A 72,089-nucleotide genomic window follows, 5' to 3' on the forward strand; every position below is an offset into this window, starting at 1 on the left:
TGTTAGTCTTTTTCCTAGACTTCATTCCTCCAGCATCTTTTGACTTAGGTAACTTTGGGTCAACCTTGATCTCAGATGTGGTTGGTTGAAGTGTAGGGTTAGTCACAGAATCATTTAGCACATTTGATTGAATTTGATAAGGCATAGATTGTGCAAACATGTTATTCCACATAGGCATATTGTATGACATTTGAGGCATACTAAATGCTAAAAAATAAGGATTAATAATATATGGCATATTTTCAAAATGTGCATGGGGATTCTGATGAGACATAACAGGCATGACATGCAGAGGTGACATAGACATGTTAGGCATGGAGGGATTTGAAGGCATGGGAGTATTTTTAACAGATTTGCAATTATCAGATAGGTGATTAACACTTTTACAATGTACACAGCTTTTTCTAGGAGCATACCTATCAGGTGTGTAATTGTTATATTTATTAATCCCTACCTTCCCATTTCTTTTAGATTTTCTTTTAGTTTCCTTCTTATCCTCAACCAACTTAAGCCTATTTTTCAGCTGATCAAAAGTCATGTGTCCTATATTCACCTTACTAGCATCTTTGGATGTGCTGGCTCCTTCTTTGACAAAGTTCTTGAAAGTTGAATCATCCTTCTTATTGAGATTTTTATTTTTAAAATTACTTGCCTATTTTAATTGATGAGCCTTTAACGGATTCTCCTTTTCTTCCTTCAACTGATAACTTTCATCATCCGTTGATTCCACATCCGTTGACAATCCATCAATTAATTCTAACTCCTTTTTGTTTTTCTTCCAGGCATTCTCACAGAATGATTCAATTCCCTGAACCTTGGCAATCTGAACACTAACATCCCTAGATGTTTTCCAGGCCTTGATTACCTCTTGCTCACTTTCTAACTGTTTAGAAAGAATTTCTACTTTCTTAACAGCTTCTTCTAGTTCACTCTCAACAGTCAAGCATTTAAGCTTTATCTTTTTAAGCTCAATTACCTGATCCTCTAACACAGCATTCCTATCACTTAAAACACATTGTTCTCTTTGATCCCAGTGTTTTCTTTAGCTAGTGATTTCAGGGAAACACGCAAATGATATAATTCATTGGACATATCATTTATGGCTTCATTGCATTCATGTTTAGAAAGCTGAGAGAGATCAGTAGTAATTACCAGGTTGCTTGATGAACTAGTTTCATTTTCATCAGAATTAGCCATCAGGGCTAGGTTGACATATTCCATATCATCATCTTCATTGCCCCCATCTGCTGCCCAATCATCTTGAGTGAGAAAAGCTCTTTCCTTTTATTTGAGCAAATCAAAATACTTCTTTTTGTAATCAACTTGCTCAAATTTCTTTTTATCAGAGGTTGGCTTCCTACACTCACTTGCAAAGTGTCCACTCATGCCACAGTTATAACATTTGAACTTGGATTTGTCCACCATGTTTTTGTTTGGCTTAGTGAATTTTGTATTTTTCCTGAACTTCATCTTTGCAAACCTCCTGGACAGAAAAGCCAGATGTTCATCAATATCATCAGAGTCATCCTGACTGGAATTGTCTTCATCCTCAGCTACTTGCTCTTTACCCTTGCTTGATTCTGATTTGCTTGTGCCAATTTTGAGACTTGGCATTGTCTTTTCCTCATTCCTGGCTTCAACCTTCTCACTGTCAGCTACAAGTGCAACTGATCCTCCTTTTCTCTTTCCCTTTTCCAACAGCTCATCTTGCTCCATCTCAAGTTCATATATCTTCAAAATTCCATATAATTTTTCAAGTGTGAAGTCCTTATAATCTTGAGAATTTCTTAGAGAAACAGTCATAGGCTTCCATTCCTTTGGTAGAGACCTTAGAAATTTTAAATTGGAGTCCTTAACTTGGTACACTCTCCCATACAGCTTCAATCCATTCAATAGTTTCTGAAATCTGTTAAAGGTATCATTCAATGATTCTCCTTCTTCAAAGTGAAAATATTCATACTGTTGAATGAGAAGCTGCATTTTGTTTTCTCTAACTTGCTCAGTGCCTTCACAGATAAGCTGCACGATATCCCAAATTTCCTTAGCAGTTTGGTTGTTGATGACATTATCAAACATATCTTGATCCAGGCCATTAAACAGAACATTCATGGCTTTCTTGTCCTTGTGGACCTCTTCAATATCTTCAACAGTCCATTCTGCCTTTGGCTTGGGAATAGACTGTCCAACAGCAACTGTTGCAGTAGCAGCTGTGGCCACCTTGTGTGGGATGTGACGACCATTTTCAATGCAGTTGATGTAGCTTTCATCTTGAGAGAGAAGATGCAAATGCATCTTCACCTTCCAGTGATGATAGTTATCTCTTTCCAGGATTGGAATCTTTACACCAATATCCTTCTTACTCATGATGTTAGCAGAATAGATCTTTAAACTCTTTGTATGTTAAGAGCAGGCTCTGATACCAATTGTTATTCCCAGTGGACTAACAATGAGATTTGCAGAAGGGGGGTTGAATGTAAATCTCAAAACTTTTTCAAGTTTTGAGCAGTTTCTAAGGCTAAGTGTTTCTGAGAACAAGTGTGTGTGAATTGCTTGAAGCCAATGCAGACAGATATATATTCAAACACAAATGTAAAGAACACAGAGAACTTAAAAACTTTTCTGGTGGATTTGTTGTTCCACCAGAGATGTGTTATTTCAGAAAATCTGTGATTCAAAGAATTAAATCACAGCTGCTTCCTAGTACAAACTAGATGATTTTCTCTCTGGATTTTTCTAAACAGCTCTGGAAAATTCATATCTAATTACTAGCTGCTACTTGGTTTATATATCACCAAGTTTATAAGTGAAGACAAAACTGTAAAATACAATTAAAAAGGCTCTTCACATTTTCTTCTTCATTTCTCTATCCAGTGCAATCTAGGATAATCTGTGAATCTTTGAACACTTCCTTGTTTGCACCATAATGGAAATGCTGCATTTTCTTGATTCCTCCAAGAGGCTTCCACATTCCAATTTGTCTCTGTCAACCCATGTGCCTCTGTCAGCTTATGAATTGTCACTATCAATTGCTAATGAACTAAGCATCCGTTGAAGCTTTCATCCGTTGATGCCTTATCCGTTGAGGCTTTATCCGTTGAAGCTTTATCCGTTGATGCATTATCAGTTGAAGTCTTTATCCGTTGAAGCACTTATCCGTTGATGGATATTATCCGTTGAAGCATTAGAGACATCCGTTGAAGCTTTGTTTCTTATCTGTTGAAGGTCTTCAATATCAGTTGATACTTCTTCACTTATACAAAATTACAAGGCATGAAATATTTACAATTAGCCCTCCTATTTGCATATCCACTAGTAGTCAACATGACTGATACTTTCCTACAACATCTAAGAATTACAACTTGAATCCAGAGAATGAAATGTGCTACAATACTAAACTTATTGCTAAGTAAAGTTACTCCTTCAACGGATAGCCAAGATGGTCTTTTCCGTTGAGGCTACAAACACTAGATTTCTACTTAAGTGTTTTGTTTAACTTATCATCAAACTAATACACATATTCCTAACAGGTTTTGAAGCTGTTGGATACACAGATGCAGATTTTGCTGGATGAAGGGTTGACATTGTAACGACCAGGAAATTTACGTTGTATAATATCATATTATGTGTATTAATATGTCAATTATGTGTGATTATCCGTTAAACCCTAATTGTTGTGTGTTATGTGTATTTCGTATCATTTATGTATTTTTAAGGTATTTTTCAAATGTTTTATATCGTATTCATATGTTTCATTTCAAACGTTTTGCAACCCAAACAATGATTTTAAAGCCAGTATTTCAAATAAAATAATGGGACTTATTTTTTATCAAACGGCTTTTACAATCGCATTATTCCAAACATCTAGATATTTTATAAATTTTCTCGTTTTACGAAAAATGACTTTTCCGGGCCCCATTGGGTGTCAAAAACCCCACAAAAATCACATTTCTATTTTTATAAAATTATAGGACTTTTATTTATACCATTTCTTTGTATTTTTGAATTATTCACAATTTTTGGGAAATTTTGGCATATATATTGCATATATAAAATATTTATAAATTAAATTTTAATACCCAAAAATTATGAAAATTAGGGCCAAATATTTTTATTAAATGTATAATTAGCCCCTTAATTTTATTTAGGAGTATTAATTTCGCAGCTATAAATACCCTAATTATTACTAATTTAATTAATTAAAATCAGAAAATTCTGCAAATTAATCCCAATTTCCAGAAATTAGGGTTTGGTGTTCTTGAATTCAAGCAGAGATTTGATCGTGATTCTGATCTCCAAATCAAGCATGCGAGTACTCAATCGAAAGCTCTTGATCTCTACTTTCTATTTCTGTCATCAATTTTGAGTTTTATTGCTTCGATTTTCAATTCGTATTTTTATAGTTTATGTTTGATTTAGGCGTTTTTGATTCAGGAATGGTTTGATTGTTTTGATGATTTGTATAGCTTTGTCTTGAGTTTAGGAATGATTTTGAGTATTCAATTGATTGGTATAACCCGAGGAGGGTATGGTTCGAGTTCGTGGGTTTAGCCGAATTTTTGATTCGTTTTTCTATGATTTTGGTGATGCTGTGATTGTTGTTGAGGGCTGGGTTTGATTGTAGGTGTTAATAGCTTTATTTTCGTATATTAAACATCGAGTTTGGTTAACGTTTCGATGGGGGAAGTTTTCTGACGAGGCTCGCTGGAGTAGCTTCGGGAATCCGCCGGAGTTCTTCGAGGAAAGACGATGGGACGTCAGGAACGGGGCGGAGGGATAGCGGTTGCAGACAGGAATTGATCTGGGCAGAAAAGGGATCGAAACGGTGATGTTTTCGTTGCAATCGGAGCTCGCCGTGGCTTCGCCGGAACCGGCCATCGGCGCCGGATTCTGGGCTGTTCTTGGACGACCCGGGTGACCCGGTTTCAACCCGGTGTTCGACCCGGTTTCAATCCCGTGTTCGACCCGATTTCGATCCAAAATCCCCCAATTCGTTTATCTGATTTCTGTTTCTGGAATTAAAATTTATTTACTTTTATTTTGATAATAAAGAATTTAATTTTGTAAATTATAAAAATCAAATAAAAATCAGATTGAAAATCTGAAATATTTTGTAAATAATTCCTAAATTATTTTCTTAAATTATAAATTTGAATTTAGTGATTTAATTAAGTATTTAATTATTTATTTAGTCATTTATCTATTTATTTATTTATTATTTAATAGTTAATAATTAATAATTAAGGGTTATATTAATCGAATAGTACGCGAAACGATTCGATAAATAAGGGAATAAAACGAATAACTCGTAATTATACGAGTAATTGAATGATAAGTTCGATTATTAATATTTAGACGATAGTAAATTATTCGTATAATATCGTAATAATTATTCGTAATGAATAATTAAATACAGATAATTAATTTTAAAACGTATACGTGCAATAATAACAGTAATGTTTCGATAATTATGCGAAAAACGCGAATAACTCGTAGGAATACGAGTAGGGGATCGTTGAGTTGAAATATGATTCGAATAATGACTCATTTATTCAATAATTAACGTATCAGTTAATGATATCGATTATTTATTTATAAATAATCGATCTAATCGAATAAATAAAGATAAGTGTATATATTCGTAATAAATTGTGATTAATCCTAATAATTAGGTTATTAAATAATTAATAATTAATTATTTATTAGTTATTTATTTAATTAATATTTAAAAAGTGATTAATTATTCCGATAATTGATCACATCATTTTCAATAAATCAGAACTTATTCATTTTAACTCCAAAAATTATAGAAAAATTATTTTTTGACTTTGATTTTTCTTAAATAATTATTTTAGGATTTAATAATTTGTAATAATTAATTATATTGAATAATAAATTGAATTATCAGTATTTAATTGATAATAATTCAACCGTTAGTCCGATTTGAGCGAAACGAAAGCCATTTTACTCAGAAAAATGAATTCTTTTTATTAAAAATAATATGAAGACCTAATTTCTTCTAGAAATTAGCTGACTCTAGTATTAGATTGATTATCAGTCGAAATACGTGCCGAGACGAATCCGAAAAATTCCGGAAAAATGGGAAATGAAGCAGAAGGTAATCAACGGAGCAATCAGCGAGTCGATTTTGATTCTAAAAATTATTTTAAATATAGAAATGATTATGTGCTTATGTGTATTATATGGTTAATCGAGTCTTACTTGCTTATATGTAATATAAGAGTCAGTCATAAGCGCATGGGTAGATAATAGGAACGAAATGAAGTCGATTCAAGATGCAAATTGAAGTACAAAATGACTTAACCAGTCTATTTCGCCAACAGAAGCTAAGCCAGCAAGGCAGGTCAAGTAGGGGATAGACGGAAGTGATTTAATTGCAGTAAGTCGCGCAAAAGGCAAGTTTCTCCTCTATTCTATTTTCCAGAATAGTGATATTCTCTTCAGATTATTATTACAATTACACTCTTTTAATTCTCTTGTTCATATTTCAATTCACTTCTTGAATTGTTCTCTTCATTTGAATTCATTATTCATATTCCAATTATTACTCACAATTATTGATATAATCTGGTGATTAGAATATATCAAAGCATACCGATTGTTCCGGTTGCTATTCCACGGACCGGATAATACCACTTCTGGGATTAAGTTTACTTAATCCTAAAGACCGGGACATAACCTGATCCTTGAAACGAGCCGTAGTGCCTAGGTGCCCGACGAGATCTATATAGTAAGATATAGATATGCACTGTATCCTGGCTGATCAGCAAGGTATAACTGCGAACTTGAGTCCAGTTTAGTTCAATTATATTCGCCAGTAATGGCCTTCTTTCTATTCTTATGAGGTTATATATTTGCAGATATACCTGGGTTACGGATTCAATTATATTGCTTTAACACTGTTTATATTTTGTGGACATGTTGAGCAATTTTTGGCTCACCCTTTTTGTTGTTATTCACCTTATTGTTTTCAGTTAAGAAGGAATATGAAACCCATCAGGAGATGAGTGGTAAAGAAGCGGGTCAAGCCTCGGGATCCTCTCATACCCAAGGTGTTGATCCCAATTCAGGAAGAAAGCTTTGAGTTGCCCGAGCAGGTGGAGTGTTGATAGATAGTATGTGTGTTTGAATAAAAGCTGAACTTAGTTTAAAAATAAATTAGACAATGGTTTATAATAAAGAGAGTTTATGAGATTTTAAATGTTGGTTTGTAATAAAAGTAGTTAGTGGTTCTTGTTTTCATACTTCAACCTAAAAAGGTCCTGGTTAGTATTAAAGAAGTTTAGTTTCATTTCTTAATTATTTATTAATAAGCTTGTACAGGTTTGGTGATTAGCTCGTAACCCCCAGACTTATACCCCGGGTTTGGAGGGCGTTACAGTTTGGCATCAGAGCTGTAGGTTTGGTCCCTGAAAATAAGAACATTAGGATTAAGATAGGATAGGGAGATCACATAAGATAGGGATAGTCAAATTAGGAAGAATAGTATTAGGATTTAGGTCAGGTTAAAATAGGGAAATATAAATCTTAGGATTGTCTAGTGACCTTTTCTTTTCTTTGATATATTATCAGATGGCATCTTCTGGTTATTCTGCGTCTTCCGAGAGGACAGTCACTGGGCCAGCATCACCAGTTATACCTCTAGTATCTGAGCATATGTTTACTCCTTTACCACCTCCACCACCATTTCCACAGGAGCCGGTACCACCAGTTCAGGGGATAGTTCATGACCCCATAGAGATGTTTGATCCTTTTGAGTTTTTTGAGCTGATAGTTCCTTTACCTATTGAGCATCAGTTTATATCGGGTATTGAGCAGGAGTTACCACCACCATTGTTACCTCCTATACCAGTGCATGCCCCAGAGCCGGACATAGTTCAGATGATTCCAGTCGAGGGAATGGGAGAGCATGATGTGGATCTACAGCTAGGCTTACCACAGCAGGGTGCAAGTATTCCGAGGGTTCCTTCCCAGGAGTCAGTAGGTTAGGTTGCTCAGCCGTATATGGTACCATACCATGAGTATAGAGTTATGAGGGATGATATGGAGTATTGGCGGGCACAGTGTCGAGAGATTATGCATCTGTTTGATCAGAGGGACAGAGGACCGTTAGCGGCCCTACAGCCAGATTACTATATGAGGCAGCGACTGCAGTCAGTTTTGATGAGCGCTACTTGGGAGCTTGATGATTTGACCCATGATGGACCTCCTTCTTTTGCAGAGTTCTATCGGATATTCCGCTTGGCACAGACTTTGGTCCAGACACTTAGAGAGGAGCTTAGGCGTATTCCGCCTGGGTTCTGAGACAGGGACAGTTGAAACAGTGACTTCAGAGTATAGATGAATATAGAGGCAGCATAGTATAACCTAGTGAGTAGTGTGTATGTGTGTACTAGTAGTTTAACCTGTAGTAGTTTTTTGACCTATAGTGGTAGCATGACTTGTAGCCGCGGTGATTACCAGCAGAGCGAGACTTTTTGTATCAAGCATTTACACCTGAGGCTGGTGTCATATATATAAACTGATCTTTTTAAATTTCTTTTATTTAAATTTCAGTCTTTACAGTTTACAGCATTTACTTTCATTTTATTGTTTTACAGCTTTCCATATTATAATTCCTGTTCAAAAAAAAAAAGAAAAACAAAGAGAGAATAAACATTTTATTTAACTGTTTACATTTCCAGTTTTTACATTCAGTAACTATTTCTTTAAATAAACCATGTTATTAATACAGGATAAATGTTCTCCTTACATATTGTCAATTATTTATTAAACTGTTAAAGAAATATCATTTGTTTTATTATCAGAAGAAGATGGCACCAAAAAGAAAGATTAGGGCTGAGACCTCTAACAGCAATTCCGAAGGTCAGACTAATGAGACCATGAACCAAATGTTCAATCTGATGCAACAACAAATGGTAATGATGCAGCAGCAGATGCAGCATCAACAACAACAAATCCAACTATAAATGTTACAACAACCACCTCGTCCTGAGTCTCAATTACCACCAGCATTACCTGTTGTTACTTTAAAGCAGTTTCAGTCAGTTAAACCTCCAGAATTTGATGGGTCTACTAATCCTATTAAAGCTACCACCTGGTTAAAAGAAATAGAGAAAGTGTTTGCACTAGTAAAGATATGTGAGGACCAGAAGACTGATTTTGCTAGTTATTTGTTGAAGGGAGAGGCAAATTATTGGTGGGAATCTAAAAAGGCATTAGAGGGTGAAGATGTTATTGCTTGGGATAGGTTTAAAGAATTATTTTTAGAAAAGCATTTTCCTCGCTATGTGAAGAATCAGATGTAGATAAAGTTTTTAGAGCTGAAGCAGGGAAGTATGTTTGTAACAGAATATGAAGCCAAATTTAATGAATTGGCTAGATTTGTACCGGAACAGGTAGACACTGAAGAGAAGCGAGTTCAGAGATTTCAAGAGGGATTACGACCATGGATACGCGGACATGTTGCAGTTTTTGAATTAACAACATATACCGCTGCAGTCCAGAAAGCTTTGATCATCGAAGGGGAAAGTGAAAGATCTCAACGAGATTGAGGACATGGAAGTTTCCAAGACCGTGCCCGCAGGAAGCCGGGATTTCAAGCCCGGGCAAATTTGAATTTCAAAAGGATAGGACAGGGTACACAAAAAGCAGGTAATCGTTTCCAAGCCTCCAAACAGCAGGGAATTGTTAAGGTTCCAGTGCCATATTGTAAAACTTATGGATGCAAGCATACCAACGTATGTATTAAAGCAGATGTGACATGTTTCAAATGCAAGCAGAAAGGGCACTACTCTAACGAATGTCCAACAGGAAAAATAGCAGAAATCACTTGCTATCAATGCGGAAGGAAATGGCATATCGCTAGGAATTATAAAGGACCAACAATGGCAACCAGTATTCCGAAAGTGTTGGCATTACCTCCGCCACCGCCGCCGAATCAACCCAAAGCAAGGATTTTAACATGACAATGAAAGAAGCAGTGCAGAGTCCAAGTGTGATCGCAGGTACGCTTTTGGTGAACTCCGTAGATTCAAAAGTATTAATTGATTCTGGAGCTACTCGTTCATTTATTTCTGAAGAATTTTTTGATAAGTTATATTGCGAAATCGAATGGTTGGGCGAGACGTTAATTATAAAATTAGCGAATGACGACCAAGTTCCAGTAGATCGAGTATGTCCTGCATGTGATGTAGAAATACCCGGACATCATTTCTCTGTAGACTTAATTCCTTTTAAGCTAGGAGAATTCGATATGATTTTGGGAATGGATTGGTTATCACGTCATAAGGCTCAGATAGATTGCGCGAATAAGAAAGTTAAATTGCGAACTGCAGAAAATGCAACGGTAATATTCAAGGGCGACAAACAGCGAAATAAATTTCTCACCGTAATGCAGACTAAACGATTGCTTCGACAAGGATGTGAAGCGTATATAGCTTACGTGTTAGATACTGAAAAATGAAGTCATAAAATAGAAGACATTCCAGTTGTATGCGAATTTTCGGACGTCTTTCCAGACGAGCTTCCAGGGTTACCACCAGATCGAGAAATCGAGTTCACGATTGATCTAGCACCAGGCATAGAAGCAGTTTCGAAAGCTCCTTATCGAATGGCTCCAGTTGAGATGAAGGAATTGTCAACGCAACTGCAAGATCTTCTAGACCGAGGCATCATACGACCTAGTGTATCCCCATGGGGTGCACCGATATTATTTGTGAAGAAGAAAGACGGCAGAATGCGATTGTGCATTGACTATCGGGAATTGAATAAACTCACTATTAAGAACAAGTATCCTTTACCGAGAATCGACGATTTGTTCGATCAGCTAAACGAAGCTGCATGGTTTTCAAAGATAGATTTGCGATCAGGCTATCATCAATTGAAGATTAAAGTTAAAGATATTCCCAAGACTGCGTTTTGCACGAGATATGGACATTACGAGTTTTTGGTAATGGCATTCGGTTTAACAAACGCGCCAGCTGCATTCATGTATTTGATGAACAGAGTATTCAAGAAATATTTGGATAAATTTGTGATTGTATTCATTGATGATATCTTGATTTACTCCAAGACGGAAGAAGAGCATGTAGAACACTTGATGATAGCTTTGGAAATTCTAAGGAAAGAGCAAATGTACGCAAAATTCTCAAAATGTGAATTCTGGTTAAGGGAAGTACAATTCCTAGGACATATCATCAGTAGAGAAGGCATCCAAGTTGATCCAGCGAAGATTGAAGCTGTGTTGAATTGGGAACGACCGAAGACACCCACAAAAGTTCGAAGTTTCTTGGGATTGGCAGGGTATTATCGAAGATTTGTCAAAGATTTTGCAAAAATAGCAACGCCTCTAACTAAGTTAACTCGAAAAAGTGAAAAGTTTCAATGGAATGAGAAATGTGAAGAAAGTTTCCAAGAGTTGAAGAATCGATTAGTGACCGCACCAGTACTTGTATTACCAGATGAGCAAGGAAATTTCTTCGTTTACAGTGACGCTTCGTATCGCGGGCTGGGATGTGTATTGATGCAATACGGTAACGTCATCGCATATGCTTCGAGATAACTTAAACCCCATGAGCAGAAATATCCTACGCATGATCTGGAATTAGCAGTGATCGTATTTGTATTGAAGCTTTGGAGACATTATCTCTACGGTGAAAAATGTGAAATCTATACGGATCATAAAAGTCTGAAGTATATCTTTATGCAAAAAGAACTGAACATGCGACAACGTCGATGGCTGGAATTGATTAAAGATTACGATGTCACAATCAGTTATCATCCAGGAAAAGCAAATGTTGTAGCGGATGCGTTGAGCAGGAAAGAAAGATTGAATCGGTTAACTTCATGTGAAGAATTAGCTTGGGAATTTGACAAATTGGAAATTGAGATTCGCATTTCCAATGAATCTGCAGAAACTATCTACGCTATGACTTTTCAATCAGAATTGCTCGAGAAGATTCGCCGCTGTCAGGAAGAAGTAATAAATCAAGATGACGACTTAACGGGAGAAGAGATCACAACTCAGAAAGATAATGAAGGAATTTTACGATTTGCATCGAGAATCCGGATCCCTAATATGGCAGAATTAAAAGAAGAAATAATGTGAGATGCGCACAGTTCAAAGTATTCCATTCATCCAGGAAGCACAAAAATTATCGCGTTCTGAAGGAAAACTTTTGGTGGCCGAGTATGAAGAAGAAAATAGCAGAATGGGTGAGTAAATGCTACACATCCCAGCGAGTTAAAGCGGAACATCAACGTCCGAGCGGATTATTACAACCGTTAGACATTCCAGAATGGAAATGGGAACATCTAGCGATGGATTTTGTGGTAGGTCTACCGAGGACTAAGGAAAATCATGATGCGATATGGGTAATCATTGACAGACTCACGAAGTCGGCACATTTTCTACCGATTAACGAAAGATTTTCGCTCGACAAGCTAGTGCATTTGTATCTCAAGGAAATTGTAATGCGACATGGAGTTCCAATATCTATCGTATCTGATCGAGATCCTCGTTTCAACTCAAGATTTTGGAGACAATTTCAAGAATGCCTTGGAATGAAATTAAACATGAGTACCGCTTATCATTCGCAAACCGACGGGCAAAGTGAAAGAACTATCCAAACGATTGAAGACATGCTACGAGTTTGTGCGATCGATTTTGAAGGCAGTTGGGATGAGCATCTACCTCTAGTGGAATTTTCTTATAATAACAGCTATCACGCCAGCATTGGAATGCCCCCGTATGAAGCTCTATATGGAAGAATATGTAGATCACCAGTACACTGGGATGAAGTTGGGGAACGCAAGATTTTGGGTCCAGAATTAATCCAACAGACTAAAGAAAAGATTGAACTTATTCGGAAACGACTCGATGTAGCACAAAACAGGCAACGCAAACATGCAGACCAAGCAAGGAAGGATATGGACTATCAGGAAGGAGAACACGTATTACTCAAAATATCGCCATGGAAAGGATTGACCAGATTTGGCAATAAGGGTAAATTGAAACCACGATACGTCGGGCCATTTGAAATTTTGAAGAGAGTAGGAAAGCTTGCATACGAATTAGCTTTACCGCCTCATATGCAACATATTCACAATGTGTTTCACGTGTCAATGCTTAAGCGATATAATCCTGATTCTAGGCATGTAATAGAGTATGAACCGATAGATATCCAACCTGATTTGTCTTTTGTAGAGCAGCCGATAAGAATTTTAGATCGGCGAGAGCAGGTATTGAGAAATAAGTCTGTATATTTAGTGCGAGTATTGTGGAGAAATCCTGGTTGAAGAATCAACCTGGGAATTTGAAAGTGAGATGTTAGAAAAATATCCTCACTTATTTTCGTAGAAGATTATAAGGACAGAATCCTATTAAGGGGGGGAGAATGTAACGACCGGGAAATTTACGTTGTATAATATCATATTATGTGTATTAATATGTCAATTATGTGTGATTATTCGTTAAACCCTAATTGTTGTGTGTTATGTGTATTCCGTATCATTTCTGTATTTTTAAGGTATTTTTCAGATGTTTTATATCGTATTCATAGGTTTCCTTTCAAACATTTTGCAACCCAAACAATAATTTTAAAGCCAGTATTTCAAATAAAATAATGAGCCTTATTTTTCATCAAACGGCTTTTACAATCGCATTATTCCGAACATCTAGATATTTTATAAATTTTCTCGTTTTACGAAAAATGACTTTTCCGGGCCCCATTGGGTGTCAAAAACCCCACAAAAATCACATTTTTATTTTTATAAAATTATAGGACTTTTATTTATACCATTTCTTTGTATTTTTGAATTATTCACAATTTTTGGGAAATTTTGGCATATATATTGCATATATAAAATATTTATAAATTAAATTTTAATACCCAAAAATTATGAAAATTAGGGCCAAATATTTTTATTAAATGTATAATTAGCCCCTTAATTTTATTTAGGAGTATTAATTTTTCAGCTATAAATACCCTAATTATTATTAATTTAATTAATTAAAATCAGAAAATTCTGCAAATTAATCCCAATTTCCAGAAATTAGGGTTTGGTGTTCTTGAATTCAAGCAGAGATTTGATCGTGATTCTGATCTCTAAATCAAGCATGTGAGTACTCAATCAAAAGCTCTTGATCTCTACTTTCTATTTCTGTCATCAATTTTGAGTTTTATTGCTTCGATTTTCAATTCGTATTTTTAGGGTTTATGTTTGATTTAGGCGTTTTTGATTCAAGAATCGTTTGATTGTTTTAATGATTTGTATAGCTTTGTCTTGAGTTTATGAATGATTTTGAGTATTCAATTGATTGGTATAACCCCAGGAGGTATGGTTCGAGTTCGTGGGTTTAGCCGAATTTTTGATTCATTTTTCTATGATTTTGGTGATGTTGTGATTGTTGTTGAGGGCTGGGTTTGATTGTAGGAGTTAATAGCTTTATTTTCGTATATTAAACATCGAGTTTGTTTAACGTTTCGATGGGGGAAGTTTTCCGACGAGGCTCGCCGGAGTAGCTTCGGGAATCCGCCGGAGTTCTTCGGGGAAGGACGATGGGACGTCAGGAACGGGGCGGAGGGACGGCGGTTGCAGACAGGAATTGATCTGGGCAGAAAAGGGATCGAAACGGTGATGTTTTCGTTGCAATCAGAGCTCGCCGTGGCTTCGCCGGAACCGTCCATCGGCGCCGGATTCTGGGCTGTTCTTGGATGGCACGGGTGACCCGATTTCAACCCGGTGTTCGACCCGGTTTCGATCCAAAATCCCCCAATTCGTTTATCTGATTTCTGTTTCTGGAATTAAAATTTATTTACTTTTATTTTGATAATACATAATTTAATTTTGTAAATTATAAAAATCAAATAAAAATCAGATTAAAAATCTTAAATATTTTGTAAATAATTCCTAAATTATTTTCTTAAATTATAAATTTGAATTTAGTGATTTGATTAAGTATTTAATTATTTATTTAGTTATTTATCTATTTATTTATTTATTATTTAATAGTTAATAATTAATAATTAAGGGTTATATTAATTGAATATTACGAGAAACGATTCGATAAATAAGGGAATAAAATGAATAACTCGTAATTATACGAGTAATTGAACGATAAGTTCGATTATTAATATTCAGACGATAGTAAATTATTCGTATAATATCGTAATAATTATTCGTAATGAATAATTAAATACAGATAATTAATTTTAAAACATATACGTGCAATAATAACAGTAATGTTTCGATAATTATGCGAAAAACGCGAATAACTCGTAGGAATACGAGTAGGGGATCGTTGAGTTGAAATATGATTCGAATAATGACTCATTTATTCAATAATTAACGTATCATTTAATGATATCGATTATTTATTTATTAATAATCGATCTAATCGAATAAATAACGATAAGTGTGAATATTCGTAATAAATTGTGATTAATCCTAATAATTAGGTTATTAAATAATTAATTATTAATTATTTATTAGTTATTTATTTAATTAATATTTAAAAAGTGATTAATTATTCCGATAATTGATCACATCATTTTCAATAAATCATAACTTATTCATTTTAACTCCAAAAATTATAGAAAAATTATTTTTGACTTTGATTTTTCTTAAATAATTATTTTAGGATTTAATAATTATAATAATTAATTATATTGAATAATAAATTGAATTATCAATATTTAATTGATAATAATTCAACCGTTAGTCCGATTTGAGCGAAACGAAAGCCATTTTACTCAGAAAAATGAATTCTTTTTATTAAAAATAATATGAAGACCTAATTTCTTCTAGAAATTATATGACTCTAGTATTAGCTTGATTATCAGTCGAAATACGTGTCGAGACGAATCCGAAAAATTCCGGAAAAATGGGAAATGAAGAAGAAGGTAATCAACGGAGCAATCAGGGAGTCGATTTTGATTCTAAATATTATTTTAAATATAGAAATGATTATGTGCTTATGTGTATTATATGGTTAATTGAGTCTTACTTGCTTATATGTAATATAAGAGTCAGTCATAAGCGCATGGGTAGATAATAGGAACGAAATGAAGTCGATTCAAGATGCAAATTGAAGTACAAAATGACTTAACCAGTCTATTTCGCCAACAGAAGCTAAGCCAGCAAGGCAGGTCAAGTAGGGGATAGACGGAAGTGATTTAATTGCAGTAAGTCGTGCAAAAGGCAAGTTTCTCCTCTATTCTATTTTCCAGAATAGTGATATTCTCTTCAGATTATTATTACAATTGCACTCTTTTAATTCTCTTGTTCATATTTCATTTCACTTCTTGAATTGTTCTCTTTATTTGAATTCATTATTCATATTCCAATTATTACTCACAATTATTGATATATTCTGGTGATTAGAATATATCAAAGCATACCGATTGTTCCGGTTGCTATTCCACGGACTGGATAATACCACTTCTGGGATTAAGTTTACTTAATCCTAAGGACCGGGACATAACCTGATCCTTGAAACGGGCCGTAGTGCCTGGGTGCCCGACGGGATCTATATAGTAAGATATAGATCTGCACTGTATCCTGGCTGATCAGCAGGGTATAGCTGCGAACTTGAGTCCAGTTTAGTTCAATTGTATTCGCCAGTAATGGCCTTCTTTCTATTCTTATGAGGTTATATCTTTGCAGATATACTTGGGTTACAGATTCAATTATATTGCTTTAACATTGTTTATATTTTGTGGACTTGTTGAGCAAATTTTGGCTCACCCTTTTTGTTGTTATTCACCTTATTATTTTCAGTTAAGAAGGAATATGAAACCCATCAGGAAGAAAGCTTTGAGTTGCCCGAGCAGGTGGAGTGTTGATAGATAGTATGTGTGTTTGAATAAAAGCTGAACTTAGTTTAAAAATAAATTAGACAATGGTTTGTAATAAAGAGAGTTTGTGAGATTTTAAATGTTGGTTTATAATAAAAGTAGTTAGTGGTTCTTATTTTCATACTTCAACCTAAAAAGGTCCTGGTTAGTATTAAAGGGGTTTAGTTTCATTTCTTTTTTATTTATTAATAAGCTTGTACAGGTTTGGTGATTAGCTCGTAACCCCCAGACTTATACCCCGGGTTTGGAGGGCGTTACAGACATAAAGAGTACTAGTGGAAGCTGTTAGTTTCTCGGACAAAGACTTGTATCCTGGTATAGCAAGAAACAATAATTTGTGTCAACTTCCACAAAATAGTTGCAAGAAACATAGTTGCTGAAAGTTGCTGTACTCAAATGCTTTGGATTATAAATCAGCTAATGGATTATGGCCTAGTGTTACACAAAATTCCAATCATGTGTAACAATACCAGTGCTATATCTATTGTAGTTAATCCAGTTAATCATTCTAGAACAAAGCACATTGATGTAAGGTACCATTTTATTAGAGAACATGCTGTAAATGGTACCATTGAGCTCATTTTTATTCCAACAGATAAATAATTAGCTGATATTTTTACTAAACCTTTGGAGAAGCAACTTTCACTAAACTTGTAGGTGAAATTGGAATGCTTAATTCTTCTTCCTAAGGCAAGAACTCAGCTAATGTGTTGCAACAGATTAATTTCTTGTAGATCAAAATTAATTTGATTTAATTAGAAATTAACTGAAATATGAATTATAAATATTTCAGAAATCACTGCATATTTATTTTTCAAAATTCAAAATTCAGCTTGGAATTTTTTAAATTCTAAGTAAACTGTCAGGATGTTAATTTAAATCTTCAATATGTAAAATTAATACAAGGCAGAATCAAAGTGATCAAAAGTATATAGAAAACTGAGTTTTGACTTATCGACAAGTCATTTTAAGACTTCTCGAGTGAGTTATCGATAAGTTAATTTACTGACTTCCCGACAAGCTTTACTATGACTAATCGATAAGTCATTGCAGATTTCTCTATAAGTATTGACTTACAGAGTTCTCTACAACTATCATTTTAGACTTATAAATAACTCAGAATTGAAATAAATTAATTCAATAAATTATTTTGGTGAAACACTTTTGGCAAAATTATTCTGATTTTATTTTGATTTATTCAAATAAATATTGGAATCAATTCAGTCCATTTTAGACAAACTGGGTATTTATTTGACATCTCGATAAGTTATTTTTTACTTCTCTAAAAGAGTAAATTAAAATGACTTCTCGATATGTAATTCACCTTCAAAATGACTTCTCGATAAGTATACTCCAAACGTCTATTTTTAACTTCTCGATAAGTCATCTGCTTTTACTATAAATACCCAGACATCTCGATACATATATACTTACGCCTTCGAGAACTCTAAGCGACCTAGCTTTTTCAATTCAAAACCAATTTCTCTCTCGTTTCGAATCCTTTTTCTTCAATTTCCTTTACCCATTAATCTTTACACTCATAACAATGACAACAATCAATATTGTACCCTTCATCCCAAAGGAGACCAACTTCCTTGCATTCTTAGATGCAAATCAAGCTCCTGAAACTTTCAAAAGTTTTGTCAAGTTCTTGTCTGAGACCTATTTTGTTGGAGCTCTCACAGCTAATCCAGTTCTCTATCTGGATGTTTTGGGTGATTTCTGGAACACAACTGTAGCTAGGACAGTTGTGCATGAAGATTAATCTTCAAGCCTGGTTGTTAACTGTCAAATCAAAGGACAACAGGTTGAGATAACCAAAGCTGACATGAACTTGGCCTTGAACATTCCAACTAACAAGGTAGTAGGGATCCCAACTTAGGATGAGCTGTATAAGTTTATGGACTTCATCAACTACTCTGAGAAGATTAACTTGGCCACCTTGAACAAGAAAAATATGAGAAGGGAGTGGTCTTTTATATTTGATTATGTGATAAGAGATTTCACATGCAAGCAATCAGGATTTGACAACATTTCTAGTGTTGTCCAGAATCCGGTCTATTCAATGGCTCACAACAAACAGATCAATGTAGGACATTACATTCTGGAGGAACTGAGCACCAGGCTCATCATGCCATTCACTTCAAGAGGTAAATAAATTTTCCTTCCTAGATTCATTATATCTCCTTTAAATCATAAAGTGAATGACATACATATACTTGAAGGTGTTGATAGTTCACTAATAGGCAACTATAAGCAAGTGTCAAAAATTCTATCTGGATCACTTACTATGAAAAATAAGGTACAGGTGGTCTTAAGTTAACACTTTTCATGATTAAAAGATTTAAGACCTATCCTTACCCTATGCCTGACATTAGAACCAATGTAAGTCAAGCTAGTGCATCAATGGTTCCTGAGCCTGTGGAAGCACAAACACAAGCACACCCACATGAACCTACCCATGTTGAGCCTACTTCTTCAGAACCGTTAGCAGCTTAGAAACCAACCACTTTATCCTCTCAAAAGGGTGAAGTGAGTAAAAAGAAGAGAAATGAGATAACCTTAACTGTTAAGAATGAGAGTAGTGAGGTACAAGTACAACCTGAGTCACCTTTGGTTAGAAAAACAAAGAAGGCTAAGAAAACTGAGCTGACCACTCAAGCCACCTTTGTATCCTCCCAAAAGGATGCAGTTGTACAAATAAGGGAAAAACAGATTCTAGAGACATCCTCTCAACAAGATGTTTCTATTGAAAAGAGCATTCTCCCCAATGCACCTTGTCAAGAGTCTTCACAGCCAACACTTGAACAAATCCAAGTTTATGGTAGGAGAAATAAGGATGGCACACACAAGGAGAACACATCCCTTGAAGGTCCCTTATCCATTCAAGGGGAGCTGCCAACACTCAGTCCTGAGCTTTACAATCTTATATCTAATATTTCTTCTTCCTATACTGAAGCACTTGAATCAAATCCTCAAGTGTTGCCCTAACCAAGTGACTTGGTTCAAGAAACCTTGCTCACCATCCAGAAACCACAATTAGTTGGTGAGAGGCTACATATTGGGGTATACCTTGATGACACCAACACAAACATAAGGAATTCATATGTTTTTACTGAAGACCCCATGGAGATCACAAATACACCTTCATGTGTAAATCAGTCTTCACAAACTGTCAGGTTTGAGGGTAGTACTCCTGAGGGGAGCTATCTAAATCCTCTCCACACCTAATCTCCCAATGGCTCCAAGAAACAGTAGATCAACCCTCAACTATTGAAGATCTTAGAGTTGATCAGCTTGGAGGCCTTGCACAAATATCCCAACAGCTTCTAACCTCAGATATGTCTGACCAGGATTACCAATCCATCATGCTCTCATATCAAACAGATGTCCAAGAACAGCAAGATAAAATTGTTAATGAAGCTGAACAAGATGGCAACTGTGCTGCTTGGCTGAACAAGGACTACCGTCTAGAGATGGAGGATGTTTTGGCTAATTTTAGGGAAGATTATTTGACCATTTTAGGAAGCAATGCCAAAGCTCTAACTCCTAGTGAGGTTTATGATGCTATAAATTGTAACACCCCCAAATCCGGGGTCGGGGATCCGGGTTGTCACGAGTTCCATTTACCTTAATAACACTCAATCTTAATAAACAACCAACTACTACGTACTGTGACCCCACAATATAAACACACACCACAAGTTATAGTCTCAGAGATGAATACCAAAAATAACACAAATTATTTTATTCCACAGTTATAAGTCATTACACCTCAAAAGGGTTTCCGAATAAATTTACATATTCTTTACCATTATTACAATTGATAAATATACATAAGTCTGGTACACCAATAGTTGAAAACCTAGCCTATTGGTAGTTCCTACCTCAGCTACAGTGGCATCAACGCCTATAGGAAACTGCTGAACGATTCCTATCTGCTCGCGAATTGGGAGCTTGGTCCTGTTCATCTTGTCTAGCTGTTGTTGTGTGATGAAAGAATAAAACAAGGGTGAGCAATAAGCCCACCAAAATAACATGTATTTTAATTAACAATATATGAGCCTTCTCATAGTACTCATGAAAGTCTTGGTCAAGAAGAAATGAACCAAGTTGATATCTTAACGCGACAAAGTCGCAAAATATTCAGTTTATATGTATATACTTTTCAAAATTTTTGAAATCCTCTGACATGTATAATATACACAGAGTTTCAGTTTATAACTGTATAAAAATATCGTTGCAAGGTGATCTCATATATCTAACCCTGTCTCAACGTTTTTCTGAAAAAATTTGTCATGCATAAGATAATCATAAACCTGATATAAGTTGAAAAGATGAAGTTACAAGATACTCCAATATATTTATATCTTTTCCGAATACTACTTGAACTACCACCGTTCAAGGTATAATCAGTTTTAAAAGTTCATCACATAGATGAGACTATAAGATAAGACTTGAATAAATTCAATCTTGGAAATATCATTTGAAAGAAATGAAGTTATGAGATACTTCATTAAGTCCCGATATATATATATATATATATATATATATCATACACTCCTTGAAAACATCTATTATGAAAATTATAAACAGAGTTGCAATATCCAATGAATTTGGAAAGAAGAAAACCTTGGCATAAACCTGATATCTTGCTGATCAGGCAAAGATCCCAATTAAGTCACCTTTTCTACTAGTAGATGGATGAATTCCTCACTGATCATCACCCTGGCCGCATTGAAACCTTATGTTCGACTGCCACTCAACCACTTACGCTTTAATGGACTCCCACTAAGCCACTTACACTATGATGGACTCCCACTGAGCCCATGGCGCCTATGCCGATGCATTTTGATTGGGCTTACTTCCCGAACGTTGAACAAGTAATCAAACTCTTTTATCAAATTAGAAACTTCGTTGCACCAAAAATACACCAAGGAGTCGGATCCTTTAGGTTTTAAGCGAATATTTAAATCCCCTTCGAAATGAAGATCTTAAATTTAAAAAATGAGTTTGGGATCCGCTCTAACTTTAAAATCATTTTGAAGACTCGAAAACATTTTTGAAAATGTTTGAAGTAAGGATGATTTAATAGAATAAATCAGTTACAAAATAATCGAAGAATATTTGAATATTATTCTTTAAATAATATTCCAAAAAAGAATAGCTTTTATCAAAATAAATCCAGTAAAAGTTTTTGGAAATAATACTTGAAACGAATAACAATTATCGAAAGATATACTTATAGGAAAGTAAAATCTTTATTTGAATAATCGAAATTAATGTCTAATTATTGTTCGAAACTATCGAATATACCTTATTCGATTAATACTTATAGAAAACTATATATATATATTATACTCGGGAACATCGACTCCCAGGTTTAGAAAAATGTTCACCTTTGGGTCCCCTATACTAAGGGTATACGCAACTACTGCTTATCTCTAGCATAGGTATTATGCAGTTTATAAGCATTTGAATTGATAATAAAATATCAAGATTTCATAATATGCATATATATACCATATCAACATGCTCAAATATATCATAATATTTGCTAATAACAACCATGCACTTATCTCAAGATAATGCATCAATATATTTACATCACAACAACAATATAACAAGTAGAAAACTTGCCTGAGTGTTCCGGGGTAGAATTAAGCTTAGAGTGGGTCCGGTAACCTATGAACAACAACATAATCCGGAATTAAACCACGGTCGCTTAAGAAACTAGACTTTATCCACTTAGACCCTAACGTTCGCTTTTGCGTTTAACGATTTACATAAGTCGCTCGAGTACCCTCGGCTCCACCATTTTTATAAAATTAACCATTAAACATTTTAAGGCGACTCTTTCGTGAATATTTTACCAACTCTCTAATCCTCCTTAAATAATTGTTTCGTATTCCGATTAATCATTTAAGGGTTTCAATTATGGTCTCAAAGTTATTCGAGGTTTCGGGGTTCCCTCGCGAAACGTCGTTACTTAAAACGGTCGTTTCTCATTGCTCGTAACTTGGATTTAGGCGAACGACATATCAAAACGAAGCTCGTAACATGAACTATCTAAACACGGAAAAGGTCAGAATCTTATAGTGAGTTCACGATTCCTAAATTTAAGCACATAAATAGTTAAGGAAAATCAGGCATTATGACGGCTAGAACTTAGCGATTTCCAATATTTTTAGCACTCCAAATCAATCCCTTCCAACTACAATCCATCCAAAAATTCAAGATTCAAACCTAGGCTAATGATCTTAGACAAAACAAGCTTAAGATCCTCAATACAATTAAATATTATACCATCTCCATAGTCAACTAGTCTACTTAACAATCAAAGTTCAATTCAAGCTTAATCATTCAAACAACTACTCATCCATCCAAATCATCCAAAAATTCAAGCAAACAAATTTAGTACTTAAAGGTCCAGAACTTTTATACCTTTATTTGTGAGGGGAAAGTTGCTCGGAATCCTTAAAACCTTGATCAATCCTTATACAAGCTTGGATCTCACAAATAATCAAGAAAACACAAAGTTAGATTTTGAAGTTTCTAAAAGTCCGATTGAAAGAACTGCATAAATGAGGGTATTACGTTGCTTATTTAGAAAAGACTTATGAACAAGAGTTGTAGGCCATCTCAATAACTTTCGAAAGAGCTATAGAACAAAATATTTGAGTGAGTATTGAAGGAGATATGGCAGTTTGAAGTTGCTGCTCTGGTTTTGGCCGAGAGCAAGCTTTCAAGGGGGAGAAAGAGTGAAATGCTTCTTGTTTTGCCCTTTGACTAATTGTATGGTGAATTACTTGGTTGCTTCTTTTACTTTAATTAACCATATTTAGAATTTACCATGGTTAAAAACACTTGGCTAATATTCCACCAATTCAAAATATCTATAGGTCATGCTTAGGTCATCTTGATTATGTCATCCTTTTAACACATGTCTCATCTTTGTGGTGTGATGCCATCACCATCCACTAACCTCTTTGATTAAATATTAATTACTTGGCTAATGACCGCTTATCTGTTATACGGTTCGTTTAACTCTCGTCCTTGTTCGTCGTTTGAGGGATCATATCCGGGATCTTATTACTTGGGTTCCCCTAAACCTTCCTCAATATTTTATATTCCTTTAATGATCCTCTCTTATAATCCTTGAATTTAAATCCTTTTAATCATGTTACCTTATACTCAAATTTTTTGGTATATGGTGGATTTTCGGGAAAAATCAAAGTGTCCGGATTTGAATTTTAACGACCTTTAAATACACTCATTTACTTTATGGAATTCTAATATGATCTTAAAATTTCCATAACAGTACTCCTATACATCGTGGTCTGATAATTTTCCTTAATCAGCATAGTCAGCAAAAGTTACTATTCATCAGGGTTTCAAAAATTTCCAAAAATTGGGGTTATTACATAAATGAAGTCTCCAAAGCTCAACTCAAATCTTTCCATATCTTTGGAAAAGCTCTAGCAATCAAGTTAACTGGTCATGAAGACAAAATAATGGGGATGGTGAGAAGAAAGATGGATGAAATAATCCCCTCACAAGTGGAGATCAAAATTCAATTCAAAACCTTTTCAGAACAAATGTCAAGGTATGATCTAAGCGCGGTGGATAATAGTGTCACATAACTCAAGGAATCCTTTGTAGCCTTGCACAAGGTAGTTCAAGATCATATAACAAATTCTAATGACACAAGGTGGAAGTTGGATCAGATGCACACTGCAAGATACACTCCTTCCCCAGGGATCTATGAGGCCACGCCATCTTGAATCCTGTATAACACTTATCTCATACCACAATATATAAATACTCACACCTTTACGACCCCACACTTATCACACAGACACATAATTATAGGTTATTATCTTGGAAACGAACCATTCATTACTAGAGTATGTCAATCCATAAAATGATTAATTATTACAACCCAAAAGTGATTAAGTCTTATCGCGAAAATAACCTTTAAGTAAGGTTAGTCTATCAGCCAAATATCCGTTTCTTATTTATTACCTTACATAAGTCATACTTGTAAATAAGCCGGACTAAAAACAACTGAAAACCAATCCATCTTATTCGATCTACTTGAGGTACAACACCAAACATCCTACGAAATAGCTGGCCATTTCTTACCCATTTCCTGGCTGTGAGTTTCATGATAGGCATCTTGATTCACTGTTGTGTTGTGTCAATTTAAGAAAACAAGTGTGAGCTATAATGCCCAACATACTAATGTACATTATGAAATGACGGTATAATAAACTCAAGTATAATGCCATATATGATAAATATATTTTATTCAAAAATAGTTTTCCTCGGTAATACACGCCATCTTTCAAAAACAATTCTTTAGTGGATTTATTATCTTGCAAATACCTTAATGGTAAACCCAGCACCTAGGCTTGGTTACTGTATTGCATCACAATTCCAATTGGAAGAATATGATATTCACTTGGAGCTACCGCATACGATGATCAGTCGTATTACGGACAATCAGTAACCTTTTCTACTAGTAAAAGGATGACACCTTCGGATTCCGGTTATCACCCTTTCCGCATACGGGCTATGTGTTCTCATTTCGAGTATACACACACTTCGCAGGTCATTAGGTACATATAGTACCGTCTCCTACGGTACCGGTAGTCTACCCAATACACGAAGTACTTGGATCTCTACCCCTCCTTTGTCCTTTGAGAAATCCTATCATATATTTGGAATCATTGAACTACATCGAAGTTCCCCAAGCGTTTTGCTCGTTAATAGGAACAACTCGTCTCATATGTATATATGTACTTTCGAAATTTTTTGGAAGAATTACTAGGATAATGTGAGTTGACCGTTATCAACAGATAAATAAATGAGGGGGAGTTTCTTTTGAAAATATATTTATAATATTTAAAATATGTCGAGATAATATTCTTCGACGATCTGGAATTATTCGAATGATTTTCTAGAATTCAGAAAGTATTTTAAATCAGATTTCATGATTTTTAAATCATATTAAATCATTTAATAAATAAATATTAATTAAATAATAATCCTTAAATAATTAAATCTTGAATAATTATACTTTAAAAGAATATTTGAAATAATATTCCTCAACTAATTTATGTTTAGATAATTAAAGTAATCTTTAATAATTAATCGAGTTTGAAATAAATAATCATTTGAGAATAATTCTCCTATATTAAATGAATAAATGAAATAATATCCATTATTCAAGTAATTAAATATAGTTGAGGGAATATGATCTTTGGAAATTGTTTTAATAAAGTTCGAGGTATTTAATATTTCGCAAGTGGACATCGAGTCCCTTAGAATAAAATAGCTGCGGACTTTAATCGTCCAAAACATCACTGGAATGATTCCCGGGTTTTCATTTTAAAACTCCGACCGACTCTCGGTATTATAATTATACATCACGCTCATGGCGGCATTAAAACATTCTACGACATATACATATCGTACACCATCGCTATATATGCGAAAACTCAATACTTAGTATCATGGCAAGCATGGCATTTATGCAAAAGATAATAAAACAATCTTTTCACAATATAAGACTATATGGATTTGGGTTCGTAAACTTGCCTGGGTACTTTTAGGTGGAGGATGCTCTAGGGTCCGCTCAGAAATCTATAACCATAAACATAAACCGTTACGTTAGATTCCGTTCTTTTTTACGGCGACTCGTACACATATGCTACTTATTATTCGTTCTCTCAACTCCTTTTACCCTTATTATTCCTTTAAGTACTTATACATGTCGCGGTTGCTTCCTTTTCGAAGTACCTTATGTTCGGTTACATTTTCATTGTCGGCTCCGCTTATGATTTCTAACGGTTTTGTAATTGCGCGATCTTGGTTCCGATATTTTTATAAAATTGAACAATCCTTATTTTCACTTAAAATTTTTATACTTAAGGAACTCTATTGAATACTCTCTGTAAAAATTTCATGATTTATAAATATTTTTAAGTCGATCATTTTTATTCCCAAAGTTCGTAATTTGTAGCAGTTTTTGTCGCATAAATCATTTTTACTAAAACGGTCATAACGTTTGATCCGTAAATAGGAATCAAGAGATTCAAGAGCCTAAACAATCCTTATAAAATTGTGTATCATAATAAAGTATTACTTTTCAAGAAACTACAGTTTATAAATTAGGTACTTTCTGCAAAAACTTAATGTTGAGTTTTGTTCGTTTTAGCGAGATTACGATTACGATCCGAGTTTCGTTTACGTCTTAAATCTCTATACTACCACCAACAATCATAAAATCATCATCTCAAAACTAAATCCTATCAAGAACATCATGTTCTTGAGGCAACAATCATCAACCTTAGAACTAATTAACTAAACATCAAGATTACAACAAATCAACCACTAAAACTAAGTTTATAACTAGGTTTCAAAAGATTCTTGAACTTAAACCTTAAATAAAGATGGGTCAAAGATTTATACCTTTCTTAAAAGCTTGAGATGTGTTCTTGATGATGGTGAAGTCTTGGGAATGCTTGGTAGGGGTTTTGGAACCTAAATCAACCATTAAAATCAAGAAACCAAAGAAAAGTTACTATTCATACTATTCATTATCATCTTTCTTAAATTTATTTCACCCATCAAACCTCAATGAAATGAGCTTAAAAATTTATCTTACCTTAGTTTAGGATGTATAAAGCTTGGGAATTAATGGGGAATTTTTTCCATGACTAGAACTTAGGGTTTTGAATTTGATTTTCTTCCTTTTTTGAAGAAGGCCGAATGAAGAAGATTGGGAGGAAGATAGGGTGTTTTGTGTTGTGTTTCTTGGATGCTTCTTGTATAAGATTGTATTATGATTTGTATATATTCTAGTATATATATCCTAGGACTAGAGAATGTTGGAATATCTTAGGACATATCTTGTTAGCTTTCTAGGTTACAAGCTAATCTATTTAGTTTTAGGTTTTAGCTTTACTATTCCTAACTTTAGGTCATCATTCTTCCTAGTTTAGGTTAATATTTAGTTTAGTTTAGCTTAGTTTCTTACCATGGTTAGTTAGTTTAGTTAGTTTGGTTCGATACGTTTATTTATTCGTTTACGCGTTTGCTTGATCGCTTATTCGTTTTCGTAATAATTTCTCGTAAACGGTTCGGGGTGTAAATCCTTTCGTATACATTCTTTATATTTTCAAGTATCGTTCTTGGATATAAATCCGTAGGATTTTAAATTCGTAATTATATTGTGATTCCCATAATCCTTGATGGTTCGTATATACAGTCATTTCTCAAAGTTCATTTTCTTCGAAAACTAATGGCATTTAAAAACACTTATTTGGTACATATAATCAAGTTATCAACTCCGACACTCAATTTCTCATGCACAACATAGTGTGGGCTACAAAGTTTTTCCCCGTCCGTCAGGGTTACTATTCATTAAGCATTTTACAAAGTCTCAAAAATTTGAATTATTACAAATACAGAAGCATGTGCAAGCTTCATTTGGACCACCAACCTCAACCTCAACTTCAGGCTCATCTACTCAGGACATTCAAGATCTCAAGGCACAGGTTGCTTCTCTAGAGACCTCAAATGCCTCCCTCAATGCTCAAGTTCAGGTTTTGACTTCTCTAGTCAAGAGTCAAGAATCAGATATCAAAACTTGGTGGACTCTCAAAAGCATCTCCAAATGCAGAATTATGTTGCTTTGAGAACCATCATGGGGAAACTCAACATTCCACTTCCCTCACTACCTGAAGAAATAAGGCCAAAATTACCAACTTCTCTACTCATGCCTGTCACCAAGACTAAGGGGGAGATTGAGGCTAGGATACAACAATCCAGGGATGCTAAAGCTAAGTCTAAAGAGCCTATTCAGGTTGGTCAAAACTTTTCAAATGCTCAAGTTGATGTTGGAAAAGAAAGACTCATCAAGGCTGCAGAAGGATCAAATCAAGACCAAGAATTCAGTGAACTTGTTGCAGTCTTGAGAATATCTCTTCCAAATAACTTCATCACATACAATAGAGCATTGGACAAAACTATCAACCAAGTCAGGGTAGTAGGGTGAATGTTGATGACTATCTACAGAAGAGGATTGTTGTTAATATCAATGATGGTGGTCTGGATAGATGGCTTCAACTCTCTCTTTCAAATCTCGGAACTTCAAGGGCATCCGAGCTAGATGTTGTGATTGACAAAGTTCATAGAGTCATCACAGAGGACACTCAGCTTCTTCATGAGCTCAAAAATGCACAGATAACAGTTTTTCCTGAAGCCTATCGATATCCAAGCAAGGGAGTCTCCTAAATTTTCATATAGACCAAGAATAACAAAATCCTAAATGTTCCTGTTAGGGAGAAAACATGCGCTAAAATTCATGCAAGTATACGCGTTCACAAGTAGTATAAGATATAAATCAGATTCGTTCCCGTAGAGACCGGTTTAGGTTAAGTTCAATTTATGCACCTATGCAACTATGTATGGTTATCGCTCAATGCTAAGACAAATAACAAGTTGAGATTGTTTATAACTAAGAATTAAACTAACAATTATAAATAAGAGAATAAAAATGGTTGAATTACTTATATGACAAACATGGGATCCCAACTTCATTAAATACATCATTCAATAGCCTTTTTGTCCTTAACCTTAGCATGTAATGGTGATGACACTAATCAGATAACACAAAACTGATAAACACCAACTTTCGTTATACGAATACCCTACTACCAAGCATCCACAAAAGAGATAGAAGTTGAATATACACCAATTATGCTTAGTCCTTATATGTCTATAAGAATTGAAAACATAACGGTTTAATGTGCAAGTTATCTATCGTGATTACATAGGGAAATTAAGACGATTAAAATTACCTACAAATCATGCATAACAAATACATGAACTTATGCTAGCATGGCTAAATCTCTATATTCACTTTCGCTTCAATAGAGATTAACATGTTAACTTATATGTTAGCTACATAAGACAAATAAGCACAAGCAATACTAGGTTATCATACAATCATCACACACAAAGGTATCGAAACAATTTAACTAAAGAAATCCATAAATAAATCCGCTGGAACCCCATGATAACGATTAGTTCATAATCGAACTCATCATCACCATGGGTTCCAATGAAAGCATGATAATAATAAATATAAGAGTACTAGGGTTCAAAGACAAATCGAAAGAAAATAAAAATCTTCTTCTCCGTAGCCTTCTCGTGCTCTTTAGGTCTTCTTATTGCTCTCCCAGGTCTCCTTGTTGTTAAAAATGTCTTTTTATTGGTATATATAGGCTCCAGGATGACCAGGACTCTTAAAATCTTTAATTTTGATTAAAATCAGGATTCTGGGACAGAAACCGGGCGCGAGCGCGCTGTTTTCAGGCGCGACCGCGCTGAAATAGTGTTTTCAACGGCGCGGGCACACTGGTTCTGGCGCGGCCGCACTGACATTCTGGAAAAATTCTGACATTTCTTCTTTTTGTCATATCTTGAGTTCTCCTCGTCAGAATTAGGCGATTCAACTGCCCACGCGAAGCTAACGAGATTCTCTTGAACTTGAAAATAGCCTAAGCTTCCAATTCTGATATTTTTTCAGGATAATTCTTTGAAAAGCTTCTTTCTTCCTTTAACCGATGCCTGAAATGCAATAAAACAAAAACACATCAAAAATACCAACAACTTGAGTCCAAAACACCAAATTAAGCTCATAATGAAGCGTTCCAAGTAGATATAAAATCCACTTATCACACCCCCAAACTTGAATCGATGATTGTCCTCAAGCATAAACAGACTCAAAACTACAAAACAAACCTAATGCATGAATACAACTACGAGAATGCAACTAAATGTTAATGTAATCGATCCCCTCAGAATAACCATAATCAAATGAATAAGCCAATGTCTCTAAGAATGTAATGACTCAAAACAGAGCTCAAATAAATCCCAAAAACCAACTCACAAACCAAAAATGTGTGTGTGGATGCTTAACAAATATACTCTCGACACTAAATCAATAACCATAACTTATCTTTCATCAAAACAATCACAAGTTTATAACTAGAATAAATGTTAAACGTATAATGACTCACAACACCTCCTTTCTACTAGAGTTATAGAAGGATTCATGCTATTATTGAACACATAGCAAAGATGCTTACTTGACCGTGCAATGAATGAGGTCCCAAACGACTTATGCAATAATACCCATGTAGCGAGCGTTAGGTTAGCGGATCCCAGACTATAAAATCCTTAGGTCACTAGGCACAAAGTCCGGTAGAACTTAATAACTCAAGTATTAAAGAGCTCACTCTTGATCAATTATGCATAACACATATTTTTTTTTCTCTTTTTTTTTCTTTCTTTTTTTCAACGATTTCTGAATGAGTTTGTTTTGCTCCATCTCATTCAACCCTAGACTACTCATAAAAATATGAGCCAGCTACTAGCCATTTGACGCATAGCCTTACACAACTAGCAATGAAATCCAAGTTTTTCTCCAGATTAAAATATCAGTATTTTTACGTTATTACGAGAATATCACAAATTCTAAATATAACCAAGTGATTAAATATCAACAAATAAACAAGCATAATTATGATATAGATCAAAAGCAATCCTATAAGACTTTGTGAAAATATTTGTTTCTGGCATGCAAATCAATTCATTAGGACTTAAACATCCCTCTATTCGTCATCACTACACTCACATCAACATCAACCAATCAATCAGATATAGCTTAACTTAAGGGATCATGCTAAATATGCATACAAATGCAACTATATGAAATTACATAAAAAAATATATCCTATATGAAGAATCATTCAACACTGCGAATAAAATATAACTATATACAACATAAATCTATATGAACTATATGGACACACATAAACTAATCCTTACATTATCACCCCCAAACTTAAAATTTTCAATGTCCTCATTGAAGGTAATAATAAGGATTTCAGGCATACCTAGTCGTCGAAAAGATCACCCTTCTCGGGTGGAGGATCAGGTGGCCAATCAACCTCGACACCAGTGGCTTGGAAAATAGTGGCCAAAGCCTGTGTCAAATCTGCAGCAAAATGACGGTGAATGTCGTGCATGGCCTCCATATGCCTAGTTACTCGCCTGTACTGCTCATCACCAACACTAGTCCTATTAACTACCTGTTGAACATGAGAAGAACCCTCTGTAGGCACTAGAGGATTCGTTCGACTGCCCTTTACATCATCAAAAATATATCCCAAGCCCTTATCATGGGGTGCACCTAAGAATGCATAACTCAAGTGATCTGGTAGCGGGTGAAGCTCAAGTGTGGAAACATCTTCAATAGATGGCTCGAGACGTTACTGAGAAATTTTCAGCTCTTCTAACCCAAGAGAATCGAATAGTAAATCCAACTTCCTCTTCCACGGAGGAGCATTCAAAACCTGCGGTTGCTCTGCTCCTTGCTTTTCAGTAACTGATTCCCCTATTAAGGATATCTCTAAGGTATCTGACTTTGGCAATTGCTCAATCTCCAAATTCTCGACATAGTTGACCCACTCTACTTTAAAGCACTCCACTTTAGCTGTTGGTAACTTTATTGCTTTGAACACATTAAAAGTGACCTTCTGATCTTGAACCTTCATCGTAAGCTCTTTTTTTGGCACATCGATCATAGTTCGGCCTATAGCCAAGAATGGTCTTCCCAAGATGATGGGAATCTTCTTATCTTCCTCAAAATCTAGAATTACAAAATCATCAGGGAAGATAAGTTTTTCCACCTTGACCAAGACATCCTCCACTATACCTCGTGGATAAGCGATGGAACGATCAGCTAGTTACAATGACATGTATGTCGGTGTCGGATCAGGTAGATCAAGCTTCTTAAAGATAGATAAGGGCATCAGATTGATGCTAGCTCCTAAATCACTTAAACACTTGTTGAACAACAAGTTTCTGATGGTGCAAGGAATAGTGAAGCTTCTAAGATCTTAAAGCTTTGGAGGCAACTTCTGTTGTAGCAGAGCACTGCATTCCTCCATAAGATCAAAGGTCTCTAAGTCATCGAGCTTCACTTTCCGAGAGAGAATACCTTTCATAAACCTCACATAGCTAGGCATCTGTTCAAGAGCTTCAGCGAAAGGTATGTTGATATAAAGTTTCTTGAACACCTCCAGAAACTTAAAAAATTGCTTATCCAACTTCTGCTTCTGCAGCCTCTTAGGAAAATGAGGTGGATGATAGACCTGCTTCCCCCCTGTATTACTCTCAGGAGGATTGTGTTCCACAGTTTTCTTCCTTGGTTCCACCTCGGCATCCTTTATCACTTTTTCTTCAGCCACAACTTCATTTTCTGAAACTTGAGATTTTTCAGGCTCTTTGTCTTGCTGAATTTTGGGGCTTGCGACCTTTCCAGACCTCAAGGTGATGGCGTTCACCTGTTCTTCAACTTCCCTTTTGCCTGGATTGGCTTCTGTATCACTAGGAAGCATTCCTGGTGGTCGATTCAATAAGGCGTTAGCAATTTGCCCCATTTGGTCGTCTAGAGTCTTGATAGAAACATCCTGGTTTTGGTGTATAAGAGCCTGGTTTTTGCACATAAGCTTCAACTCCTCCAATTCAGATGTTTCTTTCGAAGATTGACCTGCATCATGAGTTTGTTATTGAAATTGGAGTTGTTGTGTTGGTGCAAATTGTTGTTGAAAACCAAGAGGGTTGAATTGTTTTTATGTAAACTGCTGGAACGGCTGTTGCATCACATTCTGATTGTTGCTCTATGTGAAGTTAGGATGATTCCAGTTGTCAGGATGATAAGTGTCTGGAACTGGTTGCTGTGACCTCTGAAAGTTGCTCACAAACTGAGTTGATTCAATATTTATAGCGCATTGCTCCGTCGCATGTGAACCTGCACACAGCTCACAAACTCTAGTTATCTGACTCGCACCATAGTTAACTAGAGAATCGATCTTCATAGACAATGCCCTTAGTTGAGCAGTGATAGCCATAGATGTATCCACTTCAAGAACTCCTGCTACCTTGCCCTGTGGCAATCTCTAGGTTTGATACTGATATTCATTAGCAGCCATCAGTTAAGTTAAATCATAAGCTTCCTCATAGCTCTTTGCAAATAGTGCTCCACCTGATGCTGCATCGAGCATGGGTCTTGACTGTGCTCCCAACCCATTATGGAAGTAATTAATGATCATCCAATCAGGAAATCCATGATGAGGACACTTCCTAAGCATCTCCTTGTAGCGCTCCCAAGCTTTACATAGAGATTCTCTCGTCTGCTGCATAAAATGAGTAATAGCGTTTCTGATTGCAGCTGTCTTTGCCATAAGGAAGAATTTAGTGAGAAACTTTTGAGCAAGATCTTCCCAAGTAGCAATCGAACCAGCTGGTAGAGAGTGTAACCAACTCTTAGCCTTGTCCCTCAGAGAGTATGGGAATAGTCCCAGCTTTACGGCATCTTCAGAAACACTGTTAAACTTGAAGGTGTCACAGATCTCAATGAAATCCCTAATGTGCATATTAGGATCTTCCGTTGGAGAACCCCCAAACCGGATTGAATTCTGCACCCATTGAATTATGCCAGGCTTGATCTCAAAGGTATTAGTTGTGATAGCTGGCCAGACAATGCTAGATTGAATGTCATTGACATTGGGTTGAGAAAAATCCATCAAGGCTTTCATTCATGCTGCTGGATCTCTCATTGTAATGAGTACCTGAAACATAAACAAATAAATCGTGAAAGAAAAAAAAATCCAAGTCAGTGAACTTTAACGACCACTGATGACAAGCACATAAACAAAATTAACACCGAGTCCCCGGCAGCGGCGCTAAAAACTTGTTGGGGGGAAAACAGGCGTTAAAATTCACGCAAGTATACACGTTCGCAAGTAGTTTAAGATATAAATCAGATTTGTTCCCACAGAGATCGGTTTAAGTTAAGTTCAATTTATGCACCTATGCAACTATGTTTGGTTATCGCTCAATGCTAAGACAAATAACAAGTTGAGATTGTTTATAACTAAGAATTAAACTAACAATTATAACTAAGAGAACAAGAATGGTTGAATTACTTACATGACAAATATGGGATCCTAACTTCATTAAATACATCATTCAATAGTCTTTTTGTTCTTAACCTTAGCATGTAATGGTGATGACACTAATCATATAACACAAAACTGATAAACGCCAACTTTCGTTGTACGAATACCCTACTACCAAGCATCCACAAAAGAGATAGAACTTGAATATACACCAATTATGCTTAGTCCTTAAACATAACGGTTTAATGCGCAAGTTATATATCGTGATTACATAGGGCAAGTAAGATGGTTAAAATTACCTACAAATCATGCATAACAAATACATGAACCTATGCTAGCATGGCTAAATCTCTATATTCACTTTCGCTTCAATAGAGATTAACATGCTATCTTATATGTTAACTACGCACATAAGGCGAATAAGCACAACCAATACTAGGTTATCATACAATCACCAGACACTAAGGTATCGAAACAATTTAACTAAAGAAATCCATAAATAAATCCGCTAGAACCCCATGATAATGATTGGTTCATAATCGAACTCATCATCACCATGGGTTCCAATGAAAGCATGATAAGAAACAATATAAGAGTACTAGGGTTCAAAGACAAATCGAAAAGAAGCATCCAAGTATCGCCTAAATCAAAGAAAACAAAAGCCTTCTTCTCCGTAGCCTTCTCATGCTCTTTAGGTCTTCTTATTGCTCTTTCAGGTCTCCTTGTTGTTAAAAACATCTTTTTATTGGTATATATAGGCTCTAGGATGATTAGGACTCTCAAAATCTTCAATTTCGATTAAAATCAGGATTCTGGGGCAGAAACCGAGCGCGAGCGCGCTGTTTTCAGGCATTGACGCGCTAAAATAGTGTTTTCAGCGGCACGGGCGAGCTGGTTCTGGTGCGACCGCGCTGGTTCTAGCGCGGCTGCGCTGACATCCTGGAAAAATTCTGATAATTCTTCTTTTGGCCATATCTTCAGTTCTGCTCGTCAGAATTAGGCGATTCAACTGCCCACGTGAAGCTAACGAGATTCTATAGAACTTGAAAATAGACTAGGCCTCCAATTCTGATCTGTTTTAGGATAATTCTTTGAAAATCTTCTTTCTTCCTTTAACTGATGCCTGAAATGCAATAAAACAAGAACACATCAAAAATACCAACAACTTGAGTCCAAAACACCAACTTAAGCTCGTAATGAAGCGTTCCAAGTATATATAAAATCCACTTATCACACCCCCAAACTTGAATCGATGCTTGTCCTCAAGCATAAACAGACTCAAAACTACAAAATAAACCTAATGCATGAATGCAACTACGAGAATGCAACTAAATGATAATGCAATCGATCCCCTTAGAATAACCATAAACAAATGAATAAGCCAATATCTCTAAGAATACAATGACTCAAAACAGAGCTCAAATAAATCCCATAAACCAACTCACAAACCAGAAACGTCCATGTGTGGATGCTTAACAGATATACTCTCGACACTAGATCAATAACCATAACTTATCTTTCATCAAAATAATCATAAGTTTATAACTAGAATAAAAGTTAAACGCATAATGACTCCAACACCTCCTTTCTACTAGAATTATAGAAGGATTCATGCTATTATTGATCACATAATAAAGATGCTTACTTGATCGTGCAATGAATGAGGTCCCAAAAGACTTATGCAATAATACCCATGTAGCGAGCGTTAGGTTAGCGGATCCCATCCTATAAAAGCCTTAGGTCACTAGGAAAAAAGTCCCTAGAACTTAATAACTCGAGTATTAAAGAGCTCACTCTTGATCAATTATGCATAACACATATTTTTTTTTCTTTTCTTTCCTTTTTTCTCTTTTTTTTCTTTCTTTTTTTAACAATTTTTGAATGAGTGCGTTTCGCTCCATCTCATTCAACCCTAGACTACGCATAAAAATATGATTCGGCTAGTAGCCATTTAAAGCCTAGCCTTACACAACTAGCAATGAAATCCAAGTTTTTCTCCAAATTAAAAAAATCAGTATTTTTACGTCATTACGAGAATATCACAAATTCTAAATATAACGAAGTGATTAAATATCAACTAATGAACAAGCATAATTATGATCTAGATCAAAAGCAATCCTATAAGACTTTGTGAAAATATTTGTTACTGGCATGCAAATCAATTCATTAGGACTTAAACATCCCTCTATTCATCATCACTACACTCACATCAACATCAACCAATCAATCAGATATAGCTCAACTTAAGGGATCATGCTAAATATGCATGCAAATGCAACTATATGAAATCACATAAAAAAACAGACAAATATGTCTTATATGAACAATCATGCAACACTTCGAATGAAATACAACTATATGTAACATTAATCTATATGAACTATATGGACACACACAAACTAATATTTACATTATCACCCCAAAACTTAAAATTTTCAATGTCCTCATTGAAGGTAATAATAAGGATTTCAGGCATACCTAGTCGTCAAAAAGATCACCCTCCTCGGGTGGAGGATCAGGTGGCCAATCAACCTCGACACCAGTGTCTTGGAAAGTAGTGCCCAAAGCCTATGTCAAATCTGCAGCAAAATGATGATGAATGTCGTGCATGGCCTCCATACACCTAGTTACTCGCCTGTACTGCTCATCACTAACACCAGTCCTATAAACTACCTGCTGAACATGAGAAGAACCCTTTGTAGGCACTGGAGGATTCGTTCGGTTACCCTCTACATCATCAAAAATATATCCCTAGCCCTTATCATGGGGTGTACCTAAGAATGCATAACTCTAGTGATCTGGTAGTGGGTGAAGCTCAAGTGTGGAAATATCTTCAATAGACGGCTCGAGATGTTCCTGAGAAATTTTCAGCTCTTCTAACCCAAGAGAATTGAATGGCATATCCAACTTCCTCTTCCACGAAGGAGCATTCATAACCTGCAGCTGCCCTGCTCCTTCTTCCTTTTCAATAACTGATTCCCCTATTAAAGATCTCTCTAAGGTATCTGACTTTGGTAATTGCTCAAGCTCCGAATTCCCGACAGAGTCGACCCACTTTTCTTTTAAAGCATTCTTCTTTAGTTGTGGGTAACTTTATTCCTTTGAACACATTAAAAGTGACGTGAACCTGAACCTTCATCGTAAGCTCTCCTTTTTGCACATCGATCATAGTTCGGCCTGTAGCCAAGAATGGTCTTACCAAAATGATGGGAATCTTCTTATCTTCCTCAAAATCTAGAATTACAAAATCAGCAGGGAAGATGAGTTTATCCACCTTGACCAAGACATCCTCCACTATACCTCGTAGATAAGCGATGAAATGATCAGCTAGTTGCAATGACATGTATGTCGGTTTTAGATCATGTAGACCAAGCGTTTTGAAGATAGATAAGGGCAACAGATTGATGCGAGCTCCTAAATCACTTAAACACTTGTCGAACGACAAGTTTCCGATGGTGCAAGGAATAGTGAAGCTTCGAAGATCTTAAAGCTTCGGAGGTAACTTCTGTTACAACACAACGCTACATTCCTCCGTAAGAGCAACGGTCTCTAAGTCATCGAGCTTCATTTTATGAGGGAGAATACCTTTCATAAACCTCGTATAGCTAGGCATCTGTTCAAGAGCTTCAGTGAAAGGTATGTGATATGAAGTTTCTTGAACACCTCCAGAAACTTAGCAAATTTCTGCAGCCTCTTAGGAAAAGGAGGTGGAGGATAAACCTGTTCTCCCCTATATTACTCTCAGGAGGAGTGTGTTCCAAAGTTTTCTTCCTTGGTTCCACCTCGGCATCCTTCAGCACTTCTTCTTTAGCCACAACTTAATTTTCTGAAACTTGAGATTTTCAAGGCTCTTCGTCTTACAGAATTTTGGGGCTTGTGACCTTTCCAGACCTCAAGATGATGGCGTTTATATGTTCTTCAACTTCCCTTTTTCCTGGATTGGCTTCTGTATCACTAGGAAGCATTCTTGGTGGTCGATTCAATAAGGCGTTAGCAATTTGCCATATTTGGTCCTCCAGAGTCTTGACAGAAATAACCTGGTTTTGGCATATAAGAGCCTGGTTTTTGCACATAAGCCTCAACTCCTCCAATTCAGATTTTTCATTCGAAGATTGACCAGCATCATGAGTTTGTTGTTGAAGTTGAAGTTGTTGTCTTGGTGCAAATTTTTGTTGAAAACCAGGAGGGTTGAATTTTTTTTCTCCAAACTGCTGGAATGGCTGTTGCATCGCATTCTGATTGTTGCTCCAGCTGAAGTTAGGATGATTCCAGTTGTCAAGATGATAAGTGTCTGGAACTGGTTGCTGTGACCTCTGAAAGTTGCTCACAAACTGAGCTGATTCACTATTTATATCGCATTGCTCCGTTGCATGCAAACCTGCACACAGCTCTTAAACTCTAGTTATCTAAATAACACCATAGTTAGCTAGAGAATCGATCTTCATAGACAACGCCCTTAGTTGAGCAGTTATAGTCGTAGCTGTATCCACTTCAAGAACTCCTGCTACCTTGCCCTGTGGAAATCTCTGGGTTGGATACTGATATTCATTAGCAGCCATCAGTTCAATTAGATCATAAGCTTCCTCATAGCTCTTTTCCCATAGTGCTCCACCTGATGCTGCATCGAGCATTGGTCTTGACTGTGCTCCCAACCTATTATGAAAGCAATTAATGATCATCCAATCAGGTATTCCATGATGAGGACACTTCCTAAGCATCTCCTTGTAGGGCTCCCAAGCTTCACATAGAGATTCTCCCGTTTGCTGCACAAATTGAGTAATAGCGTTTCTGATTGCAACTGTCTTCTCCATAGGGAAGAATTTAGTGATAAATTTTTGAGCAAGATCTTCCCAAGTAGCAATCGAACCAGCTGGTAGAGAGTGTAAACAACTCTTAGCCTTGTCCCTCAAAGAGAATGGGAATAGTTCCAGCTTCACGGCATCTTCAGAAACACCGTTGAACTTGAAGGTGTCGCAGATCTCAATGAAATCCCTAATGTGCATATTGGTATCTTCCGTTGGAGAACCCTCAAACTGGATTGAATTCTGCACCCATTGAATTATTCCAGGCTTGATCTTAAAGTTATTAGCTGTGATAGCTGGTCTGACAATGCTAGATTGAATATCATTGATCTTGGGTTGAGAAAAATCCATCAAGGCTTTCATTCATACTGCTGGATCTCCCATTATAATGAGTACCTAAAACACAAACAAATAAATCGTGAAAGAAAAAAAATCCGAGTCAGTGGACTTTAACGACCACTGATGACAAGCACTTAAATAAAATTAATATCGAGTCCCCGACAGCGGTGCCAAAAACTTGTTAGGGTGAAAACACGCGTTAAAATTGACGCAAGTATACAAGTTCGCAAGTAGTATAAGATATAAATCAGATTTGTTCCCATAGAGACCGGTTTAGGTTAAGTTCAATTTATGCACCTATGCAACAATATATGGTTATCGCTCAATGCTAAGACAAATAACAAGTTGAGATTGTTTATAACTAAGAATTAAACTAACAATTATAACTAAGAGAACAAGAATGGTTGAATTACTTATATGACAAATATGGGATCCTAACTTCATTAAATACATCATTCAATAGCGTTTTTGTTCTTAACCTTAGCATGTAATGGTGATGACACTAATCAGATAACACAAAACTGATAAACGCCAACTTTCGTTGTACGAATACCCTACTACCAAGCATCCATAAAAGGGATAAAAGTTGAATAAACACCAATTATGCTTAGTCCTTATATGTCTATAAGAATTGAAAATATAACGGTTTAATGCGCAAGTTATCTATCGTGATTACATAGGGCAAGTAAGATGGTTAAAATTACCTACAAATCATGCATAACAAATACATGAACCTATGCTAGCATGGCTAAATCTCTATATTCACTTTCGCTTCAATAGAGATTAACATGCTATCCTATATGTTAGCTACGCACATAAGACGAATAAGCACAACCAATACTAGGTTATCATACAATCACCACACACAAAGGTATCGAAACAATTTAACTAAAGAAATCCATAAATAAATCCGCTAGAACCCCATGATAACGACTAGTTCATAATCGAACTCATCATCACCATGGGTTCCAATGAAAGCATGATAATAAACAATAAAAGAATACTAGGGTTCAAAGACAAATCGAAAATAAGAATCCAAGTATTGCCTAAATCAAAGAAAATAAAAGTCTTCTTCTCCGTAGCTTTCTCGTGCTCTTTAGGTCTTCTTATTGCTCTCCCAGGTCTCCTTGTTGTTAAAAATATCTTTTTATTGGTATATATAGGCTCCAGGATGACCAGGACTCTCAAAATCTTCATTTCGATTAAAATTAGGATTCTGGGGCAGAAATCGGGAACGAGCGAGCTATTTTCGGGCGCGACCGCGCTAAAATAGTGTTTTCAGCTGTGCGGGCGTGCTGGTTTTGGCGCGACCCCGCTGGTTCTAGCGCGGCCGTGCTGACATTCTGGAAAAATCTATCAATTCTTATTTTGGCCATATCTTGAGTTCTGCTCGTCAGAATTAGGTGATTCAACTACCCACGCGAAGCTAACGAGATTCTCTAGAACTTCAAAATAGCCTAGGCTTCCAATTATGATCTTTTTTTTAGGATAATTCTTTGAAAAGCTTCTTTCTTCCTTTAACTGATGCCTGGAATGCAATAAAATAAAAACACATCAAAAATACCAACAACTTGAGTCAAAAACACCAACTTAAGCTCATAATGAAGCGTTATAAGTAGATATAAAATCCACTTATCACACCCCCAAACTTGAATCAATGCTTGTCCTCAAGCATAAACAGACTCAAAACTACAAAATAAACCTAATACATGAATGTAACTACGAGAATGCAACTAAATGATAATGCAATCGATCCCCTCAGAATAACCATAATCAAATGAATAAGCCAATGTCTCTAAGAATGCAATGACTCAAAACAGAGCTCGAATAAATACCGCAAACCAACTCACAAACCAGAAACGTGCGTGTGTGGATGCTTACCAGATATACTCTCGATACTAGATCAATAACCATAAATTATCTTTCATAAAAACAATCACAAGTTTATAACTAGAATAAATATTAAACACATAATGAGTCACAACACCTCCTTTCTAATAGAGTTATAGAAAGATTCATGCTATTATTGAACACATAATAAAGATGCTTACTTGACTATGCAATGAATGAGGTCCCAAAAGACTTATGCAATAATACCCATGTAGCGAGCGTTAGGTTAGCGGATCCCAGACTATAAAAGCCTTAGGTCACTAGGCACAAAGTCCCCTAGAACTTAATAACTCGAGTATTAAAGAGCTCAATCTTGATCAATTATGCATAACACATATTTTATTTATTTTCTTTCTTTTTTTTCTCTTTTTTTATTCTTTCTTTTTTTTCAACAATTTCTGAATGAGTGTGTTTCGCTCCATCTCATTCAACCCTAGACTACTCATAAAAATATGATTCGGCTAGTAGCCATTTGAAGCCTAGCCTTACACAACTAGCAATGAAATCCAAGTTTTTCTCCAGATAAAAAAATCAGTATTTTTACGTCATTACAAGAATATCACAAATTCTAAATATAACCAAGTGATTAAATATCAACTAATAAACAAGCATAATTATGATCTAGATCAAAAGCAATCCTATAAGACTTTGTGAAAATAATTGTTTTTGGCATGCAAATCAATTCATTAGGACTTAAATATCCCTCTATTCGTCATCACTACACTCACATCAACATCAACCAATCAATCGGATATAGCTCAACTTAAGGGATCATGCTAAATATGCATGCAAATGCAACTATATGAAATCATATAAAAAAACAAATATGTCCTATATGAACAATCATGCAACACTACGAATGAAATAAAACTATATGCAACATAAATCTATATGAACTATATGGACACACACAAACTAATTGTGACATTAGAACCCCCAAACTTAAAATTTTCAATGTCCTCATTGAAGGTAATAATAAGGATTTCAGGCATAGCTAGTCGTCGGAAAGATCACCCTCCTCGGGTGGAGGATCAGGTGGCCTATCAACCTCGACACCAGTGGCTCGGAAAATAGTGCCCAAATCCTGTGTCAAATTTGCAGCAAAATGACGGTGAATGTCGTGCATGGCCTCCATACGCCTAGTTACTCACCTGTACTGCTCATCACCAATACCAGTCCTATCAACTACTTGCTGAACATGAGAAGAACCCTCTGTAGGCATTGGAGGACTCGTTCGGCTACCCTCTATATCATCAAAAATATATCCCAAGCCTTTATCATGAGGTGCACCTAAGAATGCATAACTCAAGTGATCTGGTAGTGGGTGAAGCTCAAGTGTGGAAACGTCTTCAATAAACGGCTCGAGACGTTCCTGAGAAATTTTCAGCTCTTATAAACCAAGAGAATCGAATGGCATATCCAACTTCCTCTTCCACAGAGGAGCATTCAGAACCTGCAGTTGCCCTGCTCCTTCTTCCTTTTCAATAACTGATTCCCCTATTAAGGATCTCTCTAAGGTATCTGACTTTGGCAATTGCTCAAGCTCCGAATTCCCGACAGAGTCGACCCATTCTACTTTAAAGCACTCCTCTTTAGCTGTGGGTAACTTTATTGCTTTGAACACATTAAAAGTGACCTTCTGATCTTGAACCTTCATCGTAAGCTCTCATTTTTGCATATCGATCATAGTTCGGCCTGTAGCCAAGAATGGTCTTCCCAAGATGATGCGAATCTTCTTTTCTTCCTCAAAATCTAGAATTACAAAATCAGCAAAGAAGACGAGTTTATCCACCTTGACCATGACATCCTCCACTATACCTCGTGGATAAGCGATGGAATGATCAGCTAGTTGCAATGACATGTATGTTGGTTTTGGATCAGGTAGACCAAGCTTCTTGAAGATAAATAAGGGCATCTGATTGATGCTAGATCCTAAATCACTTAAACACTTGTCAAACGACAAGTTTTCGATGGTGCAAGAAATAGTGAAGCTTCAGGGATCTTAAAGTTTCGGTGGCAACTTCTGTTGCAGCACAGCACTGCATTCCTCCGTAAGAGCAATGATCTCTAAGGCATCGAGCATCACTTTCCGATAAAGAATACCTTTCATAAACCTCGCATAGCTAGGCATCTGTTCAAGAGCTTCAACGGAAAGTATGTTGATATTAAGTTTCTTGAACACCACCAGAAACTTAGCAAATTGCTTATCCAACTTCTGCTTCTGCAGCCTCTTAGGAAAAGGAGGTGGAGAATAGACCTGCTTCTCCCCTGTATTACTCTCAGGAGGAGTGTGTTCCACAGTTTTCTTCATTGGTTCCACCTCGGCATCCTTCAGCAGTTTTTCTTCAGCCACAACTTCATTTTCTGAAACTTTAGATTTTTCAGGCTCTTCGTCTAGCTGAATTTTGGGGCTTGCGACCTTTCCAGACCTCAAGGTGATGGCGTTCACCTGTTCTTCAACTTCCCTTTTGCCTGGATTGGCTTCTGTATCACTAGGAAGCATTCCTGGTGGTCGATTCAATAAGGCGTTAGAAATTTGCCCTATTTGGTCCTCCAGACTCTTGATAGAAATAGCCTGGTTTTGGCATATAAGAGCCTGGTTTTTCCACATAAGCCTCAACTCCTCCAATTCAGATTTTTCATTCGAAGATTGACCTGCATCATGAGTTTGTTGTTGAAGTTGAAGTTGTTGTCTTGGTGCAAATTGTTGCTGAAAACAAGGAGGGTTGAATTGTTTTTCTCCAAACTGCTGGAACGGTTGTTGCATCGCATTCTGATTGTTGCTCCAGCTGAAGTTAGGATGATTCCAGTTGTCAGGATGATAAGTGTCTGGAACTGGTTGCCGTGACCTCTGAAATTTGCTTACAAACTGAGTCGATTCACTATTTATAGCTCATTGCTCCGTCGCATGCGAACCTGCACACAGCTCTCAAACTCTAGTTATCTGATTAGCTCCATAGTTAGACATAGAATCGATCTTCATAGGCAATGCCCTTAGTTGAGCAGTGATAGCCGTAGCTGTATCCACTTCAAGAACTCCTCATACCTTGCCCTTTGGAAATCTCTCGGTTGGATACTGATATTCATTAGCAACCATCAGTTCAATTAGATCATAAGCTTCCTCATAGCTCTTTTCCTATAGTGTTCCACCTGATGCTGCATCGAGCATGAGTCTTGAATGTACTCCCAACCCATTATAGAAGAAATTAATGATCATCCAATCAGGCATTCCATGATGAGGACACTTCCTAAGCATCTCCTTGTAGCACTCCCAAACTTCACATAGAGATTCTCCTGTTTGCTGCACAAATTGAGTAATAACGTTTCCGATTGCAGCTGTCTTTGCCATAGGGAATAATTTAGTGAGAAAATTTTTGAGCAAGATCTTCCCAAGTAGCAATTGAACCAACTGGTAGAGAGTGTAACCAGCTCTTAGCCTTGTCCCTTAGAGAGAATGGGAATAGTCTCAGCTTCTCGGCATCTTCAGAAACACCGTTGAACTTGAAGTTGTCACAGATCTTAATGAAATCCCCGATGTGCATATTGGGATCTTCCGTTGGAGAACCCCCAAACTAGATTGAATTTTGCACCCATTGAATTATGCCAAGATTGATCTCAAAGGTATTAGCTGTGATAGCTGGCCTGACAATGCTAGATTGAATGTCATTGATCTTGGGTTGAGAAAAATCCATCAAGGCTTTCGTTCGTGCTGCTGGGTCTCCCATTGTAATTAGTACCTAAAACACAAACAAATAAACCGTGAAAGAAAAAAAATCCGATTCAGTGAACTTTAACGACCACTGATGATAAGAACATAAACAAAATTAACACCGAGTCCCCGGCAGCGGTGCCAAAAACTTGTTAGGGCGAAAACACACGCTAAAATTTACGCAAGTATACGCGTTGGCAAGTAGTATAAGATATAAATCAAATTCGTTCCCATAGAGACCGGTTTAGGTTAAGTTCAATTTATGCACTTATGCAACAATGTATGGTTATCTCTTAATGCTATGACAAATAACAAGTTAAGATTGTTTATAACTAAGAATTAAACTAACAATTATAACTAAGAGAACAAGAATGGTTGAATTACTTATATGACAAATATGGGATCCTAACTTCATTAAATACATCATTCAATAGATGTTTTGTTCTTAACTTTAGCATGTAATGGTGATGACACTAATCAGATAACACAAAACTGATAAACGCCAACTTTCGTTGTACGAATACCCTACTACCAAGCATCCACAAAAGAGATAAAACTTGAATAGACACCAATTATGCTTAGTCCTTATATGTCTATAAGAATTAAAAACATAACGGTTTAATGTGCAAATTATCTATCGTGATTACATAGGGAAAGTAAGATGGTTAAAATTACCTACGAATCATGCATAACAAATACATGAACCTATGCTAGCATGGCTAAATCTCTATATTCACTTTTGCTTCAATAGAGATTAACATGATATCTTATATGTTAGCTACGCACATAAGATGAATAAGCAGAACCAATACTGGATTATCATACAATCACCACACACTAAGGTATCAAAACAATTTAACTTAAGAAATCCCTAAATAAATCTGCTAGAACCCCATGATAACGATTAGTTTATAATCGAACTCATCATCACCATGGGTTCCAATAAAAGCATGATAATAAACAATATAAGAGTACTAGGGTTCAAAGATAAATCGAAAACAAGCATCCAAGTATCGCCTAGATAAAAGAAAACAAAAGTCTTCTTCTCCGTAGCCTTCTCGTGCTCTTTAGGTCTTCTTATTGCTCTCCCAGGTCTCCTTGTTCTTATAGGCTCCAGGATGACCAGGACTCTCAAAATTTTCAATTTCGATTAAAATCAGGATTCTAGGGCACAAACCGGTCGCAGGAGCGCTGTTTTCGGGCGCGGCCGCGCGGAAATAGTGTTTTAGCGGCGCAGGCGAGCTGGTTCTGGCGCGGCCGCGCTGACATTCTGGAAAAATTCTGACAATTCTTCTTTTGGCCATATCTTGAGTTCTGCTCGTCAGAATTAGGCGATTCAACTGCCCACGCGAAGCTAACAAGATTCTATACAACTTGAGAATAGCCTAGGCTTCCAATTCTGATCATTTTTCAGGATAATTCTTTGAAAAACTTATTTCTTCCTTTAACTGATGTTTGAAATGCAATAACAGAAAAACACATCAAAAATACCAACAACTTGAGTCCAAAACACCAACTTAAGCTTGTAATGAAGCGTTCCAAGTAGATATAAAATCCACTTATCAGTGCCCAAGAATTGTGTGAGAGGGAATATGAGACTGATCATGACTATTCAATCCGACTTAAAGTATAAGAAGAACAAGAAAATTGAAGATGAAGAAACGATCAGGATCCTTGAAAGGTATCTTGTGAATGATGACACCATGTTTCCACCCACTCAGTTCAATCTAAGAAATGACAAGGATGATGATGAGCAGAAGCATGATGAACAAAAACCTTCTAGCTCAAATCCAAGTCAATCATCAAAAGCAACTGGTAGCAAGAATAAGAAGCATGATGATACGAAGGATGGTGACAAGAAAAGAGGAGAAGAAAGGAGAAGCAAGAAAAAGCAAGATGGCTCGGAACCACAACAAACCCTAAAAATCCAAACAAATAAAGCTCAACCTTCAAAGCCAACAAACTCATACACTGAATCACTTCCAACCTCTAAGCCTAAATTCCTATACAAACAGACTTCCAACACTTTCCTAAAATTACCAATCACCTCAAACCAAACAGTTCTCAAGAAAATCACAAACCTACCTTCTGTCAAACCATCATTCAAAACTCACTACAAGTCTGTTGGGAGGAAACCTAAGAAAGCCAAGCATACTGAAAAAGTTTAAGTTACTGAGAGGGCCATCTGGAATTGTTTCAAGCAAAGTAATTTTCTACCTTTAAATTGGTGCATCTCAGATGGAGATTGTTTTCAACAACTAGCTGAGGAAATAGTTAAAGTCTGGGTTGTAATTCTAAGGGAAGTAAGAATCTACTATGAAGATGGGTCCTTCATATTTCTTGGCAGCAACTTAATGGATAATTTCTCTCCCACAGAAATTAAGAGAATGATAAGCTTACTAAAGGATAAGGATACTGCTACAAGAGCATGGATATCTGTTTTAGATGAATGGTTGATTACAAGAGAGGAAAGAAGAGCAAAAAATAAAGCTGAATATGAGGAGATGAAGAGGAAATATGATGAGGAGATTGAAATGTATATTAAAAGATCAGAAGAACTCAAGGCAAAAGGAATGAGTAGAATTTCCAAGGATGGAAGATTTCTAAATGTAAAAGCTAGCTCATTCTCAAAGTTCAGGATTGAGATGTTAGATGGTTATCCAAAGCAAGACAGACTCAAACTTGTGGAAGCTCTAACAGGGACTCCAATCATAGAAGAACTTGAAATTCTTTCATATCTAAAGGATCTCATTAGAGAAGAATCAAAAGTTCTAGTCTTTGTCTGATATATGTAACTGTTTAAACTCAAGAGATCTCCTGATGTATAAATGATGTATTTGTGTCAACTTTATGTATTAGTCTAATTTTCCATTGTAGCTTGGGGTTAGTCTTGTTAACAGGCATGAATTGCTGATAAGTAATCTTCTCACAAATTGGGGGAGATTGTTGTGCAAGACATGCCTGCACTATAACAAGACTAAGTCAAATTGACAACCCTAAGTAAGTTATATTGTAATCTAAGTTTGCATTTTGTATTATATCACTTAAGTCTGTAAAAATGTTCAAGAGCAGACTGAAGTCTTTTGCTGTAAACGGTATCAGGCCTAAGAATTCTATCTGGAAGAAGATCAAGAAGATCATGCCTCAGAAGAATTATGAAGAAGCTTGGAGTTGAATAAATCTGTTTTGAGAAAAATGTTCTAAGTCAAGATCTCTACAAGTCACTAATTAAGTGTTATAGAGAAGTCATTCAAGAACTCCAGAATGACTTATAGAGAAGTCAGGAAAGCTACTAGAGAACTCAGAGATATTAATAAGCCAAACTGAAGATGTGAAGATTGAAGATATCGATAAGTCACTTCACTATAGAACTCTAGAGATATCGATAAGTCAAAATATCACTAGAGATCTCTGAGACATCGATAAGTCAAAATATCACTAGAGATCTCTGAGATATCGACAAGTCAAATTATCACTAGAGATCTCTGAGATATCGATAAGTCTATTTGCCACTAGAGAACTCAGAGATATCGATAAGCCAAAGTGAAGACATGAAGACAAGAGATCTCGACAAACCAAATTCTCTTATAGAGAACTCAGAGACTTCGATAAGTCAAAACAACTATAGAGTGATTAGAGATCTCGATAAGCCAATATTTATCGAGATGTCAAGTTTTCTATATACCAAACTGGAGATCTCAAGATAAATTCAAAGTAAAAAGTGCAGATCAGTTCAATATCCAAGATTAACAATCAACAAAAAATCCAATCAGTTGGATTGGACAAGTCTACAAAAAGCAGCTTGAAGAGTACAAGATCAAAGGCCAAGATTAACTGGCAAAGTAAAGTCATAGGCGTGCAAGATTAGCAAAGATACACTAAGCCACAAATAGAAAGATTTGATTATCCAAAAATAGGACTTAGTACATGCTATTACATACTGTGTAATAACCAGTGTTTACTATTCTATAAAGAAAACACTGGATGCTTTGTTAGCTGTAACAACTTAGATAAGAAAAATCTTGTATTCTCTCAAGAAAGAAGCTAAGCTCTTTATCAACAAAGAGCCTAGAAATTTTGTAGAAAACATGCTTAATTTTTAATATAAAATTAAATGAGTTTTGAAAGATCTGTGTTCACTGTTCTTGCTTGGTTAATTTCAGTATTAACACATTTCACTACAAGATTTAATTTACTCTGTTCACCACCTTAAACAATTCAAGAAAAGTAGAAAACAATAAAACACATTCACCCCCCTCTGTGTGTGATTTATTATCTAACAGCCTGGAAGTATGGTCGTAACTTCCTCTAGTCTGTTATCAGGGTAAGTACAAAGTAGTGGAGTAGTTCAATTTTACTTTGCGGAGCACCTTGCTCATATACTAGATAGGTTTTTGAACCTTCTATTCTTCTTGACCTAAGACGTCACTCACTGCTTGTTCAGAAATCGTAAGGTATAGGTACAGAATATTCTCCGGATCTTGTTTGGCCAACAACAGGCTTCATTCATGCATTTTTTCAGCTATTCAAAGTGCTCTTGGCTTTCAGCGGTCTGCTCAAAATTCTTTACCCTCTTCAGAGTTTTGAAAAAGGGCAGACATTTATCTCATGACTTGGAGATGAATCTTTCCAAAGTCGCAGTTCTCCTCATCCCTTATGGAGTGTGGTGGCTTCATATCGAGGATGACCTTGATCTTTTTGGGGTTTTCCTCGATTCCTCTCTTCGAGATCATATGACCCAAAAAGTTTCCAGACCCAACGCCAAAGGCGCACCTGGCGGGGTTTAACATTATCTTGAGGTGCCTCGGCACTTCAAATACCTCTCTAATATGATCAATATGGTCTGCCTTATCTAGGCTTTTGACTAACATGTCATCAACATAGACCTCCATGGTTTTCCCAATTATATGGGCGAATATTTTATTCTCCAATCTTTGAGTGGCTCCTGCATTCTTTAGTTCAAAAGCCATTTCAAGATAATAAAAGACACCAAAGTTAGTTATGAAAGATACCTTGTGGGTGTCATCTTTGTGCATTTTAACCACTGAAGCCATCCATGAATATTAGCATCTTGTGTCCAGTTTGTGGCATCGATCAGGGTATCAATCCTTGGTAGGGGTAGCAGTTATTTGGATATGCATTATTCAGATTAATGAAGTCAATGCACATCCTCTACTTCCCATTGGCTTTCTTGACCATCATAGGGTTCGCCAACCATTCGGGAAATTGTACTTCCTCAATGAATCCAGCTACTAGACGCTTCTTGCCTATTAGGGGCATATGTTCTTTTCTTTCTTTTTAATAGTATTTCGAGTCGGATTGATGTTCAACTTATGAGTTATAAGGTTAGGGTCAATACCAGGTATGTCAGCTAATGTTGGATCAAACACATCACCGTTCTCTTGCAAGAACTTGATCAGTCGGCCTTTTAAGGTCTTTTCAAAAGATGCTCCAATGTATGTGACCTTATGTTAGGGCTGAACATGCGCTAATATTTACGCAAGTATACGCGATCGCAAGTAATACATAATTATTTCTGGTTTGTTCCCACAAGGACTGGTTTAGGTTAACTTTAATCAATGTATATATGCAACAATAGTATGGTTATTATCCAATGCTAAGATGAATAACAAATTAAAGTTGTTTATAACTAAGATTAACTAAGGGATTATACTAAAGAACATTAACTAGGAGATTGAAGAGGGTTGAATACTATATGACAAACATGGGATTCTAACTTCATTAAATACTTCATTCAATAGCCTTTTCATTCTTAACCTTAGCATGCAATTGTGATGACACTAATCAGATAACACGAAACCGATATACGCCAACTTTCGTTGTACGAATACCATACTACCAGACATCCACAAAAGAGATAGAAATTGAATAGACACCAATTATATTGAGACCCTATATGTCTATATAATTTGACAACATAACGGTTTAATGCACACGTAATCTATCATGATTATATAGGGCAAGTAAGATGGTTAAAATTACCTACGAATCATGCATTACAAATATCTGAACCTATGCCATCATGGCAAGTTCTAAACCCTTAAATTCACTTTTGCTTCATTAAAGATTAACACGCTATCTTATAAGTTCACGACGCTCATAAGACGAATAAGCACAACCGATACTAGGATATCATACAATCACCACACACTAAGGCATCAAAATGAATTAACTAAAGAAATTCATAAATAAATCCACTAGAACCCCACGATAACGATTAGCCCATAATCGGATTCATCATCAACGTGGGTTCCGATGAAAGCATGGTATAATAAACGTAGTCTTTATACTGAATAAATAATAAACCAAGTATGAAACAAGAGTATAGGTTCACAAGCAAGAAAACTAGCATCCAAAGTTATAATCTAAAACAAAGAATCACAAGTATAAACTAGATCCTCTTCGCCTTGGTTGAATTGTGCTCTACGGTCTTCTTACGCCTTCTCCTTAAACTCTGGTATGTCTTGTTATGAAAAACAACCTTAAGTTATGTTTATATAACAGCCCAAGCAGATTAGAAGTCTTCTAGATCAAAATCAGAATAGAAACAAGATTCTTTGAATTTGACCCGGCGCGGGCGCGCGCTTCACCAGCGCGGGCGCGCGCTTCACCAGCGCGGGCGCGCGCTTCACCAGCGCGGGCGCGCTGTACTTCTGCAATCCTGGCACACGCTACTACAGCGCGGGCGTGCTGGCTCTTTGGAAAAATTTCTGCTTTCTTCTTTTCTTGCTGGTTTGAGTTGGTCTTTTCTCGAGCTTTTATTCTAGACACCATCCTAACACCATATTAGCATCAAAACAATGCTAATTCACCTAAATTCCTGTTAAATGCCTCAAATACAAAAACACTACAGAACACGTCAAAAACACCAACAACTTGAGTATAAAACACCAATTCAAAGCTTTATGGAGCGTTATAAAGTGACATAAATACCACTCAACGTACCCCCAAACTTGAATTGATGCTTGTCCTCAAGCATAAACAGGCTCATAGAACAAGAAATAAAAATGCATGAATGCAAACTATATGAATGCAAAGATCCCAATAGAATAACTAAACCAATCAACAAGCAACATCTTAACAAATGCAGTTATTCGCACAAAGATCAATCAAACCCCAAAAATCAACTTACAATCCAGAAAAGTGCATGTGTGCAAATTCTTACAGATATACCATCGCAACTAGATCAATAATCATGACTCACTACTCATCAAAGCAATCACAAGGTTATAAATAGAATAAAAGCTAAACATAAAATAACTTGTAACACTTCAATTCTTATATCGAAGTTTTACATGGATTCATGCCTTTATTCATAATACATAAACAATACAACTATGCTTACTTTAATGTGCAATGAGTGAGGTCCACAAAAGACTTATATAGTAATACCCATGTAGCGAGCGTTAGGTTAGTGGATCCCAGACTATAAAAAGCCTTAGGTCACTAGACACAAAGTCCCCTAAGAACTTAATAACTCGAGTATTAAAGAGACCACTCGTGATCAATTATACATAAACACATAATTTTTTTTCTTTTTTTCTTTTTTTTTCTTTTTTTTCACATAATTTTTTTTTCTAAATTTCTGAACGAGTGCGTTTCACTCCATCTCGTTCAACCCTAGACTACTCATATAAAATGAGCCGGCTACTAGCCATTTGACACCTAGCCATAACAACTAGCAATGAAATCCAATTTTCTCCAATTTTTAAATTTCCATGTTATTTTATCATTAAGAGAATATCCTAAATTCTAAATATAAACAAGCAATTAAACTTTGACAAATAAATAAACCATGACCATGATCTAGCATTCAAGCAACCTATAAGACTTAGTGAAATACAATTGTCTCTAGCATGCAAATAACTCGATAAGACTTAACATTCCTAAGCACGACATCCCCACACTTGGATCAATATCACAAATCAATCGGCAAAATTATCTAAGGGATCATGTTATTATGCAAATGCATGAACTATATGAACATAATATCATACACAAATAAAAAAAACTACCATATGGCAAATATAAAACTATATGAACTAAACTAGCATGAATATGCAAACTATATGAGACTCACACAAAATACATAATCCTTAACTACTACCTCTAAACTTAAAATACTCACTGTCCTCACTGAAGGTAATTGCAAGGATTTAGTGTTAGGTCACACACACTGTAGAAGGGGGTTGAATACAGTATTTATCACAATCAAATCGAATTGAAGAACTCAAGTAACAGAAAATAGACTTTATTCAATATAATAAACTCTTTTACAATATGGAACTGTCCTCTCTTAGTGATGAACAAATATCACGAGAGATGCTAGGGTTACAACGAATATTATTCTCGATAATGATAACACATATAGTGTAAACCCTATGTATGTGTTTATATACTACACAGTTACAAGATAATCGCTAATTGATATGAAATATAATTCTGCTTCCTAAAATATATCAATCAGATATCTTTTCTTCCAAGTATTCTATTCTTCATAGAATTCCTTTTTCATGCATATCTCTTCTTGTGTTTGTCTTGATCTTCTTTTCTTTCAATCAGCCGCATTTCTTATCTGAAAGTCTCCTTAAGTCCTGATATTATCTTCTGATAAATATCTCCTGATAATTTAAGTTCTGACAACTTAAGTTCTGACTTCAGTATAAGTGCTGATTTCCAGTTAAGTACTGATTTGTTCTGTTTAAGTAAGATCTGAAAAACTAAACACAAATCATATTAGACATGACATTATCAAATATATCTAACAATCTCCCCCAACTTGTAAATTAGCATAATATACAAGTTTAACATATATTTGATGATGTCAAAAATATTAAGTACAAATGCATGCGAATTTGACTAGATAACTACAACTTACAGTCCTTAAAGCTTTACCAACTTTAAATTCTGATAACATCTTCAGTGTGTATACACATTAGAATTTGAGCAATTATAGATATTGACTTGGCTTCAATTACTAATCTCTTTGATATCAGGAGTTGTTCTGAGATAGTTCTTTAACAAACATCTCTCAGCATATTTAAGTTCATCAATCATCCTCCTTTTAGCATTCTTCAATTCAATTGTATCTTCACCAATTTGGAAGATAGCAGCCCTGAGATAATTTATTCTGGCTTTCCAAATGTCCTGATCCAGTCTGATCAAATATTCCTTGTCAGACTCAAGATTGAATTCTACAGCCTTATAACCCAGAAAGGTAGTTATAATCTTAGCAGAGTTAAGCTTCATCTCAACAATATCACCCTTGTGATCTCTGTACTTTGGACAATATGTGCTGTTAGACTTTACAAAATAAAGCTTCTTCTGTCTCTGAATTTGAGTCTTCAAATAATTTGCAGCACTTTCTGTTAATCTGTTCTTCACTTGAAGTAAGAATAGAACATGTTCTAGTTCCTCAAAATACTTCAGTGGTGTAGCATTCTCCCTTATATGGTAAACTCTTCCATCTGTCATGAAATATATCAAGATGTGTTCTTTCAAGAAGGTATGGTAAACCATCTGTACAGATTCAAGCTGATTCAATCTTTCAGGAGTTGCTCCAACACCTGGTTCACTTAAGGAAGTTGGATCATTGGTTGTGTTCTGCACTCTTCTTTCATCAGTACTACCCAATCAAGATTTATCTCTTGCTTCCTTTCCTGTAACCACTCTTGCTTCAAAACCACTTGTTGCAGTCTTCAAAGATTGAGTTTGTTTGGCTTTAGTGAATCCTGGTAGGAGTAACCTTGAGGATTTAACATGAGCAATGTCAGAGGTTTCCTTTAACTTATCTTCTGATATCAAGCCAACTTGAGCTATGTCAGAGGTTGCTTGCTTCATTGTCATATCAGAACTTACTATATCTTGACTCTGAACAACTTGAGCCATGTTAGAGGCTGTTTGAGAAATCTTCTTTGAAATCAGAGTAGGATTAGCATCTTTAACAGATATTTCTTCATCCATAGGAGGCACATAAACCTTTACAGGTTCACCAACTTTCTCTTTGCCCTTGGACCTTGGATCTATCTCCATTTGTGATTTGGCCTTAGTTGCCTCAGGATTTGTACTTTCTTTTATCACAATGCCTTTAGCCTTAGGAAGTTTTTTTTTAACAACAGAAGCTTCAGATTTGGAGTTGACTTTTTCTAACTTAAGTCTAGCTTCTTCTTCCTTTAGACTCTCAAAGTCCATTCCTGGATTTTCTTTCAGAAATAACTGTCTTGAAATCTCCTCATCAAGTTCCAGATGTTCATCAGAACTTATCCTTTTACCAGTATCAGAAGTTATTCTTCTCCCAATATCAGAACTTGTTCTTTGACTTGAAGTTCCAGCATCACTTGATGAAAGACCTTTACCTTGACCATGAACTCCACCCATTTCAGAGTTTCCCGGACCATCTTTTCCATCATCCTTTCCCTTCAGTGTCTTGATAGGTTTGCATTTGGACTTTATTACTTTCTCCCCCTTTTTGGCATCAACAGGTAATAGAAGAGAGACAAGCAATTCCACTGAGGATTGGATCTCATTGAGTTGATTTTGATGAGAAGCTTGATTCTTCAAAATTTCATCAATCTGAGACTGTTGCTTCTCCTGGGTTTTCTTAATGTAGGCAATTATGTCAAAGGTAGGTTGGAAAAACCTTTTTTTTTCAAGTTTCAGATTTATATCTTGCTAGATCAAGTTTTCTTGGATTTTATTCACCTTGTCATGAGTTATTGAGTGTTGACTTTGAAGGTGCCTTGTACTCAATACAGTAACTCTCAGCTGTGTCTTGAAATCATCTTTTATCATCATTTCATTAGCTTTTGCAAGATACTCAGCAAGAATCTTTTCAGAAGGAACAAAACTAACTGTGTTCCACTCCTTAGTCCACTCATGTCCTCTAGGAGTTTCACTCTAAGGTACTGGTACTTCCCCTGTAACAAACTTCTTAACTATCTCAGCTTTATGAACAGTTTATTGAGGTGCATGTCCTGATGGACCAGCTGCATCAACATCTACATTTGTAGCATCAGCTTCACCGGTAACTTCATCATTAGCAACATCAGAACTTATAGAATCAGCATCAGCAGCTTCCTCTGATAAAAGAATAGTATTAGAGGCTATCGAGGCTTCAACATCATCCTCTAAGTGCTGATCTCCAACTAAGTTCTGATCAACAGCCATATTCTGATGCTCACCTAAAATCTGCTCTTCAGTATCTAGATGCAGAGAAGGTGTTGTAGGAAATTCTGGATTAAAATCAGCATCAAGAAGTGGTGTTGTTGGTGGAGTGATTTGAGTTGGTGGAGCATCAGGTTGTGAATATCAATCTCAGCACTCGTGCCTGGGTCTTCAGTATGTACTGGTTCATTTACAGAAGACACAAGAGGAGTAGGCAGTCTGTCTTGAGTAGGTTCTGGGTGTGCTGAAGGAAGAAAATCAACAACAATTGGTTCTGTTGGGATCAGAGATTCCTGACCCCATTCCTTAGTTCCTTCTTCCAGAGTTTCTTCAGAATGTGATGATACACTGACAGGCCTCCTGGCTCTTTGCTTTTTATGTCTCTTTGAAGGTGGAGAGACTTTGGGAGTTTCATCAGAATACATCTTTCTAAGTCTTTTGAGAAGCTTAGAACTCCCAGTTTTAACATCCTTCTGAGAGGAAATCTTCTCAGCTTCTTCAACAACTGGTTCTGATACTGGAACCTGATCCTCACTGTCTGACTCATCTCTCAGAACCATCCTCCTTCTCTTCTGTTGTGTCTGAGGTACAGTCTTTTTCCTCTTAGGTTTGGAAGATGAAGGCCTCACAGGATATGTTGATGGTGAAGGTTGAGATGTCTGTGATGGTTTGAAATATGTTCTGATGGAGGGTTGAGTAGGTTGAGGTTGAGTAGGTTGAGGTTGAGAAGTTTGAGGTGTAGGTGTTGTATGTTCTGATGGTTGTTGTGGTGGCTGGGATGTGCTGGAGGGTTGAACATCAGGGAAAACAGATGTGTAGGTTTGAGGATCAGCATTTACCAGGATCTGTTTTACAGACTGAGGTATCTGTAAGGGTCTAACCACTTATTTCTTTATGTCAGCATTTAACAAATCATTAAAAGCCCGTTTTACAAGCTTAAAAGGTGGAATTAAATCAGTGGTAGGTTGGGGTTCATCATCACAACATAAATTATATATAAGCTGACAGAATCTAGAAAAGTACACTAAATTCCTATCTTCTGTCATCCTATCCCCTACAAAATGTTACGACCGGCATTTTATGTAATATTATTTGTGGATATAATATTAAAGTCAAATAAAAATATATTCAATGATTGTACGCTAGAGTGAGTGAAAATTTCTGCATTATAAATTTGCTTTGTGTAGTATATGATTTTTCAAAGCAAGAGTTTATTTAATTTCTTTATTATTGATTTATAAGGAATATTCTAAGCTTTGGAAAAATTTTCTTTTAAAAGGTATTTTGTTCACAAATTTTGAAAATGATTTTATAAAGTCTCTAAAAATCCAAGTTATTTTATGGTATAAATTTTATAATTTTTGAACTTGTATTTTATTTTATAAAAAATAAATCATTATAAATTTTAGTTGTCATATTTAGCAAATTACAAGAAAGCCCTTGCATGCAAACCACCCTCTCATTCTTTTCAAGGACAAAGAGGACAATTCCAACCCCACTAACTCTTATTTCTCCAGCCAATTTCCTTCTTTACCCTTGCATGTAAAATGCACCAAGTATAAGTGGAGGGATAGACTTGTCAATTCTCCTTTCCACTCATATTTTGTCAAATCAAATACCATAAAAACAAGCAAAGACATGATCATTTTCACTCATCACCCACACCACACTCATTCTTCTCTCCCTCCTCCTCCCTCACTCTCGGCCCTCCCTCTCTCACTCTCGGGTTTAGCCGAGAACCACCCCCTCCCCATTTTTCTTCATCTCTCCACCAAGCTTCTACTCTTTATACAAGTAAATGTTATCTCCCATACCATGATCATTCATATTTCAAAGAGTTTTGAGTAGAAAGTTTAAGTTTAAGGGTTGCATGTAAAGGTTTTAGTGAAACTCAAAATACAATCTTGATTCTTATGGATTTAAGGTTGTTTTTTAGAGGACTACAAGGAATGGATAAATGCCAAGTCTTGAGAAGGAAACTCTTGATGATTTAATGACCATTTCCATCCATTTCATTCGGCCATGACCATATGGGAGCCGAATGAATGGTCCTTGAAATCATTCTTGTTGTTTTGATCAGTTTTTGCATGTTTATGTGATAATGACTTGAATTTTGTGCTGAAAATTTGATAAAACTCCTTGCATGCTAAGTGATCATCTAGGTATACCTTATTCTAGGCTTGCATGTCAATTTTAAGATGGAATATATGTAGAAAATGTGATGTTTTGGTTTGAAAAACCCGAAGGCATGCATGAGGATTTCTCTTAGAATGTTGTAAGATTTTGATCATTTGGAAAGATTTTGTTAGTGAGCCTTAATTTAAGTAGGTATAATGTGTTAATATTGATTTATGCTTCTTGTTGCATGGTAATAATTCGTGATTATCTTTTATAAAAAAATGCATACCTTGTTGTTTCAAAAGCATGAAGATTTGTGATTTGTGAAGTGTAGATTCTCTTGTTTTGCCATAGTTGTACCTTAGGTAAGGATGATCTCACCAAGGTTATTTTGAGAATAAGGGAGTTAGTTCAGTAGAATACCATGTTTAGGTCTTGGTTTGAGTATTGGGTTGTTGGTAGTTGAGTTTGTCAAGTCAAAACCTTGGAGTAATGGGAGTTATAGTTTCTGCAGAAAATCAGTTTAGTACCCTGAGGTTTAGAGTGAGTTTTGACCATGTCATTGGTGTGCACTTTGAGGCCCAAGCTACCCGAAGTTAGTATTAGGAGTATATAAAAGGTTTTAGGAGTTGGTTGGAGGTTTGCATGTCATTTGGTTAGGTGCACAAGTAGAATAACCAAATCTGTCCAGCAGGGGACAGTTTTGTTGCAACTTAGAAATAGGGAGATTTGACCATGTCATGGGTAGGCCCTCATTAGGCCCAATTGGGCCTTAGTTAGAGGGAGTGTCAGAGAAGTTTTTCCAACCATAGTTCATAGGATATGAGTTAGAACCATGTGTCACAAGTTAATTCAAGTCAGAGCATTTTCTGCCCAGAAAAACAGGGGAACCTTGGACTTTTAGCTTAGGCCCAAGAAGGCCCAAGCCAGGCCCTTGAGCCATATCAAGTTTTTGAGATGCCCTTAGGTCAGGAGAGTCTAGTGTAAAAGTTTTGAAGGAAAACTTGTAGTTTAAGAGTGTCTAATGCACTCAAGAAACTATAGTTGTCATTCTGAAATTTGCACCAGTGAGCACTATCACTTATCACATAGTTTTAGAACACTTAGAAGTGGGTATTAGGTCGACCACCATAGTTGTAAGATAGTATAAGGTTAGTAGAGAAAAAGGCACAAGTGAGGGTCAATAGGTTTTGGATAATTTAGGAAAGGCACATCGAGTTAGGGAGCCAAAATTTGAAGACTTTGTCTAGTTTAGCGACCAAGTGACCTATGTTGTGAGTCGAGATCATCCAAGCCTAGTGTTGCATTATGGTGTTATTTGGTATTAATATACGATATGTGATTATGTGGCTACGTGTGTACATTTTAAATATAAAGGTGGATATAAATTAGGTGCGTATAGGCCTAAGTGCCATCCATGTTTAATTTCGGGTTGTAAATAGGTTAAGATGGTAAGAATATATTATAATGAGGATTATTATTATTTATGGAGGATCTCGAGACGAGGGAAAAATTGCCATAAAAGTCGAGTGAAGCTCCAGTTGCTCCTACCAGTCAGACCAGACCAGCCTATCTCAAGGCAAGTGATTCAACTTGACCTTCGTATTTACTATAAATAGTTCATATATATCGATGCAATTATCCTGAGTCATTTTGATATGTTTAAATCAAGCGTATCTCTCGCTTATCTTTGAATTATATAGAAATGCCATGAACCCTCGAGTATGGATTGCAAGTAGTTCAAAAGTCTTTTCATGATAGATAAATGCCATGATAAAATAAAGAGTTGTTATATTACTTGATTGATCCTCTTGATTAACATGCTGATGATTCCTAAGTATTGATATCTCATCCTGATACTTGAATCCCTATAGAACCTTATCTTGAACTCTAATAGTCAGAAACTTACCAACATGATTCCTCATTGATTGATACCCTTTTTCCTATCCTAAAGCCTGACAATTTTGATATATATATATACATCCTGAGCTAGAGATCATTACCTTAACACCCATAGTATTCGTGAAGCTTATCTTCTTAATGATCCAACACCTGTACCTTGACGAGAAACCATTGCTTTAAGCCCAGTTTGGCATTACCCCTTCATATTATCCATTAGTCTCACCATATTTCCCTGTCCAAGTTCTGACATATGAAAACCTTTTGGTTACCCTAATAGAGTAAAGTTTTGTGAATCATGGCCCTGAGATTTAGTACCATATTTCCCGTGATTCGAGTTGATCTATAATCCCTCAATAAAAATATTTACTGTTAAAGGAGATTTTGTTACAATTCGGCATCAGCTTTTGAAATAAATAAAATGTGGGTTTTTCAGTCCCAAAGGGGGATAAATGTTTTCTTGAATAGTGGATCTGGACTGAGACGCGAGTCCTTTCCACACTTATATTAGGCTTAAAAGTTGCCTAGGGATTCCCGTTAATGTTTTAGAACCCAGCGAGGTTCGGGATTACTTCGCGGCTGATCACCGGCTGTAATCCGTAGCGTTATAAAATGATTTTGATTAAGACATGATTTTAAAATTGTTTTGATGCAAGCAAAAATGATGCCATCTCACATAGTTTTATCTCTCGTTATTATTAGTTATGTCTTTTCATTGTCATTCTTAAAAGTATATCTCAATTTATGTTTTGTGTCGTATTGTTAGCACTTGTTGAGCATTTGGCTCACTCCTTGCTTTACCCTGATATTACAGCTAGCAGCTATGGTTAGATTCAAGCAGACTGCCCGTAAGACCTGTGATGCTGATGCTTATGTTCGAGCTTAGGTAGAATAAGTAATAATAGTTGTGTGAGGACTCGGTATTTGTAATCAGATGTAATAGTTGGTAGTGTTGGGCTGTTCCAAACCCTAAACTGTAAGATCTTGGAGTTGGTTGTGTATTCTTCATTAAAATGATGTAATAGCTATATTTATTTTGTTGTTTAAGTTGGGGGTGTGACAGGTTTTGGTATTAGAGCTACGGTTTAGAGTCCCTGGATAGCCCAAATAGGTTATAGGATTTGTTTGTAGGTTATAGATATTATGCGAGAGAGTAAGTTAAGTAAATTATTATTAATACTCCTCTTATTGGTTGTCAGCAAAGGGCGCATTCCTCGTCATCCTCTGGGACGGACGACACTATTGCTTTCTCCGTGTATGCTGAGTTGAGGCGCGAGTTTGACATGGTTCAGGGCAAGTATGACCGACTGATAGACCGACTGAAGAACGTGTATCCGGACAGCTGAAACTACGAAGAGAAGCCCAAGGAGCAGATGACTGCGAGACTTGAGACCTTGGTTCAGTACGTCAATACTAAGCTTGAGGAGATGCCAGCGCACCGGGACCGCACCAGCCAGTATGTCATTCAGATGGTGGCGGATGAGCTCCAGAGCATTTTGAAGACGCTTCGAGAGGAAAAGATTACCAAGCCCCGTTCAGATGGAGTGGAGCCTTAGTTTTTCCATTTACCTTTCATGTTGTTGTACTGTCAGACTCTATGGAATCCCCAGTTGTTTCCGTTTTTCCTTTAAATAAGCCTGTTATTCCTAGAAACAGATTATGTCCCAATCCTATGTACTGTGACCTTTAAAATTTCAATAATTATGTGCTATTGTTCCATTTGCTCTCAACTGTTATTTTATGTTTTTATCATCATATCTGCTTAATTTGGAAACTTAACCCCATATGTAAATGAGAATGCCATGCGATACCCTCGAATCATTTTATCATTCATATCTGTTTTGACACAACTCTTATTTCAGGATCATGTTTCCCAAAAAGAAGAACCCAACAACCACCTCCACCACAGACCCAAATATTCTTCGACTACTGGAAACCTTGCAACAGCAAACCAATGCTATAGCTCAACAACAACTAACTCTTCAACAATGAATTGAAAACCAAGATACCCGTGAGCCACACCAACCACCTGAACCACCAGTACCACCTAGACAAATTGTCACTTTCAAGGCTTTTTAGAATGTGAATCCACCTGCATTTCATGATACCACTGATCCAGTGATAGCTAACACATGGATCAAGGAGATGGAAAGGGCTTTTGAGTTGGTACAGTTAGGAGACGATCAGAAGACGCCGTATGCTACTTACTTCTTGAAGGGAGAAGTTATCTATTGGTGGGAATCAGTAAAGGCTATGGAAGTCACTCAGCAGGTTTCTTGGGAGAGATTTAAGAAGTTATTTCTGGACAAGTATTACCCTAAGTACATGCAGAATCAGATGGAGGTAAAATTTCTTGAGTTGAAGCAAGGGAACATGACTGTATTGGAGTATGAGAAGAAGTTCACTGAGTTGTCAAGGTTTGTGACAAAGTATACCAGCACTGAGGAGGAAAAAGCAAAGAAATTTCAGCAAGGATTAGAGCCTTGGATCAGAGATAGGGTGGCTATGTTTGAGCTTGAAACTTATGCGGGAGTAGTACAGAAAGCTGCTCTGATTGAGAATAATGGGATGCAGTCAAGGAAAGAGAGGGATAACAAGAAGAGGATGGTTCCATTTTATGGAGAAAAGTCTGAAGCCGGAAGTTCGCAAGATCGGAATATAAAGAGGATTGGTTTCCAGAAGGGCGGAAATTTTCAAAAGAAGGGAAATTTGGGCAAAAGGCAAGAATCAAAAGGGAACAACCAGGCAAGCCAAGGGCAAGTTGGAGAAAACAGGTTCCAGAGACTGGAATGCAAGCACTGTGGAAGAAGGCACCCCGGAGTATGCAATAAGCTAAGGAATGACATGTTATAGGTGCAATCAGAAGGGACATTTGGCAAATGAGTGCAAGATGCCGAAGCCAGGAGTTACGTGCTACAAGTGTGGGAAGACTGGACACATAGCTAGGGAGTGCAAGGCAACCGGACCAGTCAAAGCTCTAATGAATGTGGCAAGTACTAGTGCGAGTGTGCCAGCCGAGGTATTGGCATTACCTCCACCACCCGCACCAACCCCGCAAGCAACAACAAGGACATTTGATCTAAAGATGAAGGATGTTGTTCAGAATTCTGAAGTGATAGCAGGTACACTTTTACTCAATAATGTCAAAGCTAAAGTATTGATTGATTCGGGAGCCACAAGATCTTTCATATCAGAATCTTTTGTTGATAAGCTCCAATGTGATAAAATGGTTATGAGTGAGGTAGTAAATGTGGTAATTGCGAACCAAGAGAAGATTCCTGTAAATTAATTTTGTCCAAGGTGTGAGATTGATATTTCGGGGTATAAGTTCCCAGCCAACTTGATACTCTTCAAGTTGGGAGAGTTTGATATAATTTTAGGAATGGATTGGTTAGGAGAGAATAGCGCTCAGATAAATTGTAAGACCAAGAGAGTGTATTTAAAGACGAAGAGTGGAGAGAAGGTAGTATTTAAGGGGCAGAGGCAAGAGCAACTATTTCTTACAATTGTTCAGGCTAAGAAGTTACTTAGAAAAGGTTGTGAATCGTTCCTAGCATATGTAGTGGATTCAGAGAGAGGCAGCCCCAGCATGGAAGAAATTCCTGTAGTTAACGAGTTCCCCGATGTGTTTCCCGACGAACTACCAGGCTTACCACCAGATCGACAAATTGAGTTCGACATCAACCTTGCTCCAGGCACGGAACCAGTTTCAAAGGCCCCGTATAGGATGGCACCAGCAGAAATGAAAGAGTTGGCAAGCCAACTACAAGAATTATTGGATAAGGGAGTGATACGACCAAGTACGTCGCCATGGGGAGCACCTGTTCTGTTTGTAAAGAAGAAAGATGGGAGTATGCGACTATGCATAGATTATCGGGAGTTGAATAAGGTAACGATCAAGAACCGCTACCCGCTACCAAGGATAAATGACCTTTTTGATCAGTTGAAGGGAGCAAAATGCTTTTCGAAGATTGATTTGAGATCGGGATACCATCAATTAAAGATCAAAGAAGAAGATATTCCCAAGACCGCATTCAGGACCAGATATGGGCATTATGAATTCCTAGTAATGCCGTTTGGATTGACCAACGCTCCGGCCGCATTTATGGATCTGATGAATCGAGTATTTAAGAAGTATTTGGACAAATTTGTCGTGGTATTCATTGATGACATCCTTATTTATTCTAAGTCGGAAGAAGAACATAAGCAGCACCTCTGGATAGCATTGGAGATACTCCGACAAGAGAAGTTGTATGCCAAGTTTACCAAATGTGAGTTTTGGTTAAAGGAAGTTCAATTTTTGGGGCATGATATTGGAAATGAGGGAGTTAAAGTGGATTCGGCAAAGATTGAGGCAGTTATGAGTTGGGAGAGGCCAAAGACTCCTACAGAAGTGCGAAGTTTTCTAGGATTGGCCGGATACTATAGAAGATTCGTCAAGGATTTCTCGAAGATCGCCACGCCATTGACCAAGTTAACCAGAAAGAATCAAAAGTTTGAATGGAGTGCAGAATGTGAAGATAGCTTTCAAGAGTTAAAGCAGAAGTTGGTAACAGCTCCGGTGTTGGTACTTCCAGATGATCAAGGGAACTTTGTAATACTCAGCGACGCTTCGCTTAAGGGTTTGGGTTGTGTGTTGATGCAACACAGTAAAGTAATCGCATATGCGTCAAGACAGTTGAAGCCGCATGAGTTAAAGTACCCGACGCATGACTTGGAACTAGCCGCCATAGTGTTCGCACTCAAGATTTGGAGACATTACCTCTACGGAGAGAAGTGTGAAATCTACACGGATCACAAGAGTTTAAAGTACATTTTTACTCAGAAAGAGCTCAATATGAGGCAGAGGAGATGGCTGGAATTGATCAAGGACTATGACTGCTCGATAAATTACCATCCTGGAAAGGCGAACGTAGTGGCCGATGCTCTGAGTAGGCAGAAGAGATTGAATATGATGATAACATCAAAAGAGTTATCTGAAGAAATCAAAAAATTGGAATTGGAACTTTGTGCTTATGGAAAAGTCGAGGAAGTTTGTCGTGCAATGACCTTTCAGCCAACACTAGTGGAAAAGATAAAGAAGTGTCAAGAGGAAGTAATGGAAAAAGAGAAGAATCAATTATCTGGAGAGGAGATTAATGCTCAAAGGGATGAGCAAGGGATACTAAGGTTTTCATCCAGAATATGGATTCCCCATGTACCTGAATTAAAGAATGAGATCCTCCATGAAGCCCACAATTCAAAATTTTCAATCCACCCGGGAAGCACCAAGATGTATCGAGACTTAAAGAAGAACTTTTGGTGGCCAAATATGAAGCGAGACGTGGCAGAATGGGTTACGAAGTGCTATACTTGTCAGAAAGTAAAGGCAGAACATCAACGATCAAGCGGATTAATTCAGCCCCTGAAGATTCCAGAATGGAAATGGGAAAATATCGCTATGGACTTTATAGTAGGACTACCGCGAACGAAATCCGGACATGACCCAATATGGGTTATAATTGATCGTCTTACGAAGTCGGCGCATTTCCTTCCAATAAACGAGAAGTCGTCATTGGACAAGTTGGTTCATCTGTATGTGCGCGAAATCGTACTAAGGCATGGAGTACCCGTATCAATAGTTTCAGACAGAGATCCCCGATTTAACTCGAGATTCTGGAAGCAATTTCAGGAATGTCTTGGCACAAAGTTGAATATGAGCACGACGTACCACCCGCAGACTGATGGCCAGAGTGAAAGGACAATTCAAATAATTGAAGACATGTTGTGCAGTTGTGTAATCGATTTTGCAGGAAGTTGGGACGACCATTTGCCGTTGATTGAATTCTCTTACAACAACAGCTATCATTCCAGTATCGGCATGCCACCATACGAAGCTTTGTACGGGCGAAAATGTAGATCATCAACAAGTTGGGATGAAGTAGGAGAAGGAAGAATTCTCGGCTCGGAATTGGTACAACAGTTGCATGACTCGGTCAAGTTAATTCAGAAAAGGTTGCTTGCTGCTCAAGATAGACAGAGGAAGTATGCGGATCCAGCGCGTAAGGACGTTCAATTCCAAATTGGCGAAGCTGTGTTGCTGAAGGTGTCACCTAGAAAAGGATTGATGAGATTTGGCAAGAAAGGAAAGTTAACACCTAGATACATAGGTCCTTTTGAGATTTTGAGTCAAGTAGGAAAGGTGGCCTACGAGTTGGCCTTACCACCTCAGTATCGGCATGTGCATAATGTGTTCCATGTGTCGTTGCTTAAGAAGTACAATCCTGACGCTAGCCATGTGATAGAATATGAACCTGTAGAAATTCAGGCGGACCTGTCATTTGTGGAGCAACCGGTTAAAATACTCGACTGGCAAGTAAAGAGTCTTAGAAATAAGTCAGTAAAGTTAGTAAAAGTACTTTGGAGGAACCCTAAGGTCGAAGAGTCGACTTGGGAGTTAGAGTCTGATATGCGTTCCCGGCATCCTCATCTTTTCTCTTAGATTCTGGGGACAGAATCCCTTAAGGAGGAGAGGATGTTACGACTGGCATTTTATGTAATATTATTTGTGGATTTGATATAATATTAAAGTCAAATGAAAATATATTCAATGATTGTACGCTAGTGTGAGTGAAAATTTCTGCATTATAAATTTGCTTTGTGTAGTATATGATTTTTCAAAGCAAGAGTTTATTTAATTTCTTTATTATTGATTTATAAGGAATATTCTAAGCTTTGGGAAAATTTTCTTTTAAAAGGTATTTTGTTCACAAATTTTGAAAATGATTTTATAAAGTCTCTAAAAATCCAAGTTATTTTATGGTATAAATTTTATAATTTTTGAACTTGTATTTTATTTTATAAAAAATAAATCATTATAAATTTTAGTTGTCATATTTAGAAAATTACAAGAAAGCCCTTGCATGCAAATTACCCTCTCATTCTTTTCAAGGACAAAGTGGACAATTCCAACCCCACTAACTCTTATTTCTCTAGCCAATTTCCTTCTTTACCCTTGCATGCAAAATGCACCAAGTATAAGTGGAGGGATAGACTTGTCAATTCTCCTTTCCACTCACATTTTGTCAAATCAAATACCATAAAAACAAGCAAAGACATGATCATTTTCACTCATCACCCACACCACACTCATTCTTCTCTCCCTCCTCCTCCCTCACTCTCGGCCCTCCCTCTCTCACTCTCGGGTTAAGCCGAGAACCACCCCCTCCCCATTTTTCTTCATCTCTCCACCAAGCTTCTACTCTTTATACAAGTAAATGTTATCTCCCATACCATGATCATTCATATTTCAAAGAGTTTTGAGTAGAAAGTTTAAGTTTAAGGGTTGCATGTAAAGGTTTTAGTGAAACTCAAAATACAATCTTGATTCTTATGGATTTAAGGTTGTTTTTGAGAGGACTACAAGGAATGGATAAATGCCAAGTCTTGAGAAGGAAACTCTTGATGATTTAATGGCCATTTCCATCCGTTTCATTCGGCCATGACCATATGGGAGCCGAATGAATCCTTGAAATCATTCTTGTTGTTTTGATCAATTTTTGCATGTTTATGTGATAATGACTTGAATTTTGTGGTGAAAATTTGATAAAACTCCTTGCATGCTAAGTGATCATCTAGGTATACCTTATGCTAGGCTTTCATGTCAATTTTAAGATGGAATATATGTAGAAAATGTGTTGTTTTGGTTTGAAAAACCCGAAGGCATGCATGCATGAGGATTTCTCTTAGAATGTTGTAAGATTTTGATCATTTGGAAAGATTTTGTTAGTGAGCCTTAATTTCAGTAGGTATAATGTGTTAATATTGATTTATACTTCTTGTTGCATGGTAATAATTCGTGATTATCTTTTATAAAAAAATGCATACCTTGTTGTTTCAAAAGCATGAAGATTTGTGATTTGTGAAGTGTAGATTCTCTTGTTTTGCCATAATTGTACCTTAGGTAAGGATGATCTCACCAAAGTTATTTTGAGAATAAGGGAGTTAGTTCAGTAGAATACCATGTTTAGGTCTTGGTTTGAGTATTGGGTTGTTGGTAGTTGAGTTTGTCAAGTCAAACCCTTGGAGAAATGAGAGTTATAGTTTCTGCAGAAAATCAGTTTAGTACCCTGAGGTTTAGAGTGAGTTTTGACCATGTCATTGGTGTGCACTTTGAGGCCCAAGCTACCAGAAGTTAGTATTAGGAGTATATAAAAGGTTTTAGGAGTTTGTTGGAGGTTTGCATGTCATTTGGTTAGGTGCACAAGTAGAATAACCAAATCTGTCCAGCAGGGGACAGTTTTGTTACAACTTAGAAATAGGGAGATTTGACCATGTCATGGGTAGGCCCTCATTAGGCCCAATTGGGCCTTAGTTAGAGGGAGCGTCAGAGAAGTTTTTCCAACCATAGTTCATAGGATATGAGTTAGAACCATGTGTCACAAGTTAATTCAAGTCAGGATATTTTCTGCCCAGAAAAACAGGGGAACCTTGGACTTTTAGCTTAGGCCCCAAAAGGCCCAAGCCAGGCCCTTGAGCCATATCAAGTTTGTGAGATGCCCTTAGGTCAGGAGAGTCTTGTGTAAAAGGTTTGAAGGAAAACTTGTAGTTTAAGATTGTCTAATGCACTCAAGAAACTATAATTGTCATTCTTAAATTTGCACCAGTGAGCACTATCACTTATCACATAGTTTTAGAACACTTAGAAGTGGGTATTAGGTCGACCACCATAGTTGTAAGACAGTATAAGGTCAGTAGAGCAAAAGGCACAAGTGAGGGTCAATAGGTTTTGGATAATTTAGGAAAGACACATCGAGTTAGGGAGCCAAAATTTGAAGACTTTGTCTAGTTTAGCGACCAAGTGACTTAAGTTGTGAGTCGAGATCATCCAAGCCTAGTGTTGCATTATGGTGTTATTTAGTATTAATATACGATATGTGATTATGTGGCTACGTGTGTATATTTGAAATATAAAGGTGGATATAAATTAGGTGCGTATAGGCCTAAGTGCCATCCATGTTTAATTTCGGGTTGTAAATAGGTTAAGATGGTAAGAATATATAATAATGAGGATTATTATTATTTATGTAGGATCTCGAGATGAGGGAAAACTTGCCATAAAAGTCGAGTGAAGCTCCAGTTGCTCCTACCAGTCAGACCAGACCAGCCTATCTCAAGGCAAGTTATTCAACTTGACCTTCGTATTTACTATAAACAGTTCATATATATCGATGCAATTATCCTGAGTCATTTTGATATGTTTAAATCAAGCGTATCTCTCGCTTATCTTTGAATTATATAGAAATGCCATGAACCCTCGAGTATGGATTGCAAGTAGTTCAAAAGTCTTTTCATGATAGATAAATGCCATGATAAAATAAAGAGTTGTTATATTACTTGATTGATCCTCTTGATTAACATGCTGATGATTCCTAAGTATTGATATCTCATCCTGATACTTGAACCCCTATAGAACCTTACCTTGAACTATGATAGTCAGAAACTTACCAACATGATTCCTCATTGATTGATACCCTTTTTCCTATCCTAAAGCCTGACAATTCTGATATATATATACATCTTGAGCTAGAGATCATTACCTTAACACCCATAGTATTCGTGAAGCTTATCTTCTTAATGATCCAACACCTGTACCTTGACGAGAAACCATTGCTTTAAGCCCAGTTTGGCATTACCCCTTCATATTATCCATTAGTCTCACCATATTTTCCTGTCCAAGTTCTGACATATGAAAACCTTTTGGTTACCCTAATAGAGTAAAGTTTTGTGAATCATGGTCCTGAGATTTAGTACCATATTTCCCGTGATTCGAGTTGATCTATAATCCCTTAATAAAAATATTTACTGTTAAAGGAGATTTTGTTACAATTCGGCATCAGCTTTTGAAATAAATAAAATGTGGGTTTTTCAGTCCCAAAGGGGGATAAATGTTTTCTTGAATAGTGGATCTGGACTGAGACGCGAGTCCTTTCCACACTTATATTAGGCTTAAAAGTTGCCTAGGGATTCCCGTTAATTTTTTAGAACCCAGCGAGGTTCGGGATTACTTCGCGGCTGATCACCGACTGTAATCCGTAGCGTCATAAAATGATTTTGATTAAGACATGATTTTAAAATTGTTTTGATGCAAGCAAAAATGATGCCATCTCACATAGTTTTATCTCTCGGTATCATTAGTTATATCTTTTCATTGTCATTCTTAAAAGTATATCTCAATTTATGTTTTGTGTCGTACAGTTAGCACTTGTTGAGCATTTGGCTCACTCCTTGCTTTACCCTGATATAACAGCTAGCAGCTATGGTTAGATTCAAGCAGACTGCCCGTAAGACCTGTGATGCTGATGCTTATGTTCGAGCTCAGGTAGAATAAGTAATAATAGTTGTGTGAGGACTCGATATTTGTAATCAGATGTAAAAGTTGGTAGTGTTGGGCTGTTCCAAACACTAAACTATAAGATCTTGGAGTTGGTTGTGTATTCTTCATTAAAATGATGAAATAGCTATATTTATTTATCTGTTTAAGTTGGGGGTGTGACACAAAACCTAGCACAACACTTGCAAAATCAAAGTGAGTTTGATGAATAAGAGCATACCCGATGTGCTGACTCATAATTGGAATGTCATCAAAGTTGGAGCACTTATTGGTGAATGCCTTAGTGATACAATTGAAGAAAAAGCTCCATTCCTTCCTGATTTTTGCTCCTTTCATTTGTCCAAGCTTTCCCAAACTGCTCTCATAAACCAAACTGGCCATGAGATACTGTAGAAAAGGTTCATCCACTGTTGAAAATGTAAAGCCTTCTGGTAAGTGGAGAGCTTTACGAACTGCTCCAGGAGTAACCACATGCTCAACATCATTCACTTCAAAAACGATGCTTGAAGTACCAGTAGCACCACCATTATCAAAATGCCCATGCCGCCAGAACTTCAGAACTTGTTGGCTTGAAATGGCTTGAGGTTGGGTCAAAGCATACCCAATCTCACTATTTGCTAAAAAATCTTGCACAAAATGCAAATCAGATGGAGCTTCAGCCTTGTTCAAGATTGCAGCATAGTTGTTAGGTACAAACTTGGCTCCATCTACAATCAAATCCTTGGGTGCCATGAGAAATAAGTGAGAAATTAGGTTGCCTGTAAGGTGTTTGATAAAATGTCTGTATGATAAATCGTCAGTAGTTGTGAGAGAGAATAAGAGTAAAAAGAGAGAGATAGAGTATGAATGTGAATAAAA

General features: G+C 36.5%; 3 non-coding genes across 3 annotated transcripts; all 3 read left to right on the plus strand.

Annotated features, from left to right (window-relative positions):
* The first annotated feature begins 34,079 nt into the window (after positions 1-34,079).
* Positions 34,080-34,186, plus strand: LOC141716439 (small nucleolar RNA R71). The gene has a single exon (XR_012573149.1). It is a non-coding gene; the product is annotated as a small nucleolar RNA R71 (small nucleolar RNA).
* Positions 34,187-39,607: 5,421 nt separating this feature from the next.
* LOC141715770 (small nucleolar RNA R71) lies at positions 39,608-39,714 on the plus strand. The gene has a single exon (XR_012572520.1). It is a non-coding gene; the product is annotated as a small nucleolar RNA R71 (small nucleolar RNA).
* Positions 39,715-45,176: 5,462 nt separating this feature from the next.
* On the plus strand, positions 45,177-45,283 carry LOC141716254 (small nucleolar RNA R71). Its single transcript, XR_012572971.1, has one exon. It is a non-coding gene; the product is annotated as a small nucleolar RNA R71 (small nucleolar RNA).
* Positions 45,284-72,089: the final 26,806 nt, after the last annotated feature.

This window comes from Apium graveolens, chromosome 3 (genome assembly GCF_009905375.1).
Source record: "Apium graveolens cultivar Ventura chromosome 3, ASM990537v1, whole genome shotgun sequence".
Lineage (NCBI taxonomy): Eukaryota > Viridiplantae > Streptophyta > Magnoliopsida > Apiales > Apiaceae > Apium > Apium graveolens.